The sequence below is a fragment of the Lissotriton vulgaris genome, chromosome 4_1 (genome assembly GCF_964263255.1).
Source record: "Lissotriton vulgaris chromosome 4_1, aLisVul1.2, whole genome shotgun sequence".
In the NCBI taxonomy this organism is placed as follows: Eukaryota; Metazoa; Chordata; class Amphibia; order Caudata; family Salamandridae; genus Lissotriton; species Lissotriton vulgaris.
Window position 1 is genome coordinate 618,275,568 of NC_141691.1, and position 72,089 is coordinate 618,347,656.

At 43.1% G+C, this 72,089-nt stretch overlaps 1 protein-coding gene across 1 annotated transcript; it reads right to left on the reverse strand.

Moving 5' to 3' along the window:
* Positions 1-7,856: 7,856 nt before the first annotated feature.
* MPLKIP (M-phase specific PLK1 interacting protein) lies at positions 7,857-29,062 on the reverse strand. Its single transcript, XM_086964865.1, has 2 exons — positions 28,535-29,062; positions 7,857-8,913 (listed from the first exon to the last, which is right to left on the reverse strand). Exons 1-2 carry the CDS (start codon positions 28,967-28,969, stop codon positions 8,710-8,712), a joined length of 639 nt encoding a protein of 212 aa, XP_086820991.1. The 5' UTR covers positions 28,970-29,062; the 3' UTR covers positions 7,857-8,709.
* Positions 29,063-72,089: the final 43,027 nt, after the last annotated feature.

The following is a 72,089-nucleotide window of genomic DNA, read 5'->3' on the forward strand; positions in this document are numbered from 1 at the left end:
ATTACATGTTGCAGCGTGATCAAGGGCATAACTTGCCAGAAACGCGTAGCTGCTTTCTGTGTACCGAAATAAAATCTTTCTGATGCTGAATTACCGTGGTCCGTCTTCCTTCTGTTTGCTGGCGTGCTAGCTTGAGACGCCGAGAGATTCGGAGGAGTCACGTGGTATGTATATATATATATATGTATATATATATATATAAATAAAAACCGCTCTGTTAAATGTCATATCGTATTAAAGGATCCTGTACCACTGCAGAGAAACCAACAGTGATGAGTCAGACATGCCTCCTGAGGCTAACATAGGAGCTCAAGGTCTGAGAGTCAGTTTGTTGTGTCCAGGACTACCCTAATAATGCAATGACATCAAAGGCCACATTTGCAAAATGGTCTACAAGGTGTTCTGGCAGGTAAGGGATCACCAATTCTTCCATATCCCTTAGTGTGCTGAAGTAGCTGCCTGCCTAAAAGGTCTTTCCCACAACTTTTGAGTTTTAACAACCTGTATTCAAAGATGCAGGGTGTGGTAAAGTTAGTGGGTTCAATTCGGTAGTGGAGAAAGCTTGGACCACCAAACTCTGGAGGGGTCAGGCGCAATAATAAAGCTAGGTTTCCAGGAGGTGGTCTTTAGCATTGTGCTACTGTCCTCTTTACCACAACTCATGATGGTGGCTTAGACCATGGATCCTTTACTGCCTCAATAAGGGCCCCATTAATAGGGAACATGGCTCCACAGTGCCAGTATTTACTGCAGGATGTCAGACAAGATGTTTGGCTCATATTCCACTGAGGAAGAGGGAACAACTTAAGCACTTCTGCTTTCAAAAGCACTGCATGGAAAGAAGCCATTTCCACAGGTAATGTGTTAATCTCAAAGTCAGGCAACATATCCAGCCCACTGGCATTTTGAATAGCAAGCAGATACAAAGCGTCAAATGAGGGTAGCGGGTGAATGTCCCCTTCACCGTGAAGGGACTGCTGGTCTGAATCTGACCCACAGAGATCATGGATAGTGTCCAAATAATTGCTGTGGGTACGCTAGGATCGTCCTTCGAACTGGAGGAGCTGGTGCCACCACTAACTACGGCTCCAGAGAGAATGGAGTGGCATGTCTGGGGAGGTGACTTACCCTTTGCTCCCCAGGGTAAAGAGAAATCCTTCTCTTCCCCCCCCCCCGCCCCTCTCCCTCGAAGACTGAGACAATGAAGAGGAACAAGAAGTTGGCAGCTCGCCACCAATACTAATTATTAAAAGCTGGACAGTCACTTCAGTGGCAAAAAACAAATTCACCAATATAGGAGGTGTTCATTGATATAAAATGTGCCACTGACAAGACACATGGGCTTCTGTGTCATTTGATGTAACAATTAAGGTAGCCAACCGTATCTCTTTAGTCAAGACTCCTTATATATGAACTTTTATACACCCTTGAAGTAAAGTGGTAATTTTAACCCCTTCGAAGCTAATGACGAGCTGGGCTCGTCATGGCGCTTACCTGCCGTGCGCGGATGACAAGGCCAGCTCGTCATGAATAATGGTGATTTTGGAGCTTCAGCGCCGGACGGGAAAACGCCTAGCAGCCATGTGGTTAAATAAATATAAAACAGGACACTGATAGGGGGAACCAAGCAAGGCGGCTTTTTATGAGTAGCTCATGGTACTGCAAGCTTTTATGAACTGGCGGTCAAACTGTATTAATTATCTATTAAATCTGTGAAAGTTTGAGAGAAAGAAAAAAAAAAAAAAAGGAAGAAAACCGGGTTCACTGGCCATGACATTTCATCCAAAGAGTGGGCCACAGAATATCAACTCAAACTAGGCAGTCAAAATAGAGCATAAACTCTAAATCACACCCAGAATACGAAGGCGAAAAGTGTGAGGACACGAAGCAGGTTTTTGTCTCTATTTCATTTAGTGTGTCCATATTCCAAATGGGAGGATGACGACTGAACAACTGCGGAAGTCCAATTAGGCAACAAGAATTAAGTCCCGACACTAGTCACTGTTGAATCAGTGTATGCTCAGGGCCACTGGAATCATGCCGCAGGGAAGAGCAAGGTATGCAGCAGGGTTGATTAAATTATGCAACCAGGAGGGGCAAATTATGCAGCTCAATGTGGCACATTTTGTGATGGTATTATTTAAATGTTTGGATATTTGTACTCTTGTTAACCCTTCCCATTCACGCGTCGGCCAACTGCTGTCACGCGCACTACCTGGCTAGTACTGTGCACGTCTGTTGGCCAACGCTACCCCGCCCAGGGCATTTCATTGTGCAGCAAAACATGTTGCTGTGTTTTAGTGACTTCTGAATAATTTCAGCTATAAACATATTTATGTTTAAATCTGCAGATTATGTGACAGTGGATTATGTGGCAAATGTAACATATGAACAAGAAGTTAGTGATAGATTCCTTACCTTAGAATATCCCCAGGTGTCAGACTGGACCCGGAAAGCTTTCGTCAGCAGTACCCCAGTGCGTCGACAGGTGCCGTCGTATGTCTCCGCGTGCGTCATTGGCATCATATTTGCAGAGATGCTACATAGACGTGCCCACGCGCACTGACGTCAGTTCTATACACAACGTTCTGCGACAGGAACGCAGAGTCATGCAAGATACTGACCACTGGTGCGTAGAAACTAGACCCCGAAAGGATAACAACCCTAGCAATCTGTTCGCAGAACAGTGAGGATGGGTGGGGTGGTAAGGAATCTATCACTAACTAATGTTTCCTACAGATATATCATTACCGAAGATAAGTAACTTGTTCATGATAGCTTACTTACCTTAAAGTAGATACCCCAGCAATACCAACATCGGTGGTGGGTCTGAGCTAAAATCACACCAGAAAGTTCAAGAGAACAGAACGGCCAAAGAAGCAGTCTCTCCGGACAAGACTGTCAAGGCAATAATGCTTTGTAAAAGTGTGCAGCTAAACCCACGTGGCAGTCTGACTTGCAGGGGGACAGCACATCCCAATGCAGTAGTAGCTGCTGTCACCCTGGTAGAATGGACACGCAGCCCCACCAGAGGTTCCTTTTTAGCCATAGAATAACAGGCCTTGATGCACAAGATGACCCAGCTGGAGATAATCCTCATGTGAACAGCCCAGCCTTTCTTGGCGACTGTGTAGCCAACAAAGAGCTGGTCATCCTCCCGGAATTCTTGTGTGCGATTCAGGTAAAAGGAGAGCGCACGTTTTGGGTCCAGACAGTGGAGCCTCTCTTCCTCTTAAAGTGTGCAGGGGCGGAAAGAAAGTGGGCATGGTGATAGTCTGCTCGATGTGGAAGACAGTGACAACCTTTGGCAAGAAGGAAGGATGAGTGCGAAGCACAACTTTGTCCGGATGAACCGACAGAAAAGGAGGCTTACAAGAAAGAGCCTGAAGCTTACTCACTCTCCTGGCAGAGGTGTTAGCCACCAGGAAGGCAGTTTTCAAAGTCAGAAGACGTAAAGGACAATTGTGAAGCGGCTCAAAGAGAGCGGACATGAGATAAGTTAAAACAAGATTCAAGTCCCATTGAGGCATTATGAAAGAACATATGCGTAATGCCTTTTAAGAACATCTGTACAACAGGGAACTTGAAGAGAAGGCTGATCTGGAAGTCTCAGAAAAGCTGAAATGGGCGAAAGATAGCCCTTGATAGTGCCCAGAGCAGAGCCCTGCCGGGCCAGAGAAAGAAGGAACAAAAGGCCTCAGAAAGAGGGACAGCAAGGGGATACACAGCCGTGGCTGTGCACCATGCCACAAATTTGTTCTACCTGCACACGTATACAGATTTAGTGGAGGGACGCCTGGCTGCCAGAATGACATCACAGACTTCGGGAGGCAAGTCAAATGGAATCAACTGTTGCCGCTTAATCTCCACGCATGTAGGTGGAGGCTGGGCAGGTTCGGGTAGAGAACCATCCCCAGCTGCTGCGACAGAAGAGTAGCTTGGGATACCAAACTCTTCGAGCCACAAGGATGACTTGGGCCCGGTCTCGCCTGAATTTCTTCAGCACTCTGGGTAGAAGAGGTATAGGCGGAAAGGCGTACAACAGACCGCAGCTCCTCTAGCAACGAAAAGCGTCACTGAACAAGTGTCTGCTTGGAAATTCTAACATGCAGTACTGCAGACATTGCACGTTCTCTTCTGTGGCGAATAGATCTAACCAAGGCTCTCCCCACTGTGGAAAGAGACCTTGAACCACCTCCAAGTGAAGACGCCAATCGTGAACTATCAGACATCGGCAGCTGAGTTAGTCCGCCCTGACGTTCAAAGAACCCGCTAGGTGTTGAACAGTCAAAGAACTGCTGTGACGTTCTAGCCATGTCCAGAGGCGCAGAGCCTCCTGATATCGGGTCCACGACCTCACCCACCCTGTTTGTTGCAACACCACATGGCGGTGGTGTTGTCCGTGAACACCTGCACCACGTTCTCCCGGACAGAGGGAAGGAATGCCTTCAGTGCAAGAAGGATCACCTGAAGCTCCAGAAGGTTGATATGGAGCCGGGACTCCGCAGGAGACCAGAGGCCTCTGACCTCCGCCTCTCCCATGTGGCCACCCCATCCTAGGAGGGACGCATCTGTCACCACTGTGTGCTGTGCTTGGGGAAGGGAGAGGGATCTGCCGCTGACCTAATGTTGATTCGTGACCCACCACTGCAATTGCTGAGCAGTGCTCTCCGAGATCTGGACGTAGTCAGACAAGTTCCCCTGATGCTGTGCCACTGGAACTTCATGTCCCACTACAGAGTCCGCATATGCCATCTGGCATGGTTTGTCAGCTGGATGCAGGAGGCCATGAGCTCCAGCAGCCTCAAGGTCGTCCTGATCTAAACCCAGGACAAGGGCTGAAAGATCAGAATCATAGCCCGAATGTCCTGGACTCGCTGTTCGTGAGGATAAAACCGAAACTGCACCAAGTCCAGAACCGCTTCAATGAAGAGGAGCTTCTGGGAGGGAATCCAGTGAGACTTCGACACGTTGATGGAGAACCCCAGCAAATGCAGGAAGTCAGCCGTAGTCTGGAGGTGGGGGACGACTGTCTGGAGCAAGCCCGCATTGAACAAACAGTAATCGACCTAGGGTGAAGGCTGAAACCTCTGATGAGCGCAGATGAGCTGCGACCACCGCCATCACTTTCCTGAACACCTGAGGGACGCTGGTAAGGCCAAAGAGGAGCGTGGTGAACTGAAAATGCTCCTGGCCCACCGTGAATCGCAGGGAACGCAGATGGGCTGACAGGACGGGAATATGAAAATAAGCGTCCTGTAGGTCCAGTGCCACCATTCAGTCTTGTGGGTCCAGAGCAGACAAGACCTGAGCCAGAGTAACCATCTTGAACTTTCGGAGGAAGCGATTTATGTTCCAACGGTCTAAGATGGGACTTAGACCCTTGTCCTTCTTCAGAACCAAGAAGTAGTGGGAGTAACAACCACAACCTACTTCTGGCATTGGAACGCGCTCGATGACCCCCTTGGCCAAGAGGGCTGTAACTTCCTGCTGGAGAAGTGCCAAATGATCCCCGACATGCGGTTGAACTGGGGTGGCATGGCTGGGGGGGTAGACTCGAAGGGGAGGGGTACGTTTCTTCGAACAATTTCCAGAACCCACCCGTCTGATGTAATGGTACACCAGTGGGAGAGTGGATGACTAATCCTGCCACCCACTGGCGTCTGGTGGTTGGTTTGAAACACCGGACTAGGAAGGTGTGGAGGCACTGGCAGAGCTACGAAAGTAACAAAAAGGCAGAACCAGAAGGAGTACGTGTGGTCGAAAGGCCTAAGGACTTAGCCATGGCTCGAGAGTCCTTGAAATGTTCCAATGTGGATTCTGCATTATCACCAAAAAGCTGAGTGCGGTCGAAGGGCATGTCCATCAAAGTATTTTGGACATCCGCAGAAAAACCAGTCGTCAGGCAGGACGGCGTCGCACCACCGTTGTGGAAATCGCAACACCCAGACCACAAAGTATCGTGAACTTAGCCGCATCTCTCCCCTCCGTAATAGCGCGGGAGAGAACAGTCCGGGCCCCTCTGAACACTGAGGCAGCACTCACACAACCACATCCCTTACAGAATGGGAGTAGAGGCCCAAGAGACAGGCAGTGCTCGGGGACTTCGAGGCTTGAACCACCAAACTCTCAGGTGTAGGGTGCTGGTGTCTGCCCACACCCTTGTCCACAGGGGTCCCTGTGTTGGGCCTGGACCAAGTGCCCAGAAGCATATCAGTGAGTGGATCATTAAAAAGGCAACAGCGGTTCTGTAGAAGAAAAAGCTGGCTGAAGCACTTCTGACAGGAGGTTGGTCCTGGCAGCCACTGTATGGAGCTCGATGTGAAGAGCCTCAGCCGCCCTACGCAGCACCGTTGAAAGAGGTACCACTCTCCTCCATAGGGGCAGAAGGAGAGGGTGAACCAGGCGCTTGAGTTTAATTCGGGCCACCGGCACCCGCATCCTCATCCCAGCAGGGGTCAGACTCGCACTGTGCCGCATAAGGGTCCTCAAACCCATCCCAGTCCTCACCTTCCACCACAAGTGGACGAGGGTGAATGAAAGGGTAAAAATCCCCCATCAGCGTCGGGAGATACTCTTCCGGCACTGTGCAGACGTCAGAAAAAAAGCCGGCGGGCGCCACCATCGGCGACGTCGATGGGGGCGTACAGGGTCCACTGGCAAGGACAGGGAGCCAGAGCCATATAGGCCTCTGGGCGTCAACGACGTCAGGCCAGACCCGTCGAGGAACGCGAACAGTGGGGCACGCAGGGCCCGAAGTAGTGCCGGCTGGGCCTCATGGGCCAAAGATACGTGCCATTGCAGACGCAAACTCTAGCAATTCGGCCGGAGTCGCCGATGGACCTGGGAAAGGTTGGTAAACCAACGGTAACTGCTCAGGCTCCGTTGTAGCCGCAGGGGCGGTGCCACCTGCCCCCTTAGCTGCATCCCGCGACCGGCGAGGGGACGACGAAGAGCTGCGACGCTTCTTCGTTTTTTTGTGCTGCGCCTTACCTGACTCCAAGTGAGAAGACTTCGAATGATGGTGCCTGCTCCGCGACCGGGCCCTCGACCTCCCGCGGGTCCTGGAACGACATGGGGCAGACTCCCAGGCCTCCAGCCACTTTCTGGACCGCTCACGCAAGGTTTTAGGGCCCAGCAGTGGAAGCACGACTGTGTCCTGGTCACGCTCCAGGCAGAAGAGACACTCACGGTGCGGGTCAGTCAGCTACATTGTGCTCGGACAGGCCTCCCAAAGCTTGAAACCGGGCATCCCTATGCACAAGGGGTACAGGAGTACAGTTTATTCATACATTATAAAAAAAAATACTTAGTCAACAAGTGACGGGGTACCACTCCCTCCGGATCTGCACGTGCTGGCGCGGAAAAAGAAATAACCGACGTCAGCGCGTGTCTAAGTAGCTCTAGTGACAGCATCTCAGTGAATATGATGCCAACTACGCAAGAGCGGAGCCGTACGACGTAGCCTGTCGACGCACAGGGGTACTGCTGACAAAAGCATTCCGGATCCAGTCTGACGCCGGGGGTATTCTAAGGTAAGGAATCTATCACTAACGTGTTTCTTTCAGATCTATAAAAATGCGAAAGAATCCGTGAACACAATATTGCCTAATTCCAGTGGCCGAAGTATGCTTTACATTAGCAGCTATAAAATATTCAGAAAATGTTCCAAGACTTGCAATGTAATATTCATGGTTCAGGATTCTTCTTTACCAACCCCACATCTGCAGCCCCACTCGAAAAAGCGGGAACAAAAGGCAGTTAATAAAATTTAACAGGCTTGAGACAGACCAGAGAGACCAGCAACTGGCCATAAAATTCCACGCAACAATTACTACATCACACGAACTCACACGTCAGAGGTTTGGATGAGTTTTAATTACTTTCACCCTTAATTTTTTTTACTTTGTAAACATTTGTACAAACGTTCTTCTGGTTAGTTAGGTCTGCAGTACAAACTTTTTTTTCTGCAATGGCTGAGTGTCTGCTGATTCATTTGCCTTTTAACCTGCATCTGAATCTAAAAATCAAACTTACAATTACGAATACAGAAACTGTTGTGTCTTTAAAAAAGCTGGTTCAGTAAATGCACATTTCTAAAATAATGCGCTTGTATCGGGAGCTGGTGTGCCAATCATTTGCTACGAAAAGTGTAACAAAAAAATATTCAAGACTTATGTCCTATCATACATACACATGATATTTACACCAAGGTCTAAATTACAAGAATTCTACAAAAACCTTAAATTAAAAAATGATATTCACCAAAATGAACATCCTTACACATCAGAAAACAAGGAATTACTAACTTAAATTGCACTCCCATTAAAGTCTCTTAAAAACATTAAAAAAAAAATACCAAAATGAATGAATTGAAACGTAAAATTAGGCCTCTTAGCCTATTTTACAAACAGGATATACTTGTCGGAGAACTGTCCGCAGTCAAAAATAATTTGCTGGTGATCAGAGAACAGTGTGTTCTCTAGAGTTTGCAGGCACTTCCAGAAACATGAGATTTCTGACCACAGTTCATTGCTCCTCGCAGGAAATGGACTACACGATTCAATAAAACAAAAAAAATAAAATTAAGTCTGATAAAACTTTTGCAAGACTTCTCAAATAAAAACATGAGCAACCAGGTTCCTCATTACTGTTCATTATGTAGTTCCAATGGCTACCCAGCCAATGTGTATTTGGCTTTTGGAAAAGTTAGCTGAAATACCTCCCTTTTTTGCCAGTGTATGTTGTTTGCTCATTGCTGTACTGCTGGTTTATGTCTTTTATAGAAACTGGTGCTAGATTAGCCCAAGGGTCCTCAAGCATTGATGGTCTGTAAAAGTTTTCCACATCATTAGACACTCTTTTCTCTCTGCCATGCGTCGCACCAAATGGTGTAGATGTCCGAGGAGATCCCTTTGGAGAAAAGATCATGAGGCAAAATTCAATTGACAGTTAATTAAAATTTTTATCCAAAGAGTAGCCCAGAACCATTAAAAAGAGAACCCAGACTATGAAAGCAGTAAGGGGCCATACGCACATTCGTTTCCCCAAAAAAGGGCACAACATAAATATAAAATAGGAAAAGCACAATAACTTCAGATAAGTAAGCAACTAGGCACTAAATCTTACATGCATCTTGGAGGTTTTTTAGGGGGAGGGGCTAACAAAAGGAAAACCGTGTTTTGTGAGCAAGCAAGTGGATATTCAGACCAGTGAGGTGCACTACAAATAGAAAACATGTATCAAGGCGACAACCTACATTTAGATAGTTAACACCACAATCATGATAATCACAGCACCACATACAGGAATCATTACCACAAAAGTAGAAAATGTTCCCACACACATGGAATTTGCTCCAGTATTTTACTAATGCAGGCACGGTTTTCTATTAGACAGTGATGGATCTGTGACAAAAATTTGTTAAATTCACAGAAAACTACGTTCACGCATTTTCTCTCTTTTCCACCGCCTAAGCGTCTGAAAGCGGACCTACACATTTTAACATTTGAAGCAAAAATATTCCCCGCCCCGAGATGAATAGAACCATACATTATGCGACCTAGCATTAAAACACAGGGGTGAACAATAAGTAAGCAGCTTCATCAATGCACTATTAAGTTACTGAATTTTTCACAATAAAAATTTAGGGCAGTAAGGGGCTTGCCTGAGCAAGATGGCAGGTGCACTTTAAGTGCTCTCCCGGCCACCCCCAATATCCAACATCGTCCGTGCCACTGTATGCAACCCGGCTACGGGGAAGCTCTTCAGGGCTGAAGAGAGGTTGATTCCATGCTGGGCCGATTTTCCTCGTGTGCTAGGCTTTTAAAGAATCAATGGCTTTATGACGGCCCCCAGCCGTCATCAGCACACGAGCACTGTAATGCATGACGGATGGGGGCCGTCATCAGCATGGAAGGGGTTAAAAACTGTAGTGGATGTGAGCTGCTGAGACCAGACGGCCCAGAAGCAACGCAGTGTGCCCTGTGCCTCTATCTATACGCCGGAGCGGAGGAGCGCTAGGACCAACCCCTTTTGCTCCCAGTTGACAGTGATTTGAACGGGGGCTATTGGGTGGTGGGGGGGGGGGGGGGGGAAGCGGAGGAAGAGGGATGGTCAGCTCAAAGGTCAAGTATGGTCCAGGCCCGACCTTGAGAGGCGAGATTGGTGGCCTGAAGGTGTATTGACGACCTAGGTTCCTCTGTCTAACAGAGGGTAGTGACAGTGGCAGGTGAGGTGACACAGCGTTGGACTAACTGGCCCCTGGACAGAGTGACTGCCCAGAGGGGCTTTCTGGTACACAGAGGGCGACCAGGGGACTGAGATTCCTGGGAGTGCAAGAAGAGCAGGATTGCCCTTGCAGAGCTCTGGCCCTGGTGAACACGCTGAAACAAAAGGTCTGACTGTAGGAATATATCAGATGAGAATTTGCATAGTATGTACCTAGCGGTGCTGGATGACCCAGTGCTACTATAAAGCACTGCACAACTGTGGTCCACATTTCCTGAACTCCCATCTCAGATACCAGTCCTCCATAAGATCGCTCTGATCTAACAACCTTAAAATCCTTCAAATACCACGAACAAAAACAGTTAACTGGGGCGATAGACGCTTCCTTGTGGCCGCTCCCAGGTTATGGAACTCCCTGCCAGCTTCCATCAAAGACAGCCCATCCCTGATGCATTTCCACAGAAAGATAAAGACCTGGCTGTTTGATCAAGAATAGTTACCGGCCTAACCTCGGGAATACATTCAAAGTTTCTAGCGCCGAGACGCCTACGGGCAATTGTACGCGCTGTATAAATCTCAAAAATAAATAAATAAATACTGGTGGCAGTGCAGGCAGCCCAAGCCTCATTGCTATCGACCCAAGACTGACTGTGTGCCCACTGCCACCTTTCCTGGTCGCATACCTCTGAAGTATGATGGCAGGCCATTAACACCTGGGAAAAGGACAAAAGAACAGCACTCCCTACCCATGATGCTACCTATATCTGTGGAAGGGGGTGGGGTGCAATGTGAAGGGCTGTACGTTGACCTACTGACTAACAGCCTTCTTCGCCAACTGGTCTGGGGACCACGTAGACATTCTGAAAGTGCCCCTGGCAGCATGTGATGTCCCTCTCAGTCAGGGATGAGGGGGCCAAGAGTAACTTTCCTCTGGAATAAAACTGGAGGTTTCCTCCAAAGATCGGAAACCCCAAATGGGGATTGCCATGTCATGAGGAAAGATAAAGGCTCCAAGGCCCACGCCAAAACAAAAATAGATAGCTTCACCACCGCTCCTGGGGGTACCACAGGTCCATCAGGTGCAACATCCCCCACCCAGCTGAACACACAGACACCAACTAACTTCGCAGATGTACCGCTGGCCATCCAGGCCTCCCCATGGAGCACCTGAAACCAGGATTGGGGAGGTCAAAGTGGATGTCACACTTATAAGTCAGGACAGCGAAGCATTGCCCACAGGATCACCAGGGGGGGAGACTCCTATGAAGGACGATGTAACCATACCCAAGGAGAGTGTGGCCAGGCTCATGTTCCTCAACATCAAACTTGAAACAAGCATGTGCAATACAATAGGTCTCGCATTTGCGAGAGTTTGAGCAATTGGTATTGTAAATGGCAATGCCTTTTATTTATGCGTTTTGAAAACCTGCAAGGAGTGCGTAAACACACATTTTGTACATATAGTCTTTTCTTACGAAAAGCAAAGCTGGCAGTAAAAGAGGTACAGTTACTGCCAGCCTTGCTTCTTGTCTCCAGTGCTCCAGTTTGATGACAGAAAGAAATAGTGCTCACAAGCTCTGAGTAAAACACATATAAAAAGGGACAGTGCTTGAAAATGGGCAGAGTTTTTAAAGTCCATATACTGAATACAGCATGTCTCGCAGAGACAGCACACGCAGAACCTAGGCGAGGCCTAAAAAGGAGGTGAAAGTAAAGTCAGATATTCTATAGTTACGCAATTTTTGTTACTAGCCCCATGTGATACTGAGTGAGAAACATGACACCACTCTCCAATGACTGGGACTACAATAAATAGTGGATATGTAGAAGGAGGAAGAATGCACAGATAAAGATTCGGAACTAGTTGTACAGGAATACAATATACAACAGTAGGCAAGTAGAATAACTTGTATGATAACATGGGATAGACGCAGACTGAAATTTTATAGAAATATTTAATCCCGATGCCAAGTACTAGCTTAACTTTACTACACCATTGTACATATTTTAGGATATATACACCTTATAGATGTATACTTAACCTACCTCATAGTGTGAAATGTTCACTATATAGATCTATACTTACCTACCTCATTCACTATATGGTTATGCTATGCGAGTTGTATCTCGAACCTACCTCATGTATATGTATCTGTCAAGCGCTCTGATACCCAAGGGTCACGTTCGAGCTATATAAAACTAATAATAAATAAATATATATGAGATTTTAGATCATTCCATGGCCATGCCTCACAAGCTTGTAACGGAGCAGGCTCTATGATGAAGCCTGCCACATCCTATGAATCAGGACCTGATGTCTAATAACTTTATCCAGCTGCACCGGATCAGTACCCGTATTTTACCCAAACAGGGCTAGGTAACCAACTAAATGAATAGTATAATGTTGTGGGTAATGCATGTAACAATGGGACTTAATTGGCCTGGGGAAACAGGGCACTGCTACTCTGGAAATAGTTGGGGATAATGAAAAGATAAGCTGTAAATATCATGGGGACTAGAAGTTGCAGAAGCACCTTTCAACCTTAACTCCCAGGAGAGAAGCTGAATTGGAAATCCCCAATACATAATAACTAGTAAGAGAAAGAAGACATGCAGAATTGGAAGCTGAATGCTGAAGTATAACGGAGGGTAACAATACATGAGCTATAGTTTGATTCAGTCTTCGAATGGGGTTGCTCCACAAAAAGAGCCACCTGAAATGTTGTATGAAGGGTTCATAAACATTGGGGGCAAATACACAAACTTCGACATGCTGGATTATGTCAGTGAAATAACCTTGGGCAAGAGTGGAGCTCACAGGATGGGGGTAAGGTTTCTCTCAGATATGATGCATAATTAAAGATGTTAGTTTTTGAAATACTAAGCTTCTCAATGCTTTGCTGGTCAGCCTGGAAACCATGGCTGCCACAATGGAGTGGCTGCCACAATGGAGTGAATAATGCAACCTGTCACATGGAACACAATGCTGACGTGCTGTCTTTTGGATGTGGGGAGTCTCCACTGCACACAGTGTGTTCAAAACAAAGTGATATCATTTCCAGTGAAACGTACTAAATTGTGTACCATGCCTCATAAAATTGTCAATTAGATACAATATGCACTCACATTTTTACATCTGTGATGCCTGGTGAGTTTTATTCCACAACTGAAGTGCCTTTCTTATTAAAATGCACAATGTAACCCCATCTCTACAAAGACGTCTGTACATTCGTTGTACACATGTTAAAGGACAGTTATCCGTTTTCTTTGTGCACATTATTTTCACTCCATTACCAACTGCCAGGCATTTCCTGAGGTAATGATGCACTTGGTGAATACGACATTGCAGGGCATGATATATGACGTCATTCTGAAAACTGCATCTTAGAACGGGTGTCAAAGCACAAGTGTGCACGTTCCAATGGCTCAATCTCCAAATTAATGTTTTCTGCTAGCAAAAGCATTCATGGCAATAATTACTGCAAACCTCGGAATATAGGTTCGAAGGCAAACCAGTGTTTGTGAAAAAATAAATCCATAATAACTAAAATCGTCAGAATGAAGGCCTTCGTATACACAGCTGACTGTGTCCTGGACATGAACAGAGCCTGCTGCATCAAACTAACATCCATTACTTTTAAGCAGTGTACATATTCCGTACACTATTTTAATGCGCCGATCCAAATTAGAGCAATAATCGTTCTGTAAATCTCAGCAGTAAACAAACTTGTTTTACATTTATGTATTCTTCCCTTAAGAGGTTACAGGTCTACTGGTTGCAGCCAGAACAATGTTGATCAGTTACACACCGAAGCATTACATGTTGATATTGAGAAAGAGCACAGAATATTTTTTTTCTGCTTTTGAAAAAGCATGGGTGAGAGTGGGTTGAGCTTCAACTCCATATCCGAATACAGCAACAATTGCAGAGAAGGGCAAGAGCTGCCCAGGCTCGACCTAAGAGCCGAAGATGGGGAGAGAATAAAACGTGTTGCAACTTGCACTTTGTGAGATTACCAGAGGGGTCAGAATCCTCGAACCCAGCAAACTTCCTGAGAATGGCTACAAACATAGCTCAATGCCCTTAACCTAAAATATATACTTTTATCTCATACACTTCTAGCTGCAGATTTGTTACCTTTGAATTTCCGTCAGACTGGATCCATAAACGTTTGGGTGAGCTGTAACCCTGGGCGCCGTCATGGGGCTCGGGTCGGCTCTGGGTCACATCGTTAGCTTCAGCTATGACGTTGCGGACACCTATATAGGCACCAGTTAAGCGCTGATCCGGAGAAGCGCTACCCATCTGTCTTTTTGACAGGCTTTTTTTTACATTTTGTTGACAAAAATGTTGTGTGTTGAGGTCATCTAGATGTATAGGGTCAAGATGTTTAGCACCTGTCACCGCGCAATGTCCATAACCGACCCCCACCTCGTATGCTTGTGGTGCCTCGAGCGCGACAGCAAGTTGTGCTTGGACTGTCGGGCCATGGTGCCATTGCCTTGCAGGAGCGAACATCTCTTCTTACCTCACTCAAGGTACTCCGGTCACTCTGAGAAGAGGCACAAAAGGAAGAAGAAGTCCAAACGGACTGACTTTGCCTCGTCTGTCGTCAGTTGACAAAATGGGTAGGAACATCTGGGCTCTAGGCATGATTTTGCAGAGCAGGAGCCAAGTTAGACTCCGCTCCTTCCCCCCCATTTCCAGGAGCCAACATTTCCTAAGGCCATGCGCCGCATATTGGAGCGGGCCGACCCTCCTTTCAGCCCCTGCAGGGGAGACCCCACCAGGTTTTACGGCGACTACTCTGGCGGGGTCGCATGGATGTTTTTTGATCCAGGTTGACGTTGGTCGTGCCAACGCGACCTTCCGTGACTGTCAGACCCAAAGTTGATTACTCCGGCACCAGCATCATTCGGATATCAGCCGACTGAGTTGGAAGGATGTCTGTTGACATGGATTCAGACACCGATGGAGCCCAGAGGTTGTACATCATTGCCTGTACATTTTGAGAGGTTTCAGGCATGGGTGAGGATTGGGAGGGGTCTATGGACCCTTTAGAACAACTAGACGTTCCTGAGGAGCAACTGGACTGGTATGAGAATCTTGGAAAAGCCAGTGGACTGGACACATCTCCAGGTGTTAGTATGCTCTCCACCTAGTATGGCTACTGAGGAGGGGGCATCTTATGCCACGGTGGGGAGGAGGGCAGATAAGGTCCTTGGACTGGAGGTGCCCTTGGTGCAGGTCAGGACTAATCTCTTGACCAAGGTGCTTTACCCTGGGGCTTCCGCATCCGAACCCCTTTTCCCCTTTAATGAAGCACTTAGATGCCCTTCTACGTGCGTGGTCCAAGCCTAGCAGAGCAGCTCCTGTGAACAGGACAATCGCATGCCTCCACCACCCTTCCCCAGGAAATCAAAGGTTCCTCAGCCAACACCCCACCCTGGAGAGCTTGATGATTCAGGCTTCTACACCCAATGGCACATTCCCTTCTACTCCTCCGGAAAAGGAATCCAAGACGCTGAACGCACTTGGAAGGAAGAGGTTTTCTTCTACCAGCTTGGCATCAAGGTCAGTGAATACAGCATGCTTCTTTGGCAGTTTCACCGAAACCCTTTGGGAAATGCTTCCGCAAGTACTGCCACAGGTTCCAGAGGACAGGGCTGCGCTTTCCCAGGCAGTGAAGGATGCAGCAAAATTCACTATTGGGTGTGGCTTTAACACAACTGACTTGCTGGGCAGATCGGTTTCATAGACCGTCGCATTGCGGCACCACACCTGGCTGAGAACATCTGGCTTCTCTGGTGATGTCCAGGCTAACCTCGTGGATATGTACTATTACAGGACTAGTCTTTTTGGCGAGAAAGAGGACTGCCTTGGAACGCTTCAAGGAATCTCATGCTATGGCCAGATACTTGAGCTTCTGTTACAAGTCATGGCCAGATTAGCTTTCGCTCCTTTTGTGGCAATGAAGGAGGGTTTCAACCACGTCAGCTATATCCCAGCCACCATCCTGCACAGACTTCCAAAGTAGTGCACGGACATGGATGCGGTTCAGTCAGACCTTGGAATGGTAGCCAGAAGCCATCTGCCACCCAGCCCCCGGCAGCTGCAGCCTCCAACATTCCTAGTTTGGTTCTGCAAGGCCATGTTACTCCAGTCAAGGGAAGAATTCAACACCATCTCTTCTGCTGGAGGTCCCCGACATCGGACAAATGGGTATTGCAGATCATGCAGGAAGGCTACTCTCTTTCCTTTCTTTCCTCCTCCTTTACCTCTAACCCAAGACCAACTGGCAGAGGATCATCTAGTATTTTTTTCTTAACTCTTTATTGAATAACAAAGAAAAAGACATTACAAAAAGGAAACAAAAACTCAGGTGAACACATACAGTTTCAGCACATGGGTCATTGTGGCAAGGTACAGAATCAAATAGAACAGTATTTAATGCTAGGATCTTGGGGATTCCTGTGCTTTTAGTTTTATTCTCTGTGTAGGTGGTTAACAGATCTCTCCTCGTGGCTATTCCATGCGCCCCATATTTTCCCCCACTTCTTCGGGCAACCCCATGCCACATAAACTGCTTTCTCTCTAAAAACATACACGTCAAGGTCTTCCGCCCATTTGCTGACTCGGGCAGTTGACTGGCACCCCAGAGCGGAGCTATATTTCGTTTAGCCACCATGCATGCCAGCGTCACCCATTGTTTCTGGTATGCAGTTAAATCCGTAGGCTCCCACACATTCAACAAACATCTCCAGGCTTCTGGTTGTATATCCACACCCAAATCCTCCCCCAGCTCATCGTGAATCTTCGTCCAATATATCTGTATCAATACACAGTGCCAGAGAATATGCATTAAGGTGCCAAGTTCTACACACTCTCTCCTACACTCTCCACTCTCAGCTCGTCTTTTCGTTCCAAACAGGGCCCAATTATATAGGATCTATGTAATATCTTCAACTGCACCAGTCAGAGCTGCATCTGGATAGCGACTACTTTCGGGGAGGAAACTGCCTCCGTTCGGTCCTCATCATCAAGCTCCAAACCATCTGCACTCCATTGGGCTCTAATCCGCTGCAACGGGTTCTCCATATTGTTGACCAGTTTCCTGTATATCAGAGAAATAGTTCTCTCGGGAATATGCCCATCTAATACACAGTCCTCAAGAGGGAACGCCTCCGGGAGCACCGTGCCCTTAGGGACATGGGTGGTGAGGGCATGTCTCACCTGCCGATATCAGTAATATTAGTTGTCATGTAAACTATAAAGTGTTTTGAGTGACTCAAATGCATGCACCGTGTCTTTGTCCAACACATCTTTTATCAGGGTAATTCCGATAAAGTCCCATCTGTCGAACTGCTTAGTTTTTCATAGACTACCCAGCTTCTCAGAGTTCAGCAGGGGAGTGGCCAGTGTCAACCTGCCTTCCCAACCAAGACATTTACTGGCCGCGTGCCATACCTGTATCGCATGCGTGGTCGGGCCAGTCAACGGAAACCTCCCAGGCCTGGAATATAGAGCTTGATCATCCTACCTGGAGACTGACCCCGGTCCATGGCATAGCCTGGATCCCCGGTGAGTCCGTAGACAATATGATTCATGGTGGCTAGCTGTGCGGCCCAGTAGTACTTCCTTAAATCTGGAAATCCGATTCCGCCGTCGTACCACTGGAGAGTCAATTTACTGAAAGCTAAGCGGGCCCTACCGTCCCACAGGAGCTACCTCTGAAGAGTCTATCTCCCTGAAATATGCAACCGGCACTGGGTCTATCAAATTCTGCAAGGCATACAAAAACCGGGGTAAAGCCATCATCTTGAAGAGAGCGGCTCTTCCGAGCAAGGAGAGTGGAAGAGCTTTACAGCGCTCCACATCTTTCTTACGCCTATTTAGCGGGAAACCTAAGTTCTTATCATAACTGTGGATGGAGCGTGATAAATATACCTAAATACTTAAATCCTACGGTCAATATGAACAGGGCACGACTGCGGAATCACCGGCGGGTCACCCACCAAGACAAAGAGCACAGACTTTGCTCAATTTATGGCCAATCCAGAGTATCTACCAAAAATGGCGAGCATGTCTAGAAAGTTTCGGATGGATTCCTTGGGGTTGGTGAGGTACAGCAATAAGTCGTCTGCATAGAGCGAGATCTTATCTTCCCAGTCAGGCGACCATCCTAAGCCCCGTATCGATCTATCCCATCTGACCCAGGCCGCCAAGGGCTCCATTGCGAGTGCAAAGAGTAATGGGGATAGTGGGCATCCCTGTCTCGTGCACCTTCCCAGAGAAAAGTCACTAGACTTACAGTTATTGACAATCAAGGTAGCTCCTGTCCTCCTCTGACAGACTCAGAATAACAATGTCCCCGATAATTTCACTATTCTCAGCTTCCGTGAATTCACTACCAGCTGTGTAAACCTTCCGGTAGTACTCAGAAAACTCGTCTGCCACCGTCTGTGAATCTGTGACCTTACGTGACTCCAACCCTTCCAATTCAGGTACTAGCCTAGATGCTTGCTCCCCGTGTTCAAGCCATGCAATCAACTTACCAGCTTTATCGCCGTGCTCATATATACGGCTTTGGATCGTCTAGTATTACTCCGAGAGGAAGAGAGCTATAGAAAAGGTTCAGATTTCAGTAGAAGGCAGTGGTTGCTACTCCCGCTACTTTCCGATTCCAAAAAAGAACAAAAGTCTACAGTCTATTTTGGATGATCAGACCGTCAATCTCTTCATCAAAAAGGAAAAATTCAAGATGCTCAGGTTGGCTCGGGTCTTGTCTGCCCTAGAACTAGGAGACAGATTGGTAGCATTGGACTTGCAGGAATCATTTTCACATCCCCATCCCACCTGCCCCCTAGGCATTACCTGCGGTTCAAGGTAAGCCACAAGCACTTTTAATTCACTGTGCTTCTATTTGGTCTTACCAGCAGCCCTCGTGTTCAAAGTGATGGCGGTGGTTGCAGCTCATCTACGCAGGGTAGATGTGTCTGTCTCACGCTCTCTCGACTGGCAGTTGCTGTCGCCTTTGCCCTAGGCGGTTGTCTCACACCTCCAGACTACAGCGAACCTCCTGCATTCACTGGGGTACTCTATAAACGTGTCGAAGTCACACCTGACTCCTCTTTAGTTGCTCCCTTTCATGAAAGCTGTTCTGGATAAAGTGCAGCTTCAGGCTTTTCCTCCCGAGCAAAGAGTCCAGAATATTCAGGCCATGATACAGATGTTTCAGCCTCTATCCTGGATTTCGGTGAGAATGACGGAAGCTGCTGGGACTCATGGAATCTTGCATACTGTTGGTAAATCACACCAGATGGCATACGCAGGCTCTGTAGCGGGACCTGAAGTTCCAGAGGGCGCAGCATCAGAGGAATCTCTTCAATGTGGTCCAGATCTCTGGAATGGCTACGGTACTGGCGAAAAGAGACAGTCCAAAACTGTAAATGGCCCACTGCACCAGCGTTGACTGGGTGAAGAAAAGGAACGGACCAGTGTGCCTCATTGGAAGAAATCAATTTATGCGGCCCACTGATGCAATGAACATGAGCGCACTTGGGGGAAATGTATAGAACACTACAGCCTTTTATATAGGGCGGCTTATGTATCCTTCTTAGTAATGAACTGGGGAGAGCTGATGGTTGCGATGGAAAGGGCACCGGGGTGTTGGGCTATTCTTTTCATCTCCTTCTTAATGTTTGACGTGTCCTTGTTAAAAATCAATAAAATGTGGTTATCAAAAATGAATGCATACAAATTCATGATGGACTTGTCCTTTTTAGGGTAATTTAAAGATGGCCATTATTAACACTTGAGAGAAAAATATGAATGGTTTTTGATTTGATAGTCCCATTTAGGGGGAAGGACTAGTATGGTCATCAACTTGATAGAGACATTAAATACAGGCTAATGGGAAATGCTGAAAATATATTTCAGGTTTGTGATTTGGCCGTACAGCCATCTGCAATTTCCAGAAGTGTATGTAAAAGTTATGCATATATAGTCAGATATCCTCGTAAGTTTTGGAGTACATGGCCTACTCCCAAGATGTCACAAAACTACTATGGCCTACTGCAAATCTACCAAATTCATAGATCTCAAGTCGACCTTCCTTAATTTGACTTCTTGTGCATTCACTTAGCAGACTAACAAATAAGTATACCGTAAAGGTGTATTTACACAAGTACGGTCTCTTAAAATCCCTTTTCAGGTGGAGAAAACCCATCTCATCCAACCCCATTAATTAGGAGAATGTTCCCTTTGCAGCATGCAAGAACTCTTCCTCTTTACCTTTTGTAAGTCTTGGACATGCTTTCAGGTTGGATCACAACATTGAAAACTTTTGTAAACACCCCAAGATTCCCCTCATTAGCAACAGCAGTTTCTTTCATCGAATGCAGATTGTCTGCCAAGGAAGCAGACATATCTGCAAGAGGAAGCCGATTTGTCAAAAAGAAAATTCACCAAGCACGGACGAAAAATAAATGTGTGATTTATTAATAACAGCGAGTCAAAATGTTTGACTTTTTTTTACTTGAACCAAATGGCACACAAATTACTTTGCCAGTGTTGGTGTCACTTGCAAGTTCTAGAAATTCTGCTGGCCTAGAACGTTTTAAAGCAAGCACCCAATCACATGGTTCACACATCTTCAGTTTGGGGTTTTTAATGTACTTATAAGAATCCTATCAGTTCAATCTTGGACAAGCAATGCATGTCCTCGTGCAATAGTTGGTAACCAGACTTGTTAAGAACACAGGGCCTGATTCAAGTATATCTGTGTATTTATTTACTCATGTTCATTTACACTCCTACACCTCACTCTCCAATTGTTTTGATATTCACCATTTCCATGTAGAGATTTACATCTACATGTCAGCACCCCTTCCAACGAGGGAGTGGAGCCTCAAAACAGAATTCATGAGTGAAATGTGTTTCTAGCCATCGGGGTGGAGAAAAGCCTACAGGTAAGTATAGCCAAAATTGACCACGTTTATATTTAACATTTTGAAAAATATTTTTATGTCCAATATAAATGTCAACTAATGTTACATATTTCATTAAAGTATATAGTAGATTTGGAAGGGTAACTGCACTCTTTTTGCTAGGTGTGGTAGGGCGATAATGCGGTATGTGTGCTGTGCTGGTATGTAGCCTGCAAACTATGGAGTATAAGGTAGATTAGGCCTGGTTGAGAACCAGGACACCAGTACGCACTACTTGATTGAATTTAGACGTTAGTACATTTATTTAGTTTTCATCAGTAAATTATCTTAGATCAACATAACATTCATATTCATGTTACATTTGTTCTAGTGCGCATTACCACTTGGAGAAACGCCGATACGGGAACACTAAACTCCTAGCTCCGATCTTCTCAACTTACCTTTTGAGCAATCATCGAGTCTGATGTTCATTCAGTAGGACTCTCAGGCTCCTAAACTATTAAGTCGACATATACAAGACTTGATCAATACATGAACACAGACTAATATCACTCACCCAATTTGGAGAATCATTCAATACACTTCACCTAGTTTGCGACCCCTGACGAAGGGGCTTCGCGCCCCGAAATGCATTGGGTGAACACTGAATGTATTGATATCTTGATGTATATTATATGCTTGAAAATAACAATGTATCTGTTGGCAAATGAACATGCGCTAGAACAAATGTAACATGAATATGAATGTTATGTTGATCTAAGATAATTTACTGATGAAAACTAAATAAATGTACTAACGTCTAAATTCAATCAAGTAGTGCGTACTGGTGTCCTGGTTCTCAACCAGGCCTAATCTACCACATATTTCATTAACCCATAACTAATAAATTGTTGTAGCAAATTAGCTTATAAAATGTGAATTAAACAAGGTAAGTGAATTACTTCAATGTATACATATACATTTTTAAACAAAACGCCATACCTGCCATTTTTATTGTAACGTGGTCCTTAGTAAACTAGGTTAAAAGTTATGCATTTAATTTAAATATTGTAACCCACCTTACCTTTAAACCAATGCTGCAACGTACAACTACTATTGCCAGTAGCTTATCCTTTACCTGCCCCCCTTCACCCCTAATAATGAATCCTTTAGCTCCTCCCAACACTGGCTAAATATTTGGCACTATGCGGTCCTCTAGGCCAAGGGGGAGAATACAGACATTAATGCTTCTGAGTTAGTTGAAACACTGGAAACATGGTAAGTCTCCCTTCACTGCAGTGTCTTTACCCTGAAATACTGTTCCTACTAATAATGAAAGTTGACTTTCCTGGGAGGAAATTCTAGAAGGGCACGAGTATGCTTCCTTGAGTAACAAATAGAGCTATAGTCTTTGGGATCTTAGAAAAAGTATTGGATTATTTGGAAGTGTGAAGATGTCACTCCAAGATGGGAGCCACAGTCCACGTAGATAATCATCCTTCAGGAGCATGTGATGAGTTGGGAGTGAAAACCCTAGCTCAAAATGTTGCCCACTTTTAAACAGACACTAAGCGAAATGTGGGCCCTTTAAAGATTGTATTGATTCTGCTCAGGTGGCCAACCTGGACTAGTCTTTATTTGGCAATAGTGCACTGCTCTATACTATAGGGTGCGACATGTGCTTCAGAGCGTGGCTTCAGGGTATGATGCTCAATATATGTATTATGCAAATGTGTTTTTAAGGACCCCATATCAAGCACAATAGCGCCCAAAATTATTCTAGCTTATTTTATGAGCCAGCAGCACTTCACATGATAAAGGCTGGAGCCCATGCTTATAATCGAAAAAATTAAGATAAGACCAAAATTCAAAGGACTATTGGCTAAAAGGCAGACTGGCTGAAGGAGTCACCCATTATATGAGGCAACGTGGCAGCACAGTAGCCACCAATCAGTATCATTTCTGAAACATGTATTATTTCTGGAACATTTGAAAGTGAATCTATCACATGTCAACATCATCACCGGCAAAAACTAAGAATATTTAGTCACATGCCAGTAACATCATTAACAGTTAAGGATGGTTAGAAACGTAAGTCACATTGCTTTCTGAATAAAGCTGAAAACTAGAATGTGAGTATATAAATGATTTTTACTTCAATGGAAGCTTTTGAAAACAGCTACCATAATAAGCATGTTCGAAAGCTATCGCACAACTGGTGTGGGGGAAATCACGCTGTATGGTAAATCTTAGGAGCAATGCGTACTGACGATTTTTATTTGGTTTCTTTTTTCCACTGAATGAATGACGAACTTCCCACGTTAAAATGTACCCTGTGCCACAGCGTATTTGGACTCTTCAATGTATGTGGAAAAGGAACCAAATAACACTGCAAAGCATGCAAGAACATGGAAAATGGGTCTTCACCACTGAATCCAAACTTTTACTAAGTTTATATGTATAAATATTTCAGCAGAAGCTTGCAGCCACACAAAAGAAAAAAAAAAGAAAAAAAGTTTTTTAAAAGGACGTGCCCACTATGACCTGTAAAAACTGGCTTGAGACAAGGGTGCGTTTTGGCACCCTTGCTTTTCTCAATCTTTTTGGCAGACCTCCCAGCGACTCTGGAAATTGAAAAAAGTGCGAGCCCTCGTATGAATAATAATAAAGTGTCATGTCTCTTGTATGCCGATCTTGCGATTTTGGATCAAACAGAAATGGGCCTACAAAGGAAGCTAAATGTGTTCAATAAGTACTGTGATAAAAAGCTCTTAACAGTGAATATGGAAAAACAAAGATCCTATGTTTTGGAAAGAGGGTAAACAATTTTAATTGGTTTTTAGGACAGGATAAATTAGACATAGTAAATGAATATAAATATTTAGGCCTCTGGTTTAATGGCGCATTAAAGTGGAATACCCACTTGGAGGTACAGAAGGCAAAGGCCTATTCGTCTGTCTGTGGGCTGAAAAAATTTAACAAAGATTATGGCGATATGTCACACAGACCGCTTTTGAAGGCTTTTGAAGCTAAGATCCCCCCACAAGAGATTGGTTAGCATTCCTGTATAATGCTCCTGAGGTTAAAGTCTGAGTTAACAGGCGGTCTTAAAGATTTGGTCGATTCAATTAGGAACTAGGCAGGGCTGTCTCCTATTATTTGCTCTTATACTGCAACCTTTGGCCTGGGTGGTCCGATCTCACCAAAGTCTCAGGGGGTTTGTAGACGAGTCATGCTTTTTAGAAGAACGTATATCATAATACGCGGATGATCTTTTATACTGACCCAGTAGCAACACTCCCCAAACTGCTACAAATTTTTGGAGGATAAGGCCGCCATGCTGGATTTAGGATTAATTAAGGTAAATCTACCCTGTATCCTATAGCTGGAATGGTGGAGCCCCAAACTTATCTGAGCTGCCTTTGGCTACCTACAGAGGGGTTCACCTACCTAGGACTCTGTATCACCACTTAGGTGGCAGATTCTCTCGAATTTTCAAGGCGATGTCAAGAGATGAAGGAAACGCCCCTTGACGATTATGGGAAGGGCTGCAATGTACAAAATGACCACACACCCGCAATTGCTTTACATCTTGCTTAATACCTATTGTAAAATCCCAGAGCCTGTGTTTGCAACTCTAAATAGCGAGCTACGCTTACTATTATGGGACGGAGCTCATCCGCGAAAAGTGCTACAGCAAAACCCAAACAATGATGGTCTTGCCCTGACGGATATCCGAGCCTACTACAGAGCAACCCATCTCATTGAAATTAATGAATGGAACCACGCTCCAGGGGACCATCCCACCTATAGGTTGGAAAGATTACAATTCAGAGCGTGCACGTAATTACACTTTATCTATGGTGACAATAGAAGTACTCTACTCCTGCCTGCTACCCAACGTGTACTGGAGGCATGGAAAAGTGCCGAGAAGCAAATTAAATGGAATATGATACCAACAAGGGAGACCCAGCTATCGGAGGGAGCTAGATTGATTGAAATTAGGAATTTAAGAGGTTTTAAACAGTAGTATTTAAGAGGGATTTCAAAAATAGGGGGATGTACTGCAGGCAGGCGCATTGGCCCTATTCGCCTGGCTACATGCCACATAACTACATGATAATCAAGCTTACTCCTATCTCAAACTAAAACATGCTTCAGGCTCAGGCCATCTCACTGACCTATAAAACAATGATCAACAATATGCCTGACAAACTTGGCCCTCTTCGCACAAAATGGGAATTAACTACGCGTCCACTAGAGAAGATCGACTGGGAAGCAGCCCTTATGCACCCACAAGAAGTAGGGACTAAAGTACGCCTGCGGCTCATTCAACATAAAAGTCTGCCTAGGACTTACTGGCAGAGCACAACTCCACGGGGAGAGCAGATAACCATGACTGCCTCAGATGCCACACACCGGGGCACATTTATACACACCCTTTGGGGGTGCGCTAGGGTTTAAACGTATTGGGGTAGGATACTGCAGAAACTAAACAACATACTGGAGGCCCAACTTGAGTTCGATGCAAAATTCCTTATACTAGGGATCCCCACAGAAGTAGACCTGAAAAGGCTTACATTTATGTTGGCTAATTTGGGGCTGGTGGTTGCCAAGAGTGACATAGCTAAACATTGGGGTGATCACAGACTCCCTACACTCAAAGAATGGAGAGCAAGCTTTGATCTATATATGGTTCTGGAGAGGGTGACCTATAGGCGAGAGGCGGACCCCGGAAATTCCAAAAGATATGGGCGCAGTGGATAAAATACTATGGGTTGGAACTGGGTGATGAAGAGTGGGAATTGCCCTTTCCAATGGTTGGAAAGGGTCCCAAGGGTGGGGAAACCTGACTTATCCTTGATGACGGTGATTCAGTTAGATCTAACCCTTAACGTATGTATATGTAGGGAAATGTAGATATACTTTTTGCCCTATGCCAACTGTGATTGCCCAACTGCCAGCCTGTATCGCGCATTCATGATTTTTTTATTGTAAATTCAAATTATTAAAAGTAAATAAACATTTTTTTAAAAACACTTATTGAGATCAAACAGTATATGCACAAGCTATATGTTGAGTGCATCTTTTGTTAAGTGCAAAATGGCAACAAAAAAGACATCAATCACTCCATGACATGTGAATGAGTTTACACAAACAACGATACACATCAGCGCATACTCTTGTAAATCTATCATTCCATGGACGCATCATTGCCCATCAACTATATAGAAACAATACCACAAAGGGTTGTTCCATAGTAACATGGTATACCTTTACATTGCCCTTGTTACACTATTAAAAATGTCCCCAGAAAATACCACCTACATAGAACATGGTCAGCACCTTATCCTGAGTACCATGTTGCCTACTTCTGTGAAAAGTAACTTGGGCCCACCTTGTACTTCAAAAACACGATCAAAATGTTGATGAATAGATGGCCTTCTACCATTACCTTTCCGGCTCATCTTTGGATATCCCCAAAGTCCCAGCCTCACTCCAGATATTTTCATTCAATTCATGGAACCTCTAGGTGGGCTACTGACTACTCTGGAAATGCCAATCAACCAATATAACGAAAACACCCACTTTCTACCGCAGGGAATCAACACTTGACCCCACCATCTCAGATCCTGCTGAAGCCTAGCAGTGAACCATGTAACCTTTAAACTCCACTAAAACAGATTTTGTTTCCCCTTCATGAAAGATTCCATCAAATCTAAATTCGTTAACGGTTATTAGACAGGAACCTTGAATGCTCCCAATCTCATTTAGCTGCGGAACTCTAGGCAGTCAGCAACATCATGCCGGGTAAAACGATTGCAGCATCACTTGTGACAAGTTCTAATCCCAAGAAGGACAGCTCTTGCTTTTATCTTTGTACAGTCAGTAAGAGGAGTACCCTTGAATGGAGTACTGGGAGCGACGATTGACGGTGCTTAAAAACGACAAAAGTATGCTATTGAAGCACTGTTTAATATATATTATATTAAAGGCTAGCGTAACGAAGGCAGCTAAAGTAAGGAAGGTCACGCAACCTGCGATCAAACTAACTTGTGAACTACTGTACGAGCTCTTGTACTATCCGTTTTTTGAGTAAACGTTACATATTTAACATACCACTTAATGCTGCAGTCGTCTAATCACACGCTACAGGAAAATACAACCACATGACTTCAATTTTAACGCGGAATAAGGGACCAAGTCGCTTACATTCTTATTGATCAACTCAGACCCGTAGCAAAGGCCCACGTCAGATTAAAACATTGTTGCGCCAACTAGAAAACCCTCAGACTATTCACTCCAGAAAATTATTTGGACAACAAGCGTGCACACCCTGGTGGGCAAAGGTCAACCTGCACACTCAAATTTTTTTTAAAAAAAAATCAAACAATGAAAAAACAAATTCTAATGATGTGCACCCATACTCAGAAATTGCGTACCTATATGTGGGATTCACAAAGACTGTTCATGCCGTAGAATAACCACAACAGAAAGCGACGTTTCTTTTCCTGCGATGCGCTAAGTGTATTTAAAAAACGGAAGATGTTGAGACCACACTATGCACTAAACACCATTCCCGTCCCTCCAGTTCCGGAAGGACATGGATTTCCCCCATCTACTCCGTTTCAGTATTCCCTTTTCTTCACATCTTTCTCCTGATAATTTCACCAACTGATATAATAAAACAGTCTTCCTTCGGGCACGTTAGGAACCTAGTAGAGCGTGCAGCTGTGCACTAACGAAATGACATTTACTCGAACAGCGTATCTCTAGCACACTGTAAAGTATACTGTGCTCGCCGTTTCCTCGCCTCCATAACCGCCCCTTTAACGAAAATAGCGACTCTCATTGCATTACTTTCTCCTTCGAGATACAATCAAATCCTGGTTGACATAAGTGAGTTATAGAAGTTATTCAAAAGCCGAAACGTGCTAACAGGATTAAGAATACTTGTTCGTTAAGAAAAAAAAAATGGTTTTGCAACACAAGCAATGGCCCAAAACAAAGGTTATCGACTTAAACTGAAAAGTAGTTCTCTATTTGACTTCATGTAAAACAAAATAATAACCAGATGAGAAACAATTCCCACCCTGGAAGCAACAAGTCTGTGGTAATATGATCTATTAAGAAAAGGCAATCTTCCAAGCGGTCCTCATTTGAAGGAACTCCAACTGAAGTTAAATAGGGCATGAACATTTTCTGGCGACATTGAGAAAGAAACTCCCGGAATGGAAAGAATGCCTTCATGTGGTGGTGCTTGAGAGGGAGGACCCACCACACATCCAGCCAGATGTGAATATAGGTCGAGCAGGGTTTGATGCTCCAGACAGACTCATCTTTTTGTGACCCTGCGGAGCTTTATGGTCCGTACCTGAAAGCTCCTCTGCTGGCCCGGGGAATATCCCCCGCCGCTACGGTGCTGCTGGTAGTAATTCTGCTGTGAACCGCCTGGAGACTTGCCGTAAGGAGGTGTGTGGTATCGCGGGCTGGGCCTGTTGGGAGGAGACTGGCCCGGGGACGGGCTCCCAAACCTGCCACCGTGGTAGCCTCCAGAACTACCGCCCGCCCCACCTCCTCCTCCTCCTCCTCCTCCTCGAGGAGAGTGCCCGCCCCCGTACATGCGAGGCCGCTGCCCGTAGGGCGGCGTGTGGGGGCTTCCGAAGCCCCGCGACGGGGGCGGCATGGCAGAGTAGCTCTGCTGTTGCCCACCACTGGGAGGGGGCACAGGGGGGCTGCGAAAGCCACCAGGCCCTCCTCCTCCTCCAGGACAGGGAGGGGTGAGTGGACGAAAGTTCTGCCTCTGCATCACGGGGCGTGCGGGCAGCAATGACGAACACCGAATCGAGGATGGAAAAGAGGAGCTCGCCGGAAATCGTCTTGGATACCACCGGAAACGGAAATAAGATTTCTGACGACAACGCCAGAACGAGGAAGTGACTCGATGCCATTAGAAGAATGACCCATAGCAACAGGGTGATATGACGTCACATGCTCTTCCTAATTCTAGTATTTTGAAACATATCGCTATTATTTATTTATGCGTTTTTATATAGCACGGACTTTACCCGAAGGCGTCAGAGAGCTTCACAATAGTAACAGAACTGATACATGAGAACATTACAAGTGAACAAATTACAAAAGCAAACGTTCAGTGGCGGCTGGTGGAATTTCAAACTGGTGAGGCAGAGGCAGAGGCAGAGGCAGAGGCAGAGGCAGAGGCAGAGGCAGAAGAAAGCAACGTATGCCAGCGAGCGAGCTCGACAGCAATAAGGGGGATGGGGGTGGGGGGGTCAACTTTTTCTCTGCATATCTTGTCCATATGCGCATCTTCAACCCACTCTCCTTCCTCTTCAGCATCCTCTTTTCACTGTTTCCAGAATGCACATCCTCACTGGTCAACAGCCTTGTACTGCAAGAACACAATGGTATAAAAGAGTGCAGGTATGCGCTGGTTGCTAACTCCTTAGATAAGACAAGCAGGAGTTCTGCCAGCTGCTCCAAACTGCAATTGACACTGAACAAGGCTTAACTCCAGGGCACTGTGTTTTGGACTGCACAAGTCGAAGGTGAAGACTGCAGAAAATATCCAAATAAGAGGCAGAGATGGACCCAGAGTTACAGAACAGCTTAGCACGAAAGAAGCTATAGTAGACACGTGTTGGAAGTGGATGAAAAACAAGATCAGTATAGGCCAGCCAGACACACACTCTAGGTTGCATAGAATTGACATTATGCACAAGTGTAACATTTGGCCCTCCCAGAATCATATGTCGTACTACTCAGTCAAACCTTGTACACACCCATGCCCATTATTCTGTGCTGCGGTCCCATGCTCAATGCCTCCCATCGTTCTGTACTACAATTTTCAATGCAATGTGCTGCATAGTGAACTCCCACTTGTTTCTTTGAGCAGTGCCGTGCCCTGCAAGGCACAGTTCCCTCTCTCTGACCTGTGTAGACTCGTATTCTGCATTGAGCATTCATTTTCACGCTGTTCTGTCCCATTTTCCAAACATGCTTACCCTACATTCCACACAGGGCAAATTTCAATTCCATCCTGCATTCTCAACATCTACACATAGCACTTGGTGTAGTCATCCAAAATCAAGCTTTTTAAAGGAGTATGGTCTCTCTCGTGTGCTGACCAGCCCTATGCTCTGCCCTGCCCAACATTCTAGTCTGTGCTTTTAAGCCCAACCCTCTGCACTGGACTATACCATGTTTAGCACCGCACATCCCTTCATGTTGCACTATTGAAGTCCACTTTTTGCAGAGTCAAACACTTAAAATTCACCTTGCTGCAATGCATCTTAATTTGCACAAAATCACTCAGTGTAATATTTCCCTAAAACACCCCTTCCTCTAATTGCACAAAAATACTGAAGGTAAAACACAACAAGCCTGCTGGCTGACAAAAATCAGCTCAGTGGGACATACTTCCACAGCCAAGTCACTTACTAATTGGCACCAAAAAAACAGATGCAACTTGGAGCTGTTTTCTGTTGTTTGCTGTTCTATATATATATATATAATTTTGTTTTAACTCTGCGCTTAAGTCTTTGCATTCAGGTGATGGGTTCAGTCAGCAACGCCAGTTCTAAACATCATGCACAGCACAGTTGCATGCACACATTTTTTAGAGGTTTTTCAGTGCCCCACCTCTGCCTCCTTAATGCATACCCCCTTGGTGCGCCAATCTTGCACAAACTCCCCGATACCCGCCGCAGCCAGTGGAGCCTGGCCGGTCCCCTCTGCCGTGCTCTGTAGCACGGTAGCACCAGTGACTGCGCCCTGTTTCCCTTCAAAGTGCACTGCATGTACATGTGTAGTGATCCAGCGCTCCTACTAAAATTCTGCATAAATGATGTCACTATCTACCACCAGACTTACCAATCAATACCAGGCCCATAAGAAATAACAGAGCAACTGAATCATGAGCGGAATGAATCTAATATGTTGTTTTTAAACTTTCTACAATAAACAAGACGAGCTTGTCATTTTAAAAGTTTATTTTAAAATTCTCATATTGCATAAACTTTATTAGCTCTTTATTAATATCAAACATTTAATTGTATTAATTCAGTATAAATCATTAATCATTGGCTCAAAAATCCAACAGCTCAACATTGCATCAAATGATGAATTTAAGAAAACATTAACCCTAATCCCTAAGTTAGCTATCTGACCTGTAAAGGAAAATAAAATCAATAAACAGTTGAATGCTTACAATCCAAAGGAAATCGGACAGCACTTTGCCCTCAGGAAACAGTCAGCCCCGTTCCCTTCAAGAGGCCCAATTTTTATACCATTTTCGCTCACTAATCTAACTAAATGTAATTTTTCCAGAAACTTCAGCACCCTGATTGGTTGTTGATTGTCAGACCACCAAAACCACCTCTTCCAGGTAAAGAACGTCACCATACTATTGTTCATTGACATAGAGTGACATCGACTTCCGAGCGTTTTGCAACAATTTAAAAAGTTGCTTCTCTGACTTCCACCAAAGCTCGGCAAAATCATCCCTGTCACTTCCTCGGCCTTGTAAAAAGAACATCCAGAGCAGTTCGTGAATAAGTCTATTGTCAGAGCCACAGTCTTTTCAAAGGTGAAGCAAAAGCAAAGCTCTCCATGGAAAGTTTCCAAGATGACTGCACTTGGCTCCAACTCTGCTCCCGTACAGGCCGAACAACATTTCTTCAAAACCAGAACCAGAAAATGGCCTCAAACCACTCTCGGGCTAGTATTTAAACAAACACAAAAAGAGTGATTAATTCAGGTAAAACAAACCCTTCTGTTACCCACCCGACCATTGCTAATTATTAATTAACCCATTAATAAGACATCTAGCAGAAGCAAACAAATAAAGCAGCACATAAAATATCTACCATTCTTCATATAGTCCAGCTTTAAATTTCTGAAAGAGTAAAAAGATGATTAAATGATACACAGACAGACAATCACAACATAGGACGAACATGTAAGCACATATAAAAAGCACATGCCATGAATAATCAGCCGCATATTAATAGTGACAAAGACAAAAGGACAAACATGACAAACTAAACAAAATTAATCACATGTTACAAAACAGACTCGCAAATGCAACAAGAGCACATGTTATTAGTTCCCGCGTGTTCATGTGTGATGCAATCTTAATCTAAGTTGATTAATAAAACAAATCATGCAACAGCTCATTAATAGATTAGTTCATGTTATAGGAAATTGAATTCACGAGTCAGAATAAAATATTTTCTGAAGCTCGCTTCATCAACTCCCTCATCTGGTGATTTTAAAATCACCAAACAACACCCAAAAATTTCAGGAAATTTTTCACCCAATTTGGAGACACCACACATTGGATTCTCTCGATATTAGTTTCCCTAAACCCCTGTTTCAGCTGTCTGATCATCTTTTTCAAACTGAACCCTTCGCATTTCTTCTAACTCATATTCCTTCTCTTGTTCTTTTCTGAGTTTATAAATCATTCTCTTTTCCTTCTGATGCTTTCTTCTCTTGTGAACCAAACAGCAAATTTTTAGCAGCATTATCACTATGATAATGACAATTACTGGATAGAGCACTTTGCCAATGATGGAGCTACCAACTTCAGAAAACCATTCTTTGATAGCCTCCACTCTTTTCCCAATTTTTTCGGTAAAACTTTCTTCTTCCATGGGCACTATCTCTTCATGAAATTGAGTAATGTTTTTAACAAGTAACTCTATATCCCGATTTTTGTCAGGTATGTAAGTACAGCAATGTTGGACATGTAAAACCCCACAGACTCCTCCCTCTTTTGCAAGCAGAATGTCAAAAGCAAGACAATTCTGCATAACCATGCTTCTATTAGCAACAAGTTCAGTATTAACTAATTGAAAACCACTTGCAGTATCAGTTGACAACCTATCTACAATTGTAGAAACCTTTCTGATTTTGATTGAATTCATGATAATTCCTACCATAGGAATAACAGCACCAAAGATGTCTCCCAGAACTTCTGTAAAGCTCTCTCTTTTGTACCTATTCAAGTTCAGATGTTCACCAAATTCAAAGGTACCCTTTTCATTTCTGTCAACATGAAAATTTTTTGGAAAGACAAAGCCAAGATAACATGTCCCATACCAGTGGTCTGGGAGGCTAAAATATGCTTTATTGCCACAGATAAAGTAAATCCCAGGAAAAATTGGATCCTTACCACCTTTAAATCCCCATCCCCCTATGATGCGATATGTATCCTCACATTGACTAGCACCCACAAAATAATTATCATACAACGTATTGTCTCTTCTGATACAAAATTTACCACTAACTGGTTCGTCTATGTGAATTGCAGCATTAGTATTAACACCATTTAATTTTGCGTCCTCCATCTGCCAGTACTTGGATTTAGCATGCTTAAGCATTTAATTTCTTTTGTAAACAGCCCTTCTCTCCTCAACCATGTTCAGGAAAGTCTTTTCTTCAGCTCTCATTTTGCATGTTAAATTATTTCTATAGGCATACTCATAATTGAGTTCGTTAGTAACTAAAAAGAATTCTCTCATCTGCTTTGCAGGTTTCACTTTGTTCAAGCTATTTACAACTTTGAGATTTGCAAAAACCTCATCAAAGTCTGAATAATAATATTCCAGGCGACCAGTTTGATAAAACAAGCTAGCAATTACACTGCAAGTAATGCCATAAGTGAGAGGTAACATGTTATATGTGACCCCCTCTGAAACAGAAGCAGGCAGCTTCACACAAACATAACAGTCTTTGACATTCATTACTTTAACATATTCAGACAGAAGCCTTGAAAATGAATTGCTTGAGAAATCTCCAACAAATCTATCTCGATGAGACTCTGGATCATGATTAATAACTCTGCTAGACTTGCCAGCATGTTTCTCATGTTTAGGCTCTACCTTACTTGTTATATTAGTCTTGGATTTTTGCTTATTAACATCAAAAGGATAAACCACAGCTAAAATTAACCAAAGTAAGATTAATAATATCACACAAATTGAAGGCATTTTACAACATCTCTTAAGTATCGAACACCTGGAAGTATCTGATCTAGGCATTCTAAAATTAACAAAAATTTAAAATGTGAGTAAACTACAAACTATATCCCCCCTTTAAATTTTTTTTTTTTTAGAATAAAACCCTAAACAGCTTTTCTTCGACCTTGTGTCACATAAATATGTGCTTTTCAACTAAACACAATTTCTTCGACCTAAAGTCACCTAACAAATTTTCTTCAGCCTTATGCCAGGAAACAAAACCCTATCAAAAACATTTAAAGAATTTCAATCCTTGTCACTGAGTTCTTCCAAGTCTTCCTGACTGCTGCTTTCAACCTCTACAATTGGTGGGATAATAATATAGGTCCACTCTGGGGACTTATATTTCTGATTATGCTTTACTACTCTCTTTGTCTTTTGAGTAATTACCTCTATTTTTTTGTTTTCGTCTTTCTTTTCAGGTTCACCTCCCTGACTAGATACCTCGTTGATTTGATCTTTAGATTTCTTCACCAGTTTGAATTTCAAATTGTCTTCAGGCCAAATGTCTCCTTTTCTCAAGACCTTTTTCTTTGGCACACTTTCGTTACATTCAGCTTTCCAAGCTCTTTTTCTGAATTTTCTTATTTCAGATTCTTCATCACTTTCATCAGTATCTGTATCTGAGACTTCAAATCTGTACCTAGGAACTTCTTTACTCGGCAACTTCACTCCATTAGAAACAATATCTTTACTGGTACTTGGTAATTCTTCTTCTTCTTCAGGAATCCCCTTCAGCTTCCCAGTTTCAGGCTTTTTGCTCCTGAACACAGAGTTACTTTTTCGCCTTTCAATACTTTGGCTCAGATTTTCGTCTCGCTCAGAATCTTCTGCTTCTTCTGAATCTCCTTTTTCTTTTAGAGACTCCTTTTCAAGCAGATCATCTTCAACACCTCGATCTCCAGTTTCGATATTCAGATCTTCTTCATTCAAGTTCTGATTCTCTTCTAGATTCTCTTGATGTTGATTTTCTTGTTGATCATCAGACTCAGGATCTTCTGGGTCTCCTTCTGAATCTGAATCAGCTGTTGTGTCGCTGTCTTCATCAGGATTTTCAGGAGGTGGCACACGAATCGTATGGCTTGCATGAATCCACCTTTTTAGCCCTTTGCATTTGATTGCATTCGTTGTAACCAAAATTACTTGTCTTGGTTTCTGCCACCTTGGGACTAAACAGTTTCTTCTTCGATGAACTTTGGTCCTTACCCAGTCTCCGGGTAGCAAATCATGGGCTTGCACTTTTTCCTTTGAGATTACATCTGTTCCCACCTGATGAAATACAGAATTTACTTTATCAGACAGGTTCTGGCAATATTCAATGATTGCACTATCATTAATACTCATTAATTTGCAAACTGGAACAAATGCTTGCCTCATTACTCTACCCATCACAATATCATGTGGGCTAAGACCTGTCTTTTTCTCTGGAGTGCTTCTCATTGACATTAGAACAAGTGGAAGTGCATCCGTCCACTTCACTCCTGTGGCTAGACACATTTTTGAAATTCTATTCTTAATAGTTCCATTCACTTGTTCAACAACACCTGATGCTTCTGGTCTGTAAGCACAATATAGCTTCTGTTGAATATTCAAAGCTTCACAAATCAGTTTTATCAATCTGTTTTCAAAATGAGTTCCGCAATCACTTTCAATGGTGACTGGAAATCCGTACCTAGGTATGATCTCCCTAAGAAGCAATTTTGCCACAGTAACTGAGTCATTGTGACGAGTCGGGAAAGCTTCCACCCATCTTGAAAACAGACAAACAAATACCAATACATATCTTAGCCTGTTGTGCATCGGCATCTCAATGAAATCCATTTGTAATCTGGTAAAAGGACCACCCTCCCGTCCTATGGTTCCTAAACTAACAACAGTCTTTCTGTTGGGATCCATCTGTTGGCAGGTCAAGCATCTTTGACAAAGTGACTCCGCAATTATTCTAAATTTCGTGTTAAACCATGTTTCTCTGAACAATCTAATCATGGAATCTCTCCCTAAATTTCCTGGACCATGGTACATCCGTGCCATATCAGCAATCATGCAGTCTGGCATTACAGGCCTTCCATCTTTTTAAATCCAAATTCCATCTTCCTCTCTTTGCCTGCATTCATTTTTTAACCATGTGTTTTTCTCGTCCTCACTTGCCTCATCTTGTAAATCTTTCACTTCCTGCCATGTTTCAACTACAGAAATTAGCATGAGAGAATTCATTGTGTGACTTTCGTCTTTTTCCCGATTGATTGAGTAATTGTTTTTGGCGCAGTATTTCGCAATCTCAAACGCATACGCGTTTCCTTTGGTGATATAATCATCACCTTTCTTGTGAGCTGCACATTTGACTACAGCAATTTGTTCTGGTAACTGAATGCCATCAATCAATCTCTTGATCAATTTTGCATTTCTGATTGGTGTTCCTGCAGAAGTTAAATAACCTCTTTGGGACCACAGTTGTCCATAATCATGAACCACACCATAACCATATTGACTATCAGTCACTATGGTTACTCTTTTGCCAGCTGCTTTTTCACATGCTCGGATTAAGCCAATTAGCTCTGCAATTTGAGCAGAACGAATTCCATCTAGAGGTGACCCTTCAACAACATCCGAAACTGTGCACACTGAGTATGCTGCCCTCAGAATCCCTTCATCATTCCTCAAACAAGACCCATCCACAAAATAGACTATGTCTGATTCAGGTAAAGGAACATCTTTTATGTCCTGTCTTGGTTTTGTGCAGTAGTCTACAACATCCAGGCATTCATGATCAATGTCGTTTTCATTACTTACCTCAGTAATAACTCCATCTGGTAACAGTGTAGAAGGATTCAAATTCACACACCTCACAATTGATACATTGTCTGATCCCAGAATTGTTTTTTCATATTTTGTCAGTCTGCTACTTGTCAAGTATTGAGTTCTACTTCTAGTAAGAAGAATTTCAACTGAATGAGGTACATATACTTTTACAGGAAATCCCATAATGATACCCTCACTTTGTTCAAGACTTACACTTGTTGCAGCCACTGCTTTTAAGCAACCTGGCAAAGCTGTTGCAACAGGATCCAAAACAGCTGAGAAATATGCAATTGGCTTTCTCAACTTACCATGCCTCTGAATTAACACAGACAATGCACAACCTTCTCTTTCACTGCAGTAGAGTTTACATTTCTTTTCATAATCTGGCATACCCAGAGCAGGAGCTTCAACTAAGCTCTTTTTTAACTGTTCAAAAGCTTCCAGTTCAATTTTTGACAGGGTAATTGGATCTTTTATGTCTGCCTTTGTTATTCTCTGAAGTGGTTTTGCAATTACTAATAAGCCACTAATCCATTGTCGACAGTAACCAACCATTCCCAGAAACATTCTCACCTGTCTTTGTGTTGTTGGTGGTTGTATTGCTCAAATCATTTTGATCCTTTCAACTGTCACTTTTCTCGTTCCTTTTGCAATTCTGTGACCAAGATATTTCACTTCTTGTTTACAAAACTGCAATTTTGCAGGTGACACTTTATGTCCCTCATCTGCTAAACGATTTAACAGGGTAATGGTATCAGTAACACAATTCTCTCGTGTTTTAGGTGCCACAAGTAAATCGTCAATGTACTGTACCAGTGTTGAATTACCAGGTAATACCAGATCTTCCAGGGATTTCTTTAACAACTGATTAAAGATGGATGGACTCTCAGTATACCCTTGAGGGATACAACACCATGCTAGGATCCTATTTTGGAACCTGAAAGCGAAAATGTGCTGGCTTTCTGGGTGTAATGGGACTTTAAAGAAGGCATTACACAGGTCTATGACCGTTTACCATTCTGCATCATGCGGGATCTGGCAAAGAATCACTGCTGGGTTTGGAACAATGGGACAACATGGAACAACAATCTGGTTAATTTTTCTTAAGTCCTGAACAATTCTGTATGTTCCGTTTGGCTTTTTAATTCCCATAATCGGTGAATTACATGGGCTACTCTCAATTTCCTTTAACACACCAAGACTTGTGAATTTTTCAATCACTGGAATGACACCCTCAATTGTCTCAGCTTTCATTTTGTATTGAGGAACATTTGGAAAATCTATTCCCTGCTTAACAGTGATTTTTACTCGATCAATATTTTTCATGAGACCCATATCATTACCTGTTAGGTCCCAAATTGCTGGATTAACTGGCTTTTTAAGCTCTTCTGGCAAGTCATTTTTATCAAACACAGGAAACAGTAATGTTTTCTCCTCATCAACCATTAGCATAGTCAATTTATAAAGTCCATCTTCTTCTGCAGTTTGCATTTCAATGCCATCTGGTGAGCAATATATCTTGCAATTCATTTTGCATAATATATCACGACCCAACAGATTCACAGGACTGCTGTCACAAACTAGAAATCTGTGCTTATCTTTGTAGTTGCCTATTTCCACCTTTACTGGTTCTGTTAAACTTGTTTTGATTTGCTGATTAGCTACGCCTACAACTTGGATGGACTCCCCAGAGAGAGGACGATTTTCTATTTCTCCTGATCTAACAGTAGTACGGGTAGCACCTGTATCCACAAGGAAAGTAACATCAACATCATTTACTTTACCATTCACAAATGGACCAGACTGATCTACCTCAAGAGTGGGTCCAAGCACACACTCTTCTTTCTCTCTCAGGCACAGTCATGAGTAATCCTCTGATGAATCACTCTCTTCTTTGTCTTTTAACCAAAATTGAGAAGCATTTGACATATTAACCTTTGGCACATTATTTACCACATTACCTCCACAGAAACCTGTTTCGGGAGAAAATCTCTGTGTGTTAGCACTACCAGGGAATGGTGCTTGAGGTCCCTGACTCTGCTGTACCTGGTTCTGCTGAAACTGACTTTGCTGTATCTGGCTCTGCTGATTCGCTATCTGTCGCTGTGGCTGTCGCTGCTGACTTAACTCATTCAGCTGCTGCTGTAGCTGTTGCTGCGGATTTAACTCACACTGCACCTGTGGATTCAACGAATTATTTTTAAAATTTCTGGACGGGTTTTTACACTCACGCTTCCAGTGTCCAATTTCCCCGCAATTAAAACATGGGAGCTTTTGTTTCAGCTCTTCAACATTTACATTAAATTTTGGCTTATTATTATTAAAATTATTCTTGAACTTTCCCTGATTCTGCTGCTGTTGCAAAGAAGCTAACTGTTGTTGTTGGTGCTCTGATACCTTCACCTGTGCCCACATCACTTTCTCCTTAAGATTATTTTGTTTCGCGTCTATCTCATCACTGCAATATTTTGCTTTTCTCAGGATGTCATCAACTGAAAGTGCTTGCCAACAGACAATTCAATTTCTAATCATGTCACCAATTTCAGGTCTCAGGCCATATACAAATCTGTATATAAAGTGGCTCATGTCTTTTTCACTTAATTTTTCATAGCCACTGTACTGTTTAAAAACTAACAGTAACCTTTCATAAAATGAATGAACTGATTCTTTTGGTTCCTGATTTGTTCTGTCTATTTAAACCCAGTCCACTTCTTTCGGGGGAATTTTTCCCTTCAGCCAATAAATTACTTTATTATAAATGTCCATGACATCTTTTGCTGGGGCACCTGTAACCGAGTCTCGGGGAGGTTCTTCTTTTGGCCAATCCACAGAAATTTTGCATTCTGTCCAAAGATCTGATGGGACAACAATGTCAAAGAATCCATCTAGACCAATCCATAGAACTTTTGACACTTTTATGAATCTGTCTACCTGTCGATACCATTCAACTGCCTTCTCTCGCAAACGTGGAAAATCATTAGTAAACAGGAGAATATCCTGTCTGGACCAGGGGACATGTACATACCCTCCTCCAGCTATTTCCCTCATTGGAAATTCTGAAACTACATCGTTTCTTAATCTTTTATCCTGTTCTTTCTTTGACCATTTTATTCTCCATTTACCTAATTCGCCTAATTTTCTCAGAAAACTTATTAATTCTCTTATATGTGTCATTCTTCTAGCAGCATTCAGATTGTCAATGTCTCTCTCAGAGAAATCCACCCTGTAATGTTTCTGCAAATGTTTCTGTTTGCTCAAATCAATTTCTAACTCAGCAGCCATTTCTTCCAGTTGTTCGTACCTGTTTTTAGTTTTCCACTGAATACTTTTGCAGATAAACAGCAATTCATCATCCTGATACAATTTCAAATTGTCAGTACCAATTGTGCCAATGATTAATTCTTCCAAATCAGCCTTTAATTTAGCAACATCAAGCTTTTTATAATCAGGAGCTTCAGGGGACAATCCATTTTGAGATAATTCTATTCTGTTTAAACTTTTCTCTGACAAACCTGAATCTGAATCTGCCACTGTTGGTGTTTGCGAATTTGACAAACTTCCATTTAATGTTACATTTGGCATCATAGATTTTTCTCTATGAATCTCTGAAAGTTCCGAATAAAATCTTTCAGCAACCTTTTGAATTTCTGCATTTAATGGAACTGTCAAAGCTGTTTGTCTATTGTCTCCTTGATCAAAAACTATTACAACAGGACCAATAGTTACTGGTACTGTCACTGCTTCCATGCCCTTTGTCAATTGTTGAATTAAATCCTCCTTTGTTTTATTGTAACTAGAAATTTCTGGAATGTCAGCAGGTATTCTCTTTTCTTGTAGTTGGAACCTATTTTCCCTAGGTGTACTACAATTATTTACTGACCCTACCCTTTCAGGCAATTTTAAAAATCTGGGAGAGCCTTCTTCAGCTTCTCTAGGAGGTGCACTTGGAGAAGTTTCTGTAGAAACTCTCGGAGTAGGTTGAGAGCCTGCTTGATAAGGTGGCGGTTTGCGTTTAGTAGCATAAATGTCTTCTAAAACTGCATCATCTAATTCCTCATCAATTCTCCTTCCAGCTGTCTTTTCTTCCAAATCTTCAGTAATCATTATTCTCACTGGATACGGACCATCATACATGTCTGCCTTTCTCCAGCGTCTACCTTTATCCTCATGTGTTTCTCTATTTAGAATGTATTTAGAATGTCTAGGTGTCGGGCATTTGCTTTCACGCTCAAGTTCCATCATCTCAACCTCCCATTCAACCAATGCCTCAAATTGAGTAGGTCTTGGCTTCGGCACAAGATCCATCATTTTTCCTCTAAAATTTCTTAAAACTTTCATATTAAATGACCCATCTTCTGGCCAGGCCAATACGCCATCATTTCTGGTATAATGCATCCAATTTTCAAACCAAATTACAGTATGATAGCCATATTCGCCTTCCATATAGGCTGCAGGTGTTTTGTACTTATGAAGTAATTTACCACCACGCGTTTCAATTTTCTTGTCAGGTTTAAAATAATTTTTCACTTTCTGAAACCATGAAGGCTTCCTATTTACACTATCGCTCCAATAACTCATGATTTTAAGTCAAAATTGTTGTTCCGTAAGCTTCGAAAATGTTTTCTGGTGTTCCGCTATTCCAAAAAGGAGTACCACCAAAGACAAGGCTAGACAGCCAATATTGGTGGAATGAGACACTAATGTAAAAAAAGAAGAAGTCCTTCTTTGTTTTTAAGGAACCCCTCACTCACCAACCTGGTCGGTGACATGCTTCATCATCGGGGCCACCTTGACAGCCGAGTGCCGTCAAGGTGTGCTGCGACACCTGAGATACAGTGGAGCGGGTATGTGAGTGATGAATGTGAAAAAGAAAAAGTAAGTGAGTTAAAAATTGTCCTGGTATGACTTATTCAAAAATTATTTATTCTAAGACTACTGGACAATATTAAAAACAGTGTATGTTGATACAATAAAGGCTTAATTAGGACCAAATGTATCTGTGGTATGTGTTAGGTCTACATGTTTCAAACCGAAAGGGAGTTACCGGTTTTTCTTCAGGACCAGAAATGATTAAAAGGAGTTGGGTGGTCAGGGTACACTAACACCCTGCCATACCTGCAACCCTTTCAGGACCCAAAATAGCAAATAGCTAAGTGGGTAAAGATAATTGTAACCCAAGAGTGGTTACAAAAAATTTGCAAAAAACCTGTGAAGAAAGAGAGGATCATAAGTCATAAAGGCTGTTTACATGCCTGCAACGTAGTGAAGTGACGTAGTCCGCTCTATCTGTGAGTCATTCCACATTCAATTAATGCGAATTATCCATAGTGCGGTGTATCAGCATTGTTTCTGAGTGGAAACTATTAGTTCCTAGAAGGGCACACCTATCAATATGGGTGTGAAGGTGAACACGCATATATATTTCTATTTTTTAATAGCCAGTCTTTCACAAGCCAGATCGTGCGTGCCTAAGTCATGACTCTATATTATTAGTGCCAGGAATTACCGACGTGATAATATACCAACTTGATCCAAAATTACATACAACACAAGACAAATGACACACTAAACACACATTGCCAAAATATTAAAAAACGCTCACTCCTCAATGGGGAAAAGCTTGCTGCACGGGGATTGAGGGGAGAGGCCACAAAGCTCAAAAACGTATTCTGTGGAGTTAAAGAGAAACGGGAACAAGTAAGGTCGTGAACCGGTATGGTATACCGCATGTTCTCCTTCTCTTGGGATGAAAAGGCAAGGAAACTGAAGCGTTTCCTAAAATACAATCTCTACTTACAGTTTCTCAGCTCAGAAATCGACCATCAACCTATTCCGCCCCTCCGCGCACCCGTGTGGAAGAGAAGGCAGCGCCGAAGTTAAAGGCGGCCGCCATTGCGGGCGTGGAGGGCGTGGTTGGCGTCGCGTGCTGACGTCACGTGGTCACGTGATCGTGGCACGGAAGCTCGTTAGAGGACGGTTGCCAAGGGAATGCTGAATAAACAAAACCTCCGTATTGTGTGTAAAAACGAGCCGGTCCTTGGGAAGAAAATATGTTGCAGAAAGGGAAAAGGGGCCTCGTTATACTAACAGATCACTTGATCAAACACGGGACAGAGAACTGGGAATCATGGCAGAAAGAATTTAAATATTTATATGCACTCGTAAATACAAGGAATAAGTATATTAATACGGTGTTTGTCACTAGAAGGGAATGAAATATTTAAACAAGCAGGTGCCTTGAGACTAAGGGACACAGGCCTTGTGTTCAAAACATGATCTAGCAGATTTGCGTATATTAACGCCATATCATAATGGGGTAGATGCTAGTTGGGAACAAATAAGTAATAAGGATTGGGTGGAGTGCTTAGGAAAGTACAGAAGCCCAAGGAATATTGTCATTCAGACCATGTTTGTGGGTGGATAGTCTATACACCCATCTCTGCTCCTTCTCATATAGGCGTTTTTGTATGTTTGGTCCCGAAGTTATTTGCTCAATGACAGTCCAAAACATATCATTTGGAGTATGGCCTTTTTCAAGGAAATGGTCAGTCAATCGGGTCGCATTTTTCTTGCAGCGTATGGTGCTGCGATGTTCACATATTCTCTGTTTGACCTTTCGAGTTGTCATCCCGATGTATCATTTTTTACAAGTGCATTCGATCAGGTATACTACATTTTCACTATTGCAGTTGGTATGTGCAATTTGCCTCCAGGTCTTCCCAACTTCTAGGTCTAAAGTCTTTGTGTTCCTGGTTAGGTGGCACACACTGCAATCTCCGCAGCGAAAGTGACCGGTTACGTCAGGTAGACCCCAAGCCCTGGTAATGGAAGGTGTGGTAGGAGTCATTTTTGTTTTTGGTCTGGTGTTTACAAGAGTGTCTTTTAAGCTCTGTGACTTCTTGAAAGAAAACAAAGGTTTTTCCCAGTGTAGATTGCCAGTGTTTATGATATTCCAATGTTTTTTTATACTTTTGGTTACTTGGTTTGATATCGAGTTGAACGTTGTCACACATGTCAGTGGTATTTCCTCATTAGTTCTGGTTTTTTCTTCAAGGAGTGCCTCTCTGGGCTGGTTCCTGGCCCTCTTTTGGCATTTTTTCACTATCTTCTCAGGGTATCCACGATTCCCTAGTTTTACAGATAGGTCCTCTGCCTGTTTTTTATAATCAGATAATTTGCTGCAATTTCTGCGCAGTCTTAAAAATTGCCCGTAGGGTAGGTTTTCCCTTAGTGGTCGAGGGTGGAAACTTTCAAACCTTAAGAGGTTGTTTTTTGAGGTCGGTTTGAAATGGGTTCTGGTTTCCAGACGATTGCCTTCCTTGCTTATCACTACATCGAGAAAAACAATTTCTCCTTTGTCGTAGCAACTGGTGAACCTGAGGTTTCTGTCACAGGTGTTAATCCAAGCGATAAATTGTTCCAGAAGTTCAGTTGGTCCTTGCCAAATGGCAAGGACGTCATCAATGTAACGCCTCCAAAAGGTCAGATGCTCGCAATATGGATTTGTGTCGTTCAGAATAAATTTATTCTTGAAGTCATACACGTACATGCAGCTATGCTGGGGGCAAAAACGCTGCCCATTGAAGTGCCCCCGGTCTGTAAGAATAGTGTTCCCTCAAATTCGAAGTAATTACGTTTGAGGGCCAGGGTGGCGCATTCCAGAATGAATGCCCTGGGAGTATGAAAAGGCCAGTCTGCATTCTCTAAGGTATTACCCAGGACTCGGATGGTATCGTCCTGGGGTATGCTCGTGTATAGGCTTTCAATATCAAAACTTAGTAGCACAGTGTTTTCATCAACTTCCACGTCTTGTAGCAGATTCAGTAAGCACTTTGTGTCTTGCACAAAGTGGTTGACTTCTGTACAATGGTTTTGAGGAAAAAATCGCAGAACCTAGAGAGAGGTTCTAGCAAAGAGCCAATGCCAGAAACAATTGGACGTCCTGGGGGGGGGGGGGGGTAATCTACCCTTATGCATCTTAGGTAAGATGTAAAAATAAGGGATTTTCCCTTCAGTGGTACACAAGTAGTCCGCTTCCTGTTTGGATATTGCACCACTGGATTCTGCAATTTCAACCAGCTGACAAATTTCAGCTTTCAAATCACTTGTTGGATCAGTGTTCAAAACTTGATAGTTTTTTCTGTCACTAAGAAGTCGGACACATTCCTCGCGATAGGCAGTCGTATCCATAACTACTAGTCCCCCGCCTTTGTCTGCTGGTTTTATAATAGTAGTCTCACAGGCGCGTAGTTCTTTTAAGGCTGTTTTCTCTATGTTGCTTAGGTTCTGAAAATGGGAGGATGTCTGCATCTTCTCAACATCATTGTAGACAGCTTGTTCAAATGCCACTAGTTCAACTGGTGTGGTGTGTGGAGGTGGCATAAAAGTCGATTTTAATCTCAGTCCACTCTAATTCTCCACTTCACAGTCTCTTGGTTGGCCTTGCTTCTCGAAAAAGGCTTTCAACCTTAATTTCCTGAAAAAATTGGCCAACTCACAGTGTAACTGGAATTTATCCAACCGGGCTGTGGGGACATACCCAAGTCCTTTGTTAAGAACATTCTCCTCAATGGTTGTTAGTGGTCTTGAGGACAGATTGGTGACTAAGGTTTCGCGCTGCTCGTGCCTGCCTTGCTCTTCGTTCTGTTGCTCACTGGGTCGTCTTCCTCCCAGTGTACTTGGTTGGGTTGTCTGTTTTTTCCCCTTCCCCTTCTGCCCCTGTGAAAAAAGGGGGGCGAAACTGATTTTGATGGAAAGGGGGAGGATGGAAATGTGGCTGGAAAGGAGGTTGCCAACCATACATCTGGAAATTCGCCGTTTAGTTAAAAGGATCTTGGAACATGGGAGGATGGAATCCAGGCCAGAAGTTTCCTTGCCCTCTTCTCCCTCCTCTTCCCCTCTGTTTGTTAACACTGGTGTTAGACCCGTTGCTACTGCCTGATGAAACACTCGATGCGTCAGAGTCAGATGTGGATTTTTCAGGTGGTTTATAGTCGGGGTCAGAGTAGGGGTATGTTTTGACAAATGAAAATCTTTTCAAGTCCTTTTGAAATTTCGTGACTTTTTGTTGGGTCAAATTGTCTTTGTATTCAGTTATTTCCTTATTTATTTCATCTAGTCTTCTTTTGTATCCAGTTATAGTGGTTTTTATATGCGCTTCCGTCTTTTGAATATCGATTTGAATGGTTTCTGACAATCTTAGGGCTGTTTTCAATATTAATACAATCCAATCATGCGTACAATGCCAGGCTATTAACGCCCAGTCCTTTCGAAATTGGGCATCATTTAAGAAAATCCGTGGGGCATTTGTAACCAGAAGACCCTTGGGGGCCATGTTGTTGGTAACATATTCTTTTAAGATGGTGCCATGTAGTATTGTTCTTATACGTTCCCTTTTCATTTCTGTGAGTTTTTCCCAATTGCCTGTTTGTGATATTGTCTGGGAAATGCTTGCGTCTGCAAAACCAGAGATTTCGCCGAAGATGGCATCTATCTCCTCCGTGGAGTACGTGAGACCTTGGTTTTCTCCCATGTTGAGAAAAAATGTATGGGCAAAAAATGTGTGTGTAGGTGAGATGTCTAAAGGGATGGACTAAGGATCAAAGAAGGACAGAATAAACTCTCGCAGCTGTGCGCTGCCAAGATATGTATTTAACAAAGTTGGAGAGCAAAGGGATTTTATCCACCTAGGTGGACGGAAGGGTACTCCCGATCCCCTGGTTAGGTAACTATATAACAAAAATAAGGAGTACCACCAAAGACAAGGTTAGACAGCCAATATTGGTGGAATGAGACACTAATGTAAAAAAAGAAGAAGTCCTTCTTTGTTTTTAAGGAACCCCTCACTCACCGACCTGGTCGGTGACATGCTTCATCATCGGGGCCACCTTGACAGCCGAGTGCCGTCAAGGTGTGCTGCGACACCTGAGATACAGTGGAGCGGGTATGTGAGTGATGAATGTGAAAAAGAAAAAGTCAGGAAGTTAAAAATTGTCCTGGTATGACTTATTCAAAAATTATTTATTCTAAGACTACTGGACAATATTAAAAACAGTGTATGTTAATACAATAAAGGCTTAATTAGGACCAAATGTATCTGTGGTATGTGTTAGGTCTACATGTTTCAAACCAAAAGGGAGTTACCGGTTTTTCTTCAGGACCAGAAATGATTAAAAGGAGTTGGGTGGTCAGGGTACACTAACACCCTGCCATACCTGCAACCCTTTCAGGACCCAAAATAGCAAATAGCTAAGTGGGTAAAGATAATTGTAACCCAAGAGTGGTTACAAAAAATTTGCAAAAAACTTGTGAAGAAAGAGAGGATCATAAGTCATAAAGGCTGTTTACATGCCTGCAACGTAGTGAAGTGACGTAGTCCGCTCTATCTGTGAGTCATTCCACATTCAATTAATGCGAATTATCCATAGTGCGGTGTATCAGCATTGTTTCTGAGTGGAAACTATTAGTTCCTAGAAGGGCACACCTATCAATATGAGTGTGAAGGTGAACACGCATATATATTTCTATTTTTTAATAGCCAGTCTTTCACAAGCCAGATCGTGCGTGCCTAAGTCATGACTCTATATTATTAGTGCCAGGAATTACCGACGTGATAATATACCAACTTGATCCAAAATTACATACAACACAAGACAAACGACACACTAAACACACATTGCCAAAATATTAAAAAACGCTCACTCCTCAATGGGGAAAAGCTTGCTGTACGGGGATTGAGGGGATAGGCCACAAAGCTCAAAAACTTATTCTGTGGAGTTAAAGAGAAACGGGAACAAGTAAGGTCGTGAACCGGTATGGTATACTGCATGTTCTCCTTCTCTTGGGATGAAAAGGCAAGGAAACTGAAGCGTTTCCTAAAATACAATCTCTACTTACAGTTTCTCAGCTCAGAAATCGACCATCAACCTATTCCGCCCCTCCGCGCACCCGTGTGGAAGAGAAGGCAGCGCCGAAGTTAAAGGCGGCCGCCATTGCGGGCGTGGAGGGCGTGGTTGGCGTCGCGTGCTGACGTCACGTGGTCACGTGACCGTGGCACGGGAGCTCGTTAGAGGACGGTTGCCAAGGGAATGCTGAATAAACAAAACCTCCGTATTGTGTGTAAAAACGAGCCGGTCCTTGGGAAGAAAATATGTTGCAGAAAGGGAAAAGGGGCCTCGTTATACTAACAGATCACTTGATCAAACAAGGGACAGAGAACTGGGAATCATGGCAGAAAGAATTTAAATATTTAAATGCACTCGTAAATACAAGGAATAAGTATATTAATACGGTGTTTGTCACTAGAAGGGAATGAAATATTTAAACAAGCTGGTGCATTGAGACTAAGGGACACAGGCCTTGTGTTCAAAACATGATCTAGCAGATTTGCGTATATTAACGCCATATCATAATGGGGTAGATGCTAGTTGGGAACAAATAAGTAATAAGGATTGGGTGGAGTGCTTAGGAAAGTACAGAAGCCCAAGGAATATTGTCATTCAGACCATGTTTGTGGGTGGATAGTCTATACACCCATCTCTGCTCCTTCTCATATAGGCGTTTTTGTATGTTTGGTCCCGAAGTTATTTGCTCAATGACAGTCCAAAACATATCATTTGGAGTATGGCCTTTTTCAAGGAAATGGTCAGTCAATCGGGTCGCATTTTTCTTGCAGCGTATGGTGCTGCGATGTTCACATATTCTCTGTTTGACCTTTCGAGTTGTCATCCCGATGTATCGTTTTTTACAAGTACATTCGATCAGGTATACTACATTTTCACTATTGCAGTTGGTATGTGCAATTTGCCTCCAGGTCTTCCCAACTTCTAGGTCTAAAGTCTTTGTGTTCCTGGTTAGGTGGCACACACTGCAATCTCCGCAGCGAAAGTGACCGGTTACGTCAGGTAGACCCCAAGCCCTGGTAATGGAAGGTGTGGTAGGAGTCATTTTTGTTTTTGGTCTGGTGTTTACAAGAGTGTCTTTTAAGCTCTGTGACTTCTTGAAAGAAAACAAAGGTTTTTCCCAGTGTAGATTGCCAGTGTTTATGATATTCCAATGTTTTTTTATACTTTTGGTTACTTGGTTTGATATCGAGTTGAACGTTGTCACACATGTCAGTGGTATTTCCTCATTAGTTCTGGTTTTTTCTTCAAGGAGTGCCTCTCTGGGCTGGTTCCTGGCCCTCTTTTGGCATTTTTTCACTATCTTCTCAGGGTATCCACGATTCCCTAGTTTTACAGATAGGTCCTCCGCCTGTTTTTTATAATCAGATAATTTGCTGCAATTTCTGCGCAGTCTTAAAAATTGCCCGTAGGGTAGGTTTTCCCTTAGTGGTCGAGGGTGGAAACTTTCAAACCTTAAGAGGTTGTTTTTTGAGGTCGGTTTGTAATGGGTTCTGGTTTCCAGACGATTGCCTTCCTTGCTTATCACTACATCGAGAAAAACAATTTCTCCTTTGTCGTAGCAACTGGTGAACCTGAGGTTTCTGTCACAGGTGTTAATCCAAGCGATAAATTGTTCCAGAAGTTCAGTTGGTCCTTGCCAAATGGCAAGGACGTCATCAATGTAACGCCTCCAAAAGGTCAGATGCTCGCGATATGGATTTGTGTCGTTCAGAATAAATTTATTCTCGAAGTCATACACGTACATGCCAGCTATGCTGGGGGCAAAAACACTGCCCATTGAAGTGCCCCCGGTCTGTAAGAATAGTGTTCCCTCAAATTCGAAGTAATTACGTTTGAGGGCCAGGGTGGCGCATTCCAGAATGAATGCCCTGGGAGTATGAAAAGGCCAGTCTGCATTCTCTAAGGTATTACCCAGGACTCGGATGGTATCGTCCTGGGGTATGCTTGTGTATAGGCTTTCAATATCAAAACTTAGTAGCACAGTGTTTTCATCAACTTCCACGTCTTGTAGCAGATTCAGTAAGCACTTTGTGTCTTGCAGATAAGTGGTTGACTTCTGTACAATGGTTTTGAGGAAAAAATCGCAGAACCTAGAGAGAGGTTCTAGCAAAGAGCCAATGCCAGAAACAATTGGACGTCCTGGGGGGGGGGGGGTAATCTACCCTTATGCATCTTAGGTAAGATGTAAAAATAAGGGATTTTCCCTTCAGTGGTACACAAGTAGTCCGCTTCCTGTTTGGATATTGCACCACTGGATTCTGCAATTTCAACCAGCTGACAAATTTCAGCTTTCAAATCACTTGTTGGATCAGTGTTCAAAACTTGATAGTTTTTTCTGTCACTAAGAAGTCGGACACATTCCTCGCGATAGGCAGTCGTATCCATAACTACTAGTCCCCCGCCTTTGTCTGCTGGTTTTATAATAGTAGTTTCACAGGCGCGTAGTTCTTTTAAGGCTGTTTTCTCTATGTTGCTTAGGTTCTGAAAATGGGAGGATGTCTGCATCTTCTCAACATCATTGTAGACAGCTTGTTCAAATGCCACTAGTTCAACTGGTGTGGTGTGTGGAGGTGGCATAAAAGTCGATTTTAATCTCAGTCCACTCTCATTCTCCACTTCACAGTCTCTTGGTTGGCCTTGCTTCTCGAAAAAGGCTTTCAACCTCAATTTCCTGAAAAAATTGGCCAACTCACAGTGTAACTGGAATTTATCCAACCGGGCTGTGGGGACATACCCAAGTCCTTTGTTAAGAACATTCTCCTCAATGGTTGTTAGTGGTCTTGAGGACAGATTGGTGACTAAGGTTTCGCGCTGCTCGTGCCTGCCTTGCTCTTCGTTCTGTTGCTCACTGGGTCGTCTTCCTCCCAGTGTACTTGGTTGGGTTGTCTGTTTTTTCCCCTTCCCCTTCTGCCCCTGTGAAAAAAAGGGGGGCGAAACTGATTTTGATGGAAAGGGGGAGGTTGGAAATGTGGCTGGAAAGGAGGTTGCCAACCATACATCTGGAAATTCGCCGTTTGGTTAAAAGGATCTTGGAACATGGGAGGATGGAATCCAGGCCAGAAGTTTCCTTGCCCTCTTCTCCCTCCTCTTCCCCTCTGTTTGTTAACACTGGTGTTAGACCCGTTGCTACTGCCTGATGAAACACTCGATGCGTCAGAGTCAGATGTGGATTTTTCAGGTGGTTTATAGTCGGGGTCAGAGTAGGGGTATGTTTTGACAAATGAAAATCTTTTCAAGTCCTTTTGAAATTTCGTGACTTTTTGTTGGGTCAAATTGTCTTTGTATTCAGTTATTTCCTTATTTATTTCATCTAGTCTTCTTTTGTATCCAGTTATAGTGGTTTTTATATGCGCTTCCGTCTTTTGAATATCGATTTGAATGGTTTCTGACAATCTTAGGGCTGTTTTCAATATTAATACAATCCAATCATGCGTACAATGCCAGGCTATTAACGCCCAGTCCTTTCGAAATTGGGCATCATTTAAGAAAATCCGTGGGGCATTTGTAACCAGAAGACCCTTGGGGGCCATGTTGTTGGTAACATATTCTTTTAAGATGGTGCCATGTAGTATTGTTCTTATACGTTCCCTTTTCATTTCTGTGAGTTTTTACCAATCGCCTGTGTAATGGCCGGATTTTCTGATTAGATGGGATCAGCCCCTAGGGGCCCCTCCAACCCAGCCAGAACGTAACCACATCCATCCTCAGGACCATCTATCCAGGCACCTGGGTACCTACCTGAGGATGGGGAACTCGCAATATACAAGCTCATATTATCAGAAACACCACTAAATCTATAGGGATACTAAGAATACTCACTGATTACTAAGGATATCCATGCCCTACACCACACTCATACCTGATAGTCTCGCGGCCACTCAGACCCAGACTAATCTACCCTGGGGCAGATATGACACACAATCTGGTGTGTCTACACACGTGGGTCTGCAGCCCCAGTGCTCTCCCTTTTTTCCAAACGGTTCGCAATCCGGCAAACCTCCACGCTGGAAATCCTCCCCAGCGCTCTCACTTACACAAGCCACAATCCTGTGGGTATCCGCGTTGGTAATCCACCCCAAAGCTCTCACTAACGCCGTATATCAACGACGACCACATTCCTATGAACACCTTCAGTTATATGTTGGGAAGTCTCTCTCTCTCCTATTCACTAAGGGCTTGCTACTACAATAATATTATGGGATAGCCGAATTACTTAGTGTCAACAATTCCCTAGCTCAAGGGCTCCCTGTTCTCCCTATTTATTCAGACTTACCGGATCAGGGGCAGCATCTGTTCTGGCTGTAACATCTGACTAGGAGGAAAAAGGTTACCTATGCTTTGGAACAGAAGACGCTGTTTACAGGATTATGGGATGGTGTACTAACTTGGTCCCTTAGTTGCAGGTCTCCTCTCTCCCTAATTATTCACTATTACTTACCTGATCAGGGGTAGCATCTGTTCAAACAGTAATACCTACTAGGAAAGGAGATTACCCTCACTGTATGGGGACAAAGATATACACACTATGTGATTGAGTTATTTCTTGATTTAAGCGCTACTACTCCCTTCTGATCCATCAGTGGCTCAACGGCAACTGGCTAGAAGCCAGGCTAGCTTTATCATAAAAAAACTCATGCACTGTAGTTATGGGGATGTTTATTGTAACAATAATAAAATACACATATACAAAACTATGGGGTCTCTATAACTAGCAGTAACTTTAACACACCGCTGAAAGAAAAGGATTAAACATACAATTTATTTGCGGGGTAACAGGAACTTTTAACACACAGCTGCAAGGAAAAGGATTAGCAATACAAAAGCCTAGGGAATAAAGATAAGATTAAGATGTAAGTGTGATTAGTTCAGACTAACTCACCTATTAGAAGGAAGATTTCTCTCTGCCTCTGGTGGGATTAGGGCTCTCTCTGTCTCTCCCTCCTTCACCACATCATCACGCCTCTGGTTCAATTGCTCCAGCTGACAGCCTTCTTTGATGCTCTCTGCACTGCTCTCTCTCTCCTCATCTTCAGCAATCGTCTGCCTTCTTTCTCCATTCAAGAACTGCACTCTATTCTGCAGCTCCAGCAGACATCCTGTTCTCTCTCCAAGCTGAACTGAGCTCCAAGCTGAACTGAGCTCCAGGCTGAACTGCACACAAGCTGGAATGAACACAAAACTGAACTGAACACTCCTCCTCTCCTGTAGCTCGCTAATATGGAAGCTTGTCCTTTCATGGAAAGTTACGGCCAGTAACCTGCCGCCCACCAAATTCTTATACCTCCCCGTACCAAGGACACGTTCCCAGCTGGCCAGCCTGAAGTTGTGTCTTCGGAGTGGAGAAAAATACATTCCTTCGATAAGGGCCAGCCTGAGCCGGTTCTCTCCAAGCGAACAACAGCTTTAACTATAAACTTTACCTTTACTCTAAAAAGCCTCTCAGCTTCATCAAGATGGAGTCCCTCTAGTTCTAGGCCTGTAGGCCTGAGAAGGATGAAATACCCCTTAGCTCTGTCAGAGTACCTACATAAACCATACCAATGTGTAATATAAAGTCAGGACCACAGGACCCACCCTCTACTATAAGCAAGTATGTCAAAGCCAATAGGCAATAGACAGATTAGAGTCAAGAATAAGGGATCTATCATCATATTAAGCAGCTATCCTCTTCTAGGTCTGGAAAAAGGGCTTAAAAGGGCCAACATAAGCTAGGAATACATATCCTAGATGTGAGCAAGATTAAAGTCTATACTACTGCTAAATAGAGCCAAAAACCCTGCCATAACATTCCACTCTTAGATCTTTATCTTGCGAACATCTATAAACAACAACATCCATATAAACAAACATCAACACAATCTATCAACAAACCAAAAACCAAAAACTCTCTAAAATGAATGACAACTTAAAGAAATTCCACCTAAACTTAATGTAGGGAATACCAATCTAACAACCAACTGAGAACAAATCAAAGCACCCTTGACTTGAATGCTGAAACATATCTAAGATTGGATCTGATAACAACAGAAACTATCCAAAGCATCCTGAAACTAAATGTGCCTCAACTTCTAGTGATAACTGGTGAAATCTAGTGATGTAGGGACTTATGTGTTGAATGAAAACAGCAAGGGGCCTAAATGGGGCCTACCTACTTCGGACAACTTAAGAACTAATGATGACTCAACTTCGAATGATAAAATAACAAAAGGTCCTAAATGAGGCCTACCTACTAAGGTCAACTTAAGCTAATGATGACTCATGAAATCTATTGGTGTAGGGGCTTGTTTGTGGAATAAGAATAACAATGGGCCTAAATGAGGCCTACGGACATTGGTCAACTTAAGGAAACATTTGGTGAAATCTGAGAAATAAACATGACAAATTGTTCTCAAGGTCTGGGCAAACATTAATAATACTAAAAGACACACCTCCCAGGACAACCTAAAGTCTAGGGTAACCACCCTTTGATCAATCAAGGTGAAAGTGTAATAACAGTAAAATAAAAACAACCCCATTTCTACAAGATAGCTGGTGTAGCACTAACCCTAAAACAGTTAGCACCTAGTTTTCATCACACTGTGGAACACATGTGTGTACCACCATTAAAAAAAAATTGTCCTTCATTGGCAAAAACTGTTTTGCAAAAAACAGGAAAACTATAATTGGTGACTGCATCCTAAAAAGCAAGGAAACATCAAAACCATGATGACATATTCTTTTTTTTAAAAGTGGGGCCTGTTCGTAGTGATTACAAAGAAAAACATGGGAATAATGCAGGCCAAGGAATTATATAACAAAATCCTTTTGCGATTCTGTCACAAATAAAAAAAAATTGTCTCTGTTTGTTCAAGTCCAATGTCAATTTTGGGACATCAGTGTAGGTCACCACCCTGCATCTTCGGTATCCGGACACTTCCTCCGATGCGGCCATCCACCACCAATCCGGTCTGGTCTGGTCTAGTTCCATCTTCCAAAAATAATAAACTAACATAAAAACATGAAAGTAAAAAACTAAAATAAGAAAGGAAGTGGGGGGGGGCGACCCACACAACAACACCACAACCCAGCAACCCTAGGACAAGAAAACAAGTATCATTAATCTTGCAGGATAACATTTTCCATTTAAAAAGCACCCCAAGTGCTTTTCATTGTCGGAAAAAAAAACTTAATTAATTAAAAACATTCTTCTAAAGTCAAGACATAATTAAAATCATATATTTTTTTTTATTAGTTTGGGCAAAATCTAATTTTTACATACACAGCCAGAAGGGCCGATTTCATACACTAATCCTCTGTGGGACAGCCCCTCCCTTCAGAATACGCAGGAGCCAGGCCACAGTGTGAAGTAATTTGAATCACTGCCAAAGGTTGATCTCACTGCGAGGGGAAGGCACTGCCAAGCACTCGATGCAAGCATCTCTAGTCTCTAATCAGGGAAGCCTACCCAGGCCTACTGTATCTAACTAACTCCAAGGGCCAAGAGTCTGCCAATTACTCTGCATGGACAAGCATCCCTTATCAGCGGGCAATGAAGCTGTCTGCGCCGACAGCCAGGAGGAGCGAGTTAGCCCCCCTTCACATAAACAAACCGTCCGCCGAGCAAAATTGGCTGTTAGCCAATCATAACAAGACAGGTAGTGTTCGGAGCCTGCAGAGGGAAGGGAAAAAAAAAACAGTCTTCACAAACCAGCTGGTCTGCCAAGGTCGACAAACAAATTCTTTGTAAGCCTTTCCCAGGCTTGATTCTTTAACTAACGAAAACAAATTCATATGTGGATGCAAGCAATTTAAAATAATTCTGGTACAGTGTACTGCTACTTAAAGCTCCACTTTTTAAAAGAACTTTTGTCTAACTAATTCAGCTAAAAGGCAAGACATTTGAAATATGAGCATATATTTAGCATGCAGATCAACACACAGAAAGGGGCAATTTACTTCTGCACACAAGACTATGCATTTATTATTTGAAAAAACGAATTATCATGGACTATTGGGTTTAATATTTCTCTGCACATATATCTATCAGGCAGCATGTTTACCGTGCAAGGTATTACCTTTCCATCAACAGCTTGTCAAAGTACATAGGCGAGCCTTATAACTAAATGCAAATTAAACTAATGTAAGGGACACACAGATGGTAGTGTGTTATAGTTACCTTTTTCAACAATATATTCTGCTCCACCCTAACTATACACACTAGCATCCAAAAAATAAAAATATATACTGTCAGCTGTTGAAAGAGAAATAATTTAAAACAACATAAAATGCAGACACATTTCACCATTGTATTTTGTTCAACCAGGGGCAACATGTAATTTTGCATTGCAGAGCGCAAACCTTTCAATGAAACCTAATAAAAGGGCCACATTCATATATTATCAAACAGCTATTTATTTTCTAACTGAGTGGGTTAAGTCATATATGCCGGTTCTACTGCATATCAAAACAGTCACATTTGAGAAAAAAAAAGGTTCAGCTCGCATTTGGGAAAATAATAATGAGAACACATTTATTTTAAAAGCACACGGTTGCCTTTCACTAATTAAAAGCACATGTTACCATGCACTGTCGGGCAAGATTGATTATTCTCAACCTGTGATCATTGCAAAACATCGGCCAGCACATTCCTTTCTAGATGGAAAACCCTCAAAGAAATAATTAATGAAAACAGCCCCGTAGCGTGCACTCTAACTGGGCCATCTTTTTAACATTTCACACATTTTCAATCATGCATTCAAAAATAATTCTCCACACGTCTGTGGATGCATATTAAGAAGCACATTTAAAAGAACACAGCTCTCTCCGTGCAAACCCTTATCTCAATCCGACTGGTTGATTTATAACATACCGACCCCTAAGAGCCAGACACATGAAGTCATCAGTTCCAGGGCAAACCCACACGAATTCGTAGACGCATTTCAAAAAGAATGTGAAATGAACAGAGCCCTTCGCAAAGCACAAGATGTTACCTTTCCGTCAAGAAGCTGACAAAGCACGTAGGCAGACCCAGGAACCAATAAAAGTCAAAATCAAACCATCAAAATATTCACTGACTTTTATAGTCAGTTCAGATAACCATGCATGTTAAACAGCATGTTAAAAATAAAGACTGCCATCACAATTCACGATATTAACCCTTTGGCAGCTCAAGCACAATCATTTCCCAATGACTGCAGATACATGGGAAAATCATGAACTCATCTCTCCACGTTTACAGACAACAAGTACACACATCTACAAACAATTTCTCCAAGCATTTGAAAGAGAACCAGCTCTCTCCTACCTAATGCAACAATAACATGCTCTATTCAAGTCATGACCACATGGCGCTATTCACAAGCCATATTTACAAGACAGTAAACAAGTTCAAAAAATGACACGCTTTTCACAAGGAATATATCCAAGGCGCAATGCACAAGGAACACAGCAAGTCAAAAATGAGAACATGCACCTCACAAGCCACATTAACATGGCGCTATTCACAAGCCATATGTACAAGGAGCTATATGCAAAGAACTCCACAAATTATATAACAATGAACACATTTCACATTGCACAGCATAAGCAGATGCAGCAAGCAAGCTAATGGGCAATTTAAAAGCATTTTTTACACACATTTATACAATTGGACCATCACAAAGATGTAACTGGCTCCCTCATGTAATGCCATCCTTCAACCCTGACAGTTTAAACACCAAGATGAAAACCATTCCTTCCACCCTGAATAAGCCAAATGCCATGATGTAATGCAATCTCCTCACGCTGCAACTGTTCAAGCCCATAGGTCACACAGGCTACATAAACTGCCAAACTACGCCAGATGGAACTGGCGCTCAGGGCACTCCCACACAACACATGGGAAAACAATCTAAGCACACGGCCAGGTCACACAGGATTCGTAAGATGCCGACTACGCCAGATGTAATAGGCGTTCAGGGCACTCACTCAGAACACATGGGAAAACAATCTAAGCACATGGCAGGTCACACAGGATTCGTAAGATGTCGACTACGCCAGATGTAATGGCCGGATTTTCTGATTAGATGGGATCAGCCCCTAGGGGCCCCTCCAACCCAGCCAGAACGTAACCACATCCCTCCTCAGGACCATCTATTCAGGCACCTGGGTACCTACCTGAGGATGGGGAACTCGCAATATACAAGCTCATATTATCAGAAACACCACTAAATCTATAGGGATACTAAGAATACTCACTGATTACTAAGGATATCCATGCCCTACACCACACTCATACCTTATAGTCTCGCGGCCACTCAGACCCAGACTAATCTACCCTGGGGCAGATATGACACACAATCTGGTGTGTCTACACACGTGGGTCTGCAGCCCCAGTGCTCTCCCTTTTTTCCAAACGGTTCGCAATCCGGCAAACCTCCACGCTGGTAATCCTCCCCAGCGCTCTCACTTACACAAGCCACAATCCTGTGGGTATCCGCGTTGGTAATCCACCCCAACGCTCTCACTAACGCCGTATATCAACGACGACCACATTCCTATGAACACCTTCAGTTATATGTTGGGAAGTCTCTCTCTCTCCTATTCACTAAGGGCTTGCTACTACAATAATATTATGGGATAGCCGAATTACTTAGTGTCAACAATTCCCTAGCTCAAGGGCTCCCTGTTCTCCCTATTTATTCAGACTTACCGGATCAGGGGCAGCATCTGTTCTGGCTGTAACATCTGACTAGGAGGAAAAAGGTTACCTATGCTTTGGAACAGAAGACGCTGTTTACAGGATTATGGGATGGTGTACTAACTTGGTCCCTTAGTTGCAGGTCTCCTCTCTCCCTAATTATTCACTATTACTTACCTGATCAGGGGTAGCATCTGTTCAAACAGTAATACCTACTAGGAAAGGAGATTACCCTCACTGTATGGGGACAAAGATATACACACTATGTGATTGAGTTATTTCTTGATTTAAGCGCTCCTACTCCCTTCTGATCCATCAGTGGCTCAACGGCAACTGGCTAGAAGCCAGGCTAGCTTTATCATAAAAAAACTCATGCACTGTAGTTATGGGGATGTTTATTGTAACAATAATAAAATACACATATACAAAACTATGGGGTCTCTATAACTAGCAGTAACTTTAACACACCGCTGAAAGAAAAGGATTAAACATACAATTTATTTGCGGGGTAACAGGAACTTTTAACACACCGCTGCAAGGAAAAGGATTAGCAATACAAAAGCCTAGGGAATAAAGATAAGATTAAGATGTAAGTGTGATTAGTTCAGACTACCTCACCTATTAGAAGGAAGATTTCTCTCTGCCTCTGGTGGGATTAGGGCTCTCTCTGTCTCTCCCTCCTTCACCACATCATCACGCCTCTGGTTCAATTGCTCCAGCTGACAGCCTTCTTTGATGCTCTCTGCACTGCTCTCTCTCTCCTCATCTTCAGCAATCGTCTGCCTTCTTTCTCCATTCAAGAACTGCACTCTATTCTGCAGCTCCAGCAGACATCCTGTTCTCTCTCCAAGCTGAACTGAGCTCCAAGCTGAACTGAGCTCCAGGCTGAACTGCACACAAGCTGGAATGAACACAAAACTGAACTGAACACTCCTCCTCTCCTGTAGCTCGCTAATATGGAAGCTTGTCCTTTCATGGAAAGTTACGGCCAGTAACCTGCCGCCCACCAAATTCTTGTACCTCCCCGTACCAAGGACACGTTCCCAGCTGGCCAGCCTGAAGTTGTGTCTTCGGAGTGGAGAAAAATACATTCCTTCGATAAGGGCCAGCCTGAGCCGGTTCTCTCCAAGCGAACAACAGCTTTAACTATAAACTTTACCTTTACTCTAAAAAGCCTCTCAGCTTCATCAAGATGGAGTCCCTCTAGTTCTAGGCCTGTAGGCCTGAGAAGGATGAAATACCCCTTAGCCCTGTCAGAGTACCTACATAAACCATACCAATGTGTAATATAAAGTCAGGACCACAGGAGCCACCCTCTACTATAAGCAAGTATGTCAAAGCCAATAGGCAATAGACAGATTAGAGTCAAGAATAAGGGATCTATCATCATATTAAGCAGCTATCCTCTTCTAGGTCTGGAAAAAGGGCTTAAAAGGGCCAACATACGCTAGGAATACATATCCTAGATGTGAGCAAGATTAAAGTCTATACTACTGCTAAATAGAGCCAAAAACCCTGCCATAACAGCGTGTTTGTGATATTGTCTGGGAAATGCTTGCGTCTGCAAAACCAGAGATTTCGCCGAAGATGGCATCTATCTCCTCCGTGGAGTACGTGAGACCTTGGTTTTCTCCCATGTTGAGAAAAAATGTATGGGCAAAAAATGTGTGTGTAGGTGAGATGTCTAAAGGGATGGACTAAGGATCAAAGAAGGACAGAATAAACTCTCGCAGCTGTGCGCTGCCAAGATATGTATTTAACAAAGTTGGAGAGCAAAGGGATTTTATCCACCTAGGTGGACGGAAGGGTACTCCCGATCCCCTGGTTAGGTAACTATATAACAAAAATAAGGAGTACCACCAAAGACAAGGCTAGACAGCCAATATTGGTGGAATGAGACACTAATGTAAAAAAAGAAGAAGTCCTTCTTTGTTTTTAAGGAACCCCTCACTCACCGACCTGGTCGGTGACATGCTTCATCATCGGAGCCACCTTGACAGCCGAGTGCCGTCAAGGTGTGCTGCGACACCTGAGATACAGTGGAGCGGGTATGTGAGTGATGAATGTGAAAAAGAAAAAGTCAGTGAGTTAAAAATTGTCCTGGTATGACTTATTCAAAAATTATTTATTCTAAGACTACTGGACAATATTAAAAACAGTGTATGTTAATACAATAAAGGCTTAATTAGGACCAAATGTATCTGTGGTATGTGTTAGGTCTACATGTTTCAAACCAAAAGGGAGTTACCGTTTTTTCTTCAGGACCAGAAATGATTAAAAGGAGTTGGGTGGTCAGGGTACACTAACACCCTGCCATACCTGCAACCCTTTCAGGACCCAAAATAGCAAATAGCTAAGTGGGTAAAGATAATTGTAACCCAAGAGTGGTTACAAAAAATTTGCAAAAAACCTGTGAAGAAAGAGAGGATCATAAGTCATAAAGGCTGTTTACATGCCTGCAACGTAGTGAAGTGACGTAGTCCGCTCTATCTGTGAGTCATTCCACATTCAATTAATGCGAATTATCCATAGTGCGGTGTATCAGCATTGTTTCTGAGTGGAAACTATTAGTTCCTAGAATGGCACACCTATCAATATGAGTGTGAAGGTGAACACGCATATATATTTCTATTTTTTAATAGCCAGTCTTTCACAAGCCAGATCGTGCGTGCCTAAGTCATGACTCTATATTATTAGTGCCAGGAATTACCGACGTGATAATATACCAACTTGATCCAAAATTACATACAACACAAGACAAACGACACACTAAACACACATTGCCAAAATATTAAAAAACGCTCACTCCTCAATGGGGAAAAGCTTGCTGTACGGGGATTGAGGGGATAGGCCACAAAGCTCAAAAACGTATTCTGTGGAGTTAAAGAGAAACGGGAACAAATAAGGTCGTGAACCGGTATGGTATACCGCATGTTCTCCTTCTCTTGGGATGAAAAGGCAAGGAAACTGAAGCGTTTCCTAAAATACAATCTCTACTTACAGTTTCTCAGCTCAGAAATCGACCATCAACCTATTCCGCCCCTCCGCGCACCCGTGTGGAAGAGAAGGCAGCGCCGAAGTTAAAGGCGGCCGCCATTGCGGGCGTGGAGGCCGTGGTTGGCGTCGCGTGCTGACGTCACGTGGTCACGGGACAGAGAACTGGGAATCATGGCAGAAAGAATTTAAATATTTATATGCACTCGTAAATTACAAGGAATAAGTATATTAATACGGTGTTTGTCACTAGAAGGGAATGAAATATTTAAACAAGCAGGTGCATTGAGACTAAGGGACACAGGCCTTGTGTTCAAAACATGATCTAGCAGATTTGCGTATATTAACGCCATATCATAATGGGGTAGATGCTAGTTGGGAACAAATAAGTAATAAGGATTGGGTGGAGTGCTTAGGAAAGTACAGAAGCCCAAGGAATATTGTCATTCAGACCATGTTTGTGGGTGGATAGTCTATACACCCATCTCTGCTCCTTTTCATATAGGCGTTTTTGTATGTTTGGTCCCGAAGTTATTTGCTCAATGACAGTCCAAAACATATCATTTGGAGTATGGCCTTTTTCAAGGAAATGGTCAGTCAATCGGGTCGCATTTTTCTTGCAGCGTATGGTGCTGCGATGTATCATTTTTTACAAGTGCATTCGATCAGGTATACTACATTTTCACTATTGCAGTTGGTATGTGCAATTTGCCTCCAGGTCTTCCCAACTTCTAGGTCTAAAGTCTTTGTGTTCCTGGTTAGGTGGCACACACTGCAATCTCCGCAGCGAAAGTGACCGGTTACGTCAGGTAGACCCCAAGCCCTGGTAATGGAAGGTGTGGTAGGAGTCATTTTTGTTTTTGGTCTGGTGTTTACAAGAGTGTCTTTTAAGCTCTGTGACTTCTTGAAAGAAAACAAAGGTTTTTCCCAGTGTAGATTGCCAGTGTTTATGATATTCCAATGTTTTTTTATACTTTTGGTTACTTGGTTTGATATCGAGTTGAACGTTGTCACACATGTCAGTGGTATTTCCTCATTAGTTCTGGTTTTTTCTTCAAGGAGTGCCTCTCTGGGCTGGTTCCTGGCCCTCTTTTGGCATTTTTTCACTATCTTCTCAGGGTATCCACGATTCCCTAGTTTTACAGATAGGTCCTCTGCCTGTTTTTTATAATCAGATAATTTGCTGCAATTTCTGCGCAGTCTTAAAAATTGCCCGTAGGGTAGGTTTTCCCTTAGTGGTCGAGGGTGGAAACTTTCAAACCTTAAGAGGTTGTTTTTTGAGGTCGGTTTGTAATGGGTTCTGGTTTCGCGAGGAATGTGTCCGACTTCTTAGTGACAGAAAAAACTATCAAGTTTTGAACACTGATCCAACAAGTGATTTGAAAGCTGAAATTTGTCAGCTGGTTGAAATTGCAGAATCCAGTGGTGCAATATCCAAACAGGAAGCGGACTACTTGCGTACCACTGAAGGGAAAATCCCGTATTTTTACATCTTACCTAAGATGCATAAGGGTAGATTACCCCCCCCAGGACGTCCAATTGTTTCTGGCATTGGCTCTTTGCTAGAACCTCTCTCTAGGTTCTGCGATTTTTTCCTCAAAACCATTGTACAGAAGTCAACCACTTATCTGCAAGACACAAAGTGCTTACTGAATCTGCTACAAGACGTGGAAGTTGATGAAAACACTGTGCTACTAAGTTTTGATATTGAAAGCCTATACACGAGCATACCCCAGGACGATACCATCCGAGTCCTGGGTAATACCTTAGAGAATGCAGACTGGCCTTTTCATACTCCCAGGGCATTCATTCTGGAATGCGCCACCCTGGCCCTCAAACGTAATTACTTCGAATTTGAGGGAACACTATTCTTACAGACCGGGGGCACTTCAATGGGCAGCGTTTTTGCCCCCAGCATAGCTGGCATGTACGTGTATGACTTCGAGAATAAATTTATTCTGAACGACACAAATCCATATCGCGAGCATCTGACCTTTTGGAGGCGTTACATTGATGACTTCCTTGCCATTTGGCAAGGACCAACTGAACTTCTGGAACAATTTATCGCTTGGATTAACACCTGTGACAGAAACCTCAGGTTCACCAGTTGCTACGACAAAGGAGAAATTGTTTTTCTCGATGTAGTGATAAGCAAGGAAGGCAATCGTCTGGAAACCAGAACCCATTACAAACCAACCTCAAAAAACAACCTCTTAAGGTTTGAAAGTTTCCACCCTCGACCACTAAGGGAAAACCTACCCTACGGGCAATTTTTAAGACTGCGCAGAAATTGCAGCAAATTATCTGATTATAAAAAACAGGCAGAGGACCTATCTGTAAAACTAGGGAATCGTGGATACCCTGAGAAGATAGTGAAAAAATGCCAAAAGAGGGCCAGGAACCAGCCCAGAGAGGCACTCCTTGAAGAAAAAACCAGAACTAATGAGGAAATACCACTGACATGTGTGACAACGTTCAACTCGATATCAAACCAAGTAACCAAAAGTATAAAAAAAATTGGAATATCATAAACACTGGCAATCTACACTGGGAAAAACCTTCGTTTTCTTTCAAGAAGTCACAGAGCTTAAAAGACACTCTTGTAAACACCAGACCAAAAACAAAAATGACTCCTACCACACCTTCCATTACCAGGGCTTGGGGTCTACCTGACGTAACCGGTCACTTTCGCTGCAGAGATTGCAGTGTGTGCCACCTAACCAGGAACACAAAGACTTTAGACCTAGAAGTTGGGAAGACCTGGAGGCAAATTGCACATACAAACTGCAATAGTGAAAATGTAGTATACCTGATCGAATGCACTTGTAAAAAACGATACATCGGGATGACAACTCGAAAGGTCAAACAGAGAATATGTGAACATCGCAGCACCATACGCTGCAAGAAAAATGCGACCCGATTGACTGACCATTTCCTTGAAAAAGGCCATACTCCAAATGATATGTTTTGGACTGTCATTGAGCAAATAACTTCGGGACCAAACATACAAAAACGCCTATATGAGAAGGAGCAGAGATGGGTGTATAGACTATCCACCCACAAACATGGTCTGAATGACAATATTCCTTGGGCTTCTGTACTTTCCTAAGCACTCCACCCAATCCTTATTACTTATTTGTTCCCAACTAGCATCTACCCCATTATGATATGGCGTTAATATACGCAAATCTGCTAGATCATGTTTTGAACACAAGGCCTGTGTCCCTTAGTCTCAATGCACCTGCTTGTTTAAATATTTCATTCCCTTCTAGTGACAAACACCGTATTAATATACTTATTCCTTGTATTTACGAGTGCATATAAATATTTAAATTCTTTCTGCCATAATTCCCAGTTCTCTGTCCCTTGTTTGATCAAGTGATCTGTTAGTATAACGAGGCCCCTTTTCCCTTTCTGCAACATATTTTCTTCCCAAGGACCGGCTCGTTTTTACACACAATACGGAGGTTTTGTTTATTCAGCATTCCCTTGGCACCGTCCTCTAACGAGCTCCCGTGCCACGATCACGTGACCACGTGACGTCAGCACGCAACGCCAACTACGCCCTCCACGCCCGCTATGGCGGCCGCCTTTAACTTCGGCGCTGCCTTCTCTTCCACACGGGTGCGCGGAGGGGCGGAATAGGTTGATGGTCGATTTCTGAGCTGAGAAACTGTAAGTAGAGATTGTATTTTAGGAAACGCTTCAGTTTCCTTGCCTTTTCATCCCAAGAGAAGGAGAACATGCGGTATACCATACCCGTTCACGACCTTACTTGTTCCCGTTTCTCTTTAACTCCACAGAAGACGTTTTTGAGCTTTGTGGCCTCTCCCCTAAATCCCCGTGCAGCAAGCTTTTCCCCATTGAGGAGTGAGCGTTTTTTAATATTTTGGCAATGTGTGTTTAGTGTGTCGTTTGTCTTGTGTTGTATGTAATTTTGGATCAAGTTGGTATATTATCACGTCGGTAATTCCTGGCACTAATAATATAGAGTCATGACTTAGGCACGCACGATCTGGCTTGTGAAAGACTGGCTATTAAAAAATAGAAATATATATGCATGTTCACCTTCACACCCATATTGATCGGTGTGCCCTTCTAGGAACTAATAGTTTCCACTCAGAAACAATGCTGATACACCGCACTATGGATAATTCGCATTAATTGAATGTGGAATGACTCACAGATAGAGCGGACTACGTCACTTCACTACGTTGCAGGCATGTAAACAGCCTTTATGACTTATGATCCACTCTTTCTTCACAGGTTTTTTGCAAATTTTTTGTAACCACTCTTGGGTTACAATTATCTTTACCCACTTAGCTATTTGCTATTTTGGGTCCTGAAAGGGTTGCAGGTATGGCAGGGTGTTAGTGTACCCTGACTACCCAACTCCTTTTAATCATTTCTGGTCCTGAAGAAAAAACGGTAACTCCCTTTTGGTTTGAAACATGTAGACCTAACACATACCACAGATACATTTGGTCCTAATTAAGCCTTTATTGTATCAACATACACTGTTTTTAATATTGTCCAGTAGTCTTAGAATAAATAATTTTTGAATAAGTCATACCAGGACAATTTTTAACTCACTGACTTTTTCTTTTTCACATTCATCACTCACATACCCGCTCCACTGTACCTCAGGTTTCGCAGCACACCTTGACGGCACTCGGCTGTCAAGGTGGCCCCGATGATGAAGCATGTCACCGACCAGGTCGGTGAGTGAGGGGTTCCTTAAAAACAAAGAAGGACTTCTTCTTTTTTTACATTAGTGTCTCATTCCACCAATATTGGCTGTCTAGCCTTGTCTTTGGTGGTACTCCTTATTTTTGTTATATAGTTACCTAACCAGGGGATCGGGAGTACCCTTCCGTCCACCTAGGTGGATAAAATCCCTTTGCTCTCCAACTTTGTTAAATACAGTTCCGCTATTCCAACCAATCCGTGTGCGAAAGATACCAACAAGCCAATCACGTTAAGCCACGTCACCACCTTGCTCTTCCAATAGAGGTACAGTATTCAGAACTGACCAATCTGGTACCAGCTCGTCACAGTCACGTGAGCCAATCAGTGCGCTTTCTGTGACGTATTTTAGCCAATCACAGCGCAAACCAAAATGACGTATGCTACCTCTGCATCTTCTCTGTGTGTTACTCCGTAAACTCACCCCTCCTTCACAAAACTTTTTCACAGCGCCATTTTAAGCAAAACTTTCCAATGAAATTTTAATTATTAACTACAAATAAACAAACCACTTGTCTGTTTCGCTAACAAAGTGATAGCTTTACAATCATTCAGAATTCACTCTTCGCATAAAATAGACAACGCTATTTCTATATGACCATTTATTCACACATACATATGAAAACCCTGATCATTCACGCACGAAATCTTGGCAGGACTTGAACCAACCACAGAAAACATCAATCGTTGATAAGAATAGACAACGCTATCTCTCCCTTCTCCCAAGCTTAGATAAATCCTACTACTCTTTTCACAGAAAGTTTTAAAACGGGCAACAAGTCCCTATGCTTAATGCTACGATTTCATAGGCAATCCTCACTATACCATTTAACCAAACAATCTAAGGTCCCTAAACTTGTGTTGTACGTCCACAACACGTGATACATTCTATACCATAATTTTGAAACAGAACAAATGCACTGTGTAACTCTTCTAGTCACACTACCCTTTGCCAGCAAATAACCAGGAATTTTTCACACTGCTGGAAAAAATCCTTACAACTACATATAACAATCTGACAAAATCAAAAACTTAACATTTGTTAAACATTCATCCTATGACTATACCAACATATATGTAACATGCATGTCAAAAACAACATATAACCGTACGAATGCTACCAAAAACTGATCCAGCGCTCCTACTAAAATTCTGCATAAATGATGGCACTATCTACCACCAGACTTACCAATCAATACCAGGCCCATAAGAAATAACAGAGCAACTGAATCATGAGGGGAATGAATCTAATATGTTGTTTTTAAACTTTCTACAATAAACAAGACCAGCTTGTCATTTTAAAAGTTTATTTTAAAATTCTCATATTGCATAAACTTTATTAGCTCTTTATTAATATCAAACATTTAATTTTATTAATTCAGTATAAATCATTAATCATTGGCTCAAAAATCCAACAGCTCAACATTGCATCAAATGATGAATTTAAGAAAACATTAACCCTAATCCCTAAGTTAGCTATCTGACCTGTAAAGGAAAATAAAATCAATAAACAGTTGAATGCTTACAATCCAAAGGAAATCGGACAGCACTTTGCCCTCAGGAAACAGTCAGCCCCGTTCCCTTCAAGAGGCCCAATTTTTATACCATTTTCGCTCACTAATCTAACTAAATGTAATTTTTCCAGAAACTTCAGCACCCTGATTGGTTGTTGATTGACAGACCACCAAAACCACCTCTTCCAGGGAAAGAACGTCACCATACTATTGTTCATTGACATAGAGTGACATCGACTTCCGAGCGTTTTGCAACAATTTAAAAAGTTGCTTCTCTGACTTCCACCAAAGCTCGGCAAAATCATCCCTGTCACTTCCTCGGCCTTGTAAAAAGAACATCCAGAGCAGTTCGTGAATAAGTCTATTGTCAGAGCCACAGTCTTTTCAAAGGTGAAGCAAAAGCAAAGCTCTCCATGGAAAGTTTCCAAGATGACTGCACTTGGCTCCAACTCTGCTCCCGTACAGGCCGACCAACATTTCTTCAAAACCAGAACCAGAACTAGGCCTCAAACCACTCTCGGGCTAGTATTTAAACAAACACAAAAAGAGTGATTAATTCAGGTAAAACAAACCCTTCTGTTACCCACCCGACCATTGCTAATTATTAATTAACCCATTAATAAGACATCTAGCAGAAGCAAACAAATAAAGCAGCACATAAAATATCTACCATTCTTCATATAGTCCAGCTTTAAATTTCTGAAAGAGTAAAAAGATGATTAAATGATACACAGACAGCAATCACAACATAGGACGAACGTGTAAGCACATATAAAAAGCACATGCCATGAATAATCAGCCGCATATTAATAGTGACAAAGACAAAAGGACAAACATGACAAACTAAACAAAATTAATCACATGTTACAAAACAGACTCGCAAATGCAACAAGAGCACATGTTATTAGTTCCCGCGTGTTCATGTGTGATGCAATCTTAATCTAAGTTGATTATTAAAACAAATCATGCAACAGCTCATTAATAGATTAGTTCATGTAATAGGAAATTGAATTCACGAGTCAGAATAAAATATTTTCTGAAGCTCGCTTCATCAGTAGCCAATACTCATAATGCGTGAACAGGTGTCCCTGCACACTTTAAGCAAAGATATGCCCGCTTCCACAGCACCTTCTCTTTGTGCTCACCGTAAGGGAGAGGCTTTGGGCTGCGGCGGGAGTAAAGGAAGGGTTAGGGTACAGGGCAGGCAGAGTTATAGTTAGCTTTAACACTAGGGTTAAGGTAAGGTTAGTAGCGCGAGCTGTGGTTATAGTATCTTTAGTTGGATAAGCTTAAAGGAAATTAGAAAAAAGTGATATAATGACGGTGCACATGGAGGCGTTGTACTGTATTGTAATTGCATTTATATAGCGCCTACTACCCCTGATCAGGTGTTGATGGCAGGTGGAATGCTACTCTGTAACCTGGTGGTTATTCATTATTGCTGTACACGTTTGAGGTAGATCTGGGGAAATCAGCGTGCACTAGTGCACGCACATCCGTGCTTCGCCTGAAGGTACGAGGTGAGGGCCTGATCTAAAGATAGGCAGCCCCTGCGTGACGTGGACACATCCTGCAGTGGGGGTGGGGGAAGGCTTGGTGATATGTGGATGAGCTCACGTTTAATGTGAAATAACTGATTTGAAGTTGCTTTTGGTGAAAATACGGCTCCTTGTTTCCATCTCAGAATGCCTGTTTTTCTGCAGCCCTCACACACAAGACACGTCTGAATAATTATATATCTGAATCCGCTACCATAGAGATGTGTGCTCTGAACTCACTTGTCTGACAGAAATAGTACAGATATCTCGTCAAACTAGTCCTCTGTGATCAGACAAGTTCAACGTGCCCGTGGTATCCCGTCATCTCAAGCATGCACGCGCCCTTCAGAAGTTAAACCGAGTGTACATGTACTGACCTCCCCAGGAACGTGCAGCTCTCTAACCTGGCGGAGATTACCCAGAGGATATCTTTTCCACCAGAAGACTCTGCAGACCTGTGTGAGCGCCACCGCAAGCCCCTCAAACTGAACCAGTGGTGACTCGCAATACTTGCAGGTGGGGGCCGGGGGGGTTTAAAATAAAAATAAAAAATTTACCTGGCTCTGTGCCGCCGTCCGCCTCAACTTCGGAACTGGAACAGCCACGTCACAACCCCTCTCAGCCAATACTGACTCTGGGAGCAGCGCCAGGATTGGTTGAGGGCAGGGATACTCCCTGCCCATTAGGAGACCGGGGCTGCGGCAACAAACAACCCACTGCCTCCTAAGGGGAAGGCTACTGCGCATGTTCGGGCTGGTACTAAAAATGACCATCTCAAAGCTGAATATGCGCACTAGTGTGCTCTCCCGCTGTCAGCCTGATTCAAACCCTCAGTGCTGCGCAGCCCCACCCCCTTCAGCGTGACAGCGTCCTGATTTGACCTAGCGTCAGAACAAGTTCTGACGCTGTAGAACAAAGAATTTGAAATATTTAATTATAATGATGAATTGGGGCCGTGCTGCAATTAATAGGTCAACGGCCCAGTGCCCCCAATGGACACACCGCCATTACATGAGGCAAAAGTGACAATCGTCAACAAACAAAATTCAAGAGGTAGCAATCGGTGCATTACAGGAGGAAAAAGTGACGTGTGCAGGTTACAAAAGCGTACAAAGTACAAGTTGAGGTATAATACTGCAATAAATGGAGGACACTCAAACACAAGAACAAACGTTACATAGGCACTTGTGCAAGTATCGAAAGCAAACAAAATGTAAGAGGTAGCAAACAGTGTGTTACAAGAGAAAAGTGTCGTGTGCATGTTACCAACGAGTACCAAACACAGGTAAAAGGGTAATATTGCAATAAATGCAGACTCTCAAATCACAAGAACACACTGGGAAGGCACTTCCATAGTCATGGAGAATAGAAATGTTCTATACTAAAAGGTCTTCTTTCAGATAATAGAGAGGGCATGAATTAACTTTGGAAATGTCTTTGAAGGAGGAGAATTTTGAGGTCAGTTTTGAAGGCCTGGGAGGAGGTGGTGGTCCAGAGCTGAGGCGGAGGTGAGTTCCAGATTCTCACTGCGTTGCCGGAAAAGGATTGGACCATCGATCTTTCCTTCTTGAAAGTGGGAGGTTCAAGCAGTAGATTTTCTGCATTTGGTGAAGGTCTAGAGCCTCCAGAGAGTTTCAGTTTATTCGCCAGGTAGCGAGGGGAGGAGGAGTGCAAGGCTTTGTGGGTGATGCAGGTAGTCTTGTAGATAGATCTTGCCTCGATGGGAAGCCAGCGGAGGGTGGATAACATGGGTGTGATGTGGTCGCTTCTTTTGGCCCCATAAATGAAACGAGCTGCTGAATGGAGAACAGACTTAAGGGGGGACAGGTGGGATTTGGGGAGGCCAGTAAGAAGAGAATTGCAGTAGTCCAGTCTGGAGGAGACCAGCGATTGGACCAGGGTTTTAAGGTCATGCTCCGGAAAACAGCGACAAATCCCCCAAAGAAGGCGCAGTTGGTATCAAGCAGACTTTGCAATTGAATTAATGTGGGAGAGTAGATTGAATTTTGTGCTGAGTATGACACCAAGGGATTTTGCGCTGTGGACAATGATGGGTTTATTGTTCAGTAGATTCATCTTGTCCATCCATTATTGAACTGTCGGAGGAGAAAGTGAGGAGGAGAGGAGGAGGAATTCAGTTTTGGAGGGATTCAGAATCAGTTGATGTGTTGACATCCAGTTTTGAATGGAGTCCAGAGTAGAGCTTAGGATGGAGAGATCGTGAGTGGAGGCAACCTTGAGGTAGATTTGAGTGTCGTCTGCGTAGAGATGATAGTGGACCCCGGATTTACTTAGGAGATTTCCCAGTGGTTCCAGATAGAGATTGAACAATGTGGGTGCAAGTATAGAGCCTTGAGGAACACCTTGACCCACCGCCAAAGGAGATGAAAGACTGTCCGCTATTTTGATCATTTGGGATCTATCAGAGAGGAAGGAAGCAAATCATTTAAGCACAGTGCCCTCCATGCCCATTCTCTGTTGAAGAGTGTTGAGGAGGGTGTTGTGATTGACAGTGTCAAAGGCTGCAGAAAGGTCTAGGAGAATTAGAAGACAAGACCCCCCGAATCGAGTATCCGCAGCGCGTCATCAATCACTTGCAGCAGGGCTGTTTCAGTGCTGCAGTTTTGGATGAAGCCGGACTGAAAATTGTCAAGAAGATCATTGTCCTTGATATGACGAGAGAGTTGTTTCGCAACACATCTTTCTGTGATCATCACAAGAAAGGGGAGGTT

Excerpts from the sequence above, each read along its gene's own strand:
- MPLKIP (XM_086964865.1), bottom strand. The coding sequence starts at position 28,969 with ATGCAGAGGCAGAACTTTCGTCCACTCACCCCTCCCTGTCCTGGAGGA. Across the intron at positions 8,914-28,534 it reads GCCAGCAGAGGAGCTTTCAG|GGATCTCCTCGGACATCTAC; the intron begins GTACGGACCATA and ends TTTTCTCCAAAG.